The following is a 72089-nucleotide window of genomic DNA, read 5'->3' as shown; positions in this document are numbered from 1 at the left end:
TATATATATATATATAAGTGCTACAGAATCCTGAAAGTCCAACATCCTGCAGACCAAACTCCTGAGACCAAACTCCTGAAAACTCAAACTCCTAAACACTCTGACTCTTGGAAACTCAAAACCCTGTAAACACACAGGATACCAACACTTAATATATTCCAGCACAACTACATACAGAAACATATTACCCTTCAACTATATGCAGGGGGGCAAGCCCCGATGCACCCCCCGATGTGGGGGGGCTGCGCCCGCCACACCCCCTGCTACTCAAATATAACAACGCTGAGCTTACACTTTAGTACACTAAGTGCAATCTCAGAGTTGATATATTTATGTAGCAGGAGGTGTGGGTGGTGCAGCCCCCCCCCAGATAGGGAGTGCAGGGGGGCATGCCCCCTAGTTATACTTGGAGAAGGGTAATATGGATTGTGTTTTATTTGTTTCTGTATGTACTTGTGCTGGAATATAATACATGCTGGTATCCTGTGTGTTTTCAGGATGTTGAGTTTTCAGGAGCTTGAGTTTTTGGGATTTTTAACTCTCAGGGGTTTGGTCATCAGGATGTTTGGGCTTTCAGGATTCTGTAGCACTCTCATATACATATATGAATACATAGATATATGTATATACATATATATGTATATGTATATATATATATATATATATATATATATATATATATATATATATATTGATATATGTAAATATAGCTATATATTTATGCACATCCTTTGTGTACAGATATACCTAGTTATGTCAGTATATATGTAGATATCAATACCTATATGTGCATACATATCTATTCTGATATACCTACTACTGTCAATATATATGTAGATATCCATATGTATATGTGCATATGTATCTCTATCTGTATATGTGTAGACATATATTGCTCTGTATATGTATATATTTTGGTGTTTATATGTATATCTATGTACATATACATATCCATCTATGTATGTTGATATGTATATGTGTATGCATCTATAAAGATATCTGGAAAATTATATATACATATATCTTCACCATATGTCCTGAACATGTAGTGTAGCCCTACCTCAGCCCCTGTAGTCCCAACTTCGTAGTGCAAGGGGATTTCTGGTATGCATAGCAGGTATATTTGTAGACTACTGCTACTGTAATAGGGATTGTTTTCACAGACATGGTGTGTGTGGAAGGTCACATCTGCTTTTAACATGTGTGCCATTGGCTACTGACAGACATCCTAAGGACATCATAGTACAGTACCACTGTTAGCACTTAATGCTCCTGTGGACTACAGCAGAGATATTGGCCAATATATGTGGACGGTCTGACACACTCTGGAGAGTCCAGAGGTATACACAGAACCCCTTAGTGCAAGACATGTGTACCAAGCCTGACAATGTGGATGTTAACAGCCATGTAGATAGGTATAAGAAGTAACTACTGATCTACATTTGCCCCCATTAGTTATGCATTCACACACCCCTGTCTGTCCTGCCACATAATAACCACTGGTACAAAGGTGCCATGGCCACATACTACCCAGTAGATATTGACATACATCTGTACAGCATCCCACTGCTCTGTCTGACATACATGCCTGTTATGGTGGCCCAGCAGCAGTACATCTGGCAAGTATCTGGACATTACATCTCATTGGGTAACTACACTAAGCTGCTAGGCATGTAACAAAGCACTGTGCAGGCTGCATGCAGACTGGCTGAACACTGGCCTATATTTCCTATGGGGGAGTGCATATGTACCTGCATATATAGCAGGCTCTACAGGCATGCCACAGCACAGAGTTACATAGACATGCATGACAGTGCATAACCACAACCAATGTGAACACAGCCACATATGGTACGCTAGTAATATTACAGTATATAGATTATCTGTTCAACACCAACCTCATATGTGCCACTCACACACTAACCCTACATATATAGGGTCACTACACAGTATGGTCTGATACCTGTTTGTGGTATGGGACATGTGCGTGTATGGCCCTACAAACATGTAAGCTGACAGGGTAACATACAGTGGAGCAGCGTGTAATATCAGATAGAACAGGACCAAGAACAATGATATCTACCACAGTCTGTACACAGGCCAAGGTACATATTAACAATATGCACACTGATGACAATCACCATAAGTACACAGACCTCAGTACTGTACACACAACCACAGAATGTCCAGGTTATGTCATCAAATATAACCCCTACTATACATAACATGTGTCGCAGTCTGATATCTCACTGGCTTGTTATCAGATATGATGTCACTAATTATGGTGTACAGCACATATGCACCCCTTACTGCATGAAATATGTACAGAGGTTGACAGGGTTGTGGCTGGAGGCACATACACAGGACCAGTATCGACATGTTGCTGTGATAACCTCATACATTTACTGTTGTAACAGGGTTTGTTGCAACATATTTCCTATGAGGGATATGAAGTCAGTAACTCTCATGGCTGTCACCATCTACAGACTGCAATCCTCACACTACCTTCTACAGTTCACAGATAGGTGCTCTGTGGGTAACACATGAAACAAAAGGCACCACACACTGCCCAGTCTGCAGATGACCCTAGAGATGGGGGTTCCCTTATAAATATATCACTGTCGTGACAGGTATTAAAACATGTAGAACAGCCATATCCACACACACCCTGTTAAACAAACATTACTCCAAATGCAGAATAGCAACACTTACATTCTGTAATCATGTCAGGCACATCCCCCTCCTGTGTGTTGTCCTGTTTCCACAGTCTATGTTATTAGAGGTAAATCCCCAATCCATCTGTGATGCTGTTTGCCAAACAACAGATCGAGTTCCTGCTCACATTGAATGAAAGGCCCAACACCAACAAGTTGTTGCTAGATATTGGAGTGTGTTTCCATGCAATTGGCTATGGGAATGTTACCATAGCTGTTCCATATCCAATCAGCTAGATGAGGGCTGCATTTCATGCAGATGCCATCAGCTGATCATGAGCATCACTTAAAATACACATGCTGCTGCCTACGCACAGCAGGTGTAAGTGTCCACATCCACCAGAGAGCGGGTGAGAGAGGCAGACAGAGGCAGAGAAAAGTCAAGGAGGGGTGGGAGAGTAAAACATAAGCATGTTTGTGTCACACACCTACCAGTACAGGGTATCAAATTCTTGATGACTATGAAGTGCTATCAGATGTCCATGCAGTTATTGGATGCACCGCATAGGTTACATGTTGAGGAGCCCTCATAAGGTATATATGATGGTGAGTGACATCTGCAACAGGGATATGGTAGCTATGTGGTAGATGTAATACATGTGCCTGTCCGCATGGACAGGTGTCAGTGTCAACACAGCCACACTCTCACAGGGACACACACACATTGACACACTTGGTAGGGCCAGGAATACAACTCATCACTAGTGAGATTGTCACAACACAGTACTGTGCAGGTATCACATTCACCACAGGGATCATATGGAGGTTATATGGACAACGGGTATATGGAGTTGTCTGACATCAGACAGCATGCTTCAGTATGCCAATTGGGGCTGTAGTGAGTGTGAATGCGGTCATACATATCATACAACACGCACACACAGGCATGGGTGTCAGTACTGACATGCATGGCTGCATTGCTTCACAGGTGTGTAGTGGTCGACAGTGCCAGACAGCTATACAAGGCTAGGTGATGGGTATACCTTGGCATCAGACCACATGACAATGGTCTGCATTGTGGCTCAGGGGTGTAATGTCTGAATTTGCCCACACAGTTGGGTATTGTATTCACCTTTCAGTCACCTGGGTGACTATTGCATGTGGTCAATGCTGTGCATTGCTTGCCATGTATGTATTCCTTAGTCCGTGGCATGGATGGTGTCTGGGATGTGCACACCTCCCACATGCATATACAGTGACATGTGAAACTGTACCTGGGTTGTCTCAGCCATGTGTACACAGCTTATCATTAGATGAGCTAGTCCTGGTCTCATGTGGTGGGAACTGTTAATGGACAGCAGGTTGACCCTGCACTTACATTGATAGCATGATACTGGTATTCCCTGGTGTCACTGGCATCTGTCTATGTAGGGCTGGTGTTTCAGGCATGGTATGTCCCTTGTGGGTCACATGTGATGGCACCACAGGTGTTGCAGGTGTCGAGTGGGGAACATGGGGGATGTACACTGTCAGCATGTATGTGCCTATTGGGCTGGTGGACAGGGTGCCATGCCCTCTGTAGCCCACTGCAATCACACCATGGTCACTATCAGTGGGCAATATGCCGGGTACTACCAATATAGTAGCTGTTGCCTAGGCAAGTGTATGTATAAGACATGGATTGAGAGTGTTCCCTGGGTAATACAAGGGTTGCCAATGTTGTTCAGCTGGCATTGATGTCACATATAGGGGTATGGATTTGCACCCCAGCCTCTCAGCTATTTCACATCTGTTATCCCTCTACTGTGGACATTGTGATTTATACTAGGGCCACCATATAAGAAGTTTGCAAAACCTGCTCCACATTGAGTCAAGTTATTACACACTCACAACCACCTCCACAGAGGATACGAATAACAAACACAGACACACACACACACACACACCTGTCATGTCTGGGATTAGAACTCCTACCTAACCAGTATATTACACTACAGCACTACGCAGTTATAGGACTTCCCCAAAGGTGTATTTCACAGTGAATGACATCAGCAGGACTGCCAAAGGATGGCATTTGAATTGTACTGAGTATGATTAGCCTAAAATGCATTGCTCCCTACACAGACATAGAAACACACACAAAACATCCACAACTGCCATGTGTGGGCATACAACCCCTACCAGAGTTCTATATCACACTACAGCATGCTTCTGTTATAGGATACACCACAGGTATTGCTGGATTGCCACTTTCCCAAAGGTGTATTTCACAGTGAATGACATCAGCAGGTTTGCCAAAGTAGGGCATCGGAATTGTACTGAGTGTGACTAGCCTAAAATGCATTGCTCTCTAGACAGACAGACACATGCACAAACACAGTTGCCATGTCTGTGATTAGAACTCCTATATAACTAGTTTATCACACTATAGCAGTATGCACTTATATGACACACCATGGAGATTACTGGGCTACAGCTTTCCCAAAGGTGTATTTCAAGGTGGATGACATCAGCAGCCTTACCAAAGTAGGGCGTTTGAATTGTAGGGAGTGTGGCTAGCCTAAAAAGCATTGCTCTCTACACAGACAGAGACACACACACACACACACACACACACACACACACACACACAGTTGCCTTGTCTGGGATTAGAACTCCTCCCTAACTAGTTTATCACACTACAGCAGTACACAGATACAGGACGCGCCATGGAGATAACTGGGTTTCAGTTTTCCCAAAAGTGTATTTCAAAGTGGATGACCTCAGTAGCCTTGTCATAGTAGGGCTATGGGAAGGGCTGTGTGTATGCATGGGCCACGACCCATTCATATAGAGTTTGGCACACCACATGTGGGCACATGCAGGGTTATAGTCCACAGGTATGTGTATACAGCTGCAAGATGACTACTTCCTTGTACAGTCATGTTGCACAGCTAGCACTTACACCACATAGTCTGTAATGCTGACAGATACCAGTGGCTAGTATATACAGTGAGTGACATCTGAACCTCATGTGATTGTAGTCATTTTGCTGTGTGCTGGGTGGGACAGGCCTCATAATGGATGGCTCCATGTCACAGTCACTCCTTCTACACATCTGTGTATGTCTACTTTTGGCTTATTATAGTGTGTTGCCCCTGGATATATGTCTGTATTCCTATCCACTGTGTGTGTAAAGCATGAGTGGTGCATACTGATGAGTGTCTGCACTAACATCTGCAACTGCCAGATATGTTTGGTCCACTGTTGTTTGCAGACATGTGCTTCATTTGTTTGTGTGTGTGGGCCGCACTAACATCTGCAACTGCCAGATATGTCTGGTCCACTGTTGTTTTCAGATATGGGCTTCATTTGTTATGTGTGTGAGCATGCCCAGTATGGCCTTCTGTATTGCATGTGTGGATTGATTCCAGATAGTTTGTACTCCAGTGCAGACCTTTGTGTTGTAAACCTGCAGGTAGCAAACTTTTTCTGCAGGGTATCCGTCGATCAGTTGGCAATATGGAGACAAAGTGTGCTGGGGGTAGTGTGTACTGTAGGTGATTGTGTCTGTGCTGCTTCAGCTACATGGTACTGATGTTAGTAGAGATATTCAGACATGTGTACTGTCATACACTGTGATGTTTTCTGTCCACATGTACTGTCAGGTGGACAATCCTGCTCACAGTGATGTCTTGGGTGACAAGGGTGACTGCAGCTGTGTGCAGTATTGTGGGCAGATGCCTACATGTTCATGGTAGGTTATGGCATCCTTATGGGGGAGCTGCAGACAGTTGCAGCTGGGTCTTTGTATCTCGTTCAGTGCCTTGTTATAGTCCTGGCAGAGGATCTCATACTTGTACATCCATCAACATGTTAGTATGGCCTTATATTGCTATGGGAATACCTTACAGCTGTACAGATTTGCACAGGTTACCCAGAGGCAGAGGCCATGAGTCAGGACATTACCCCTGTTGTGATGTACGGGCAGGTATGTAGTCACCCATTTATGTGTTTACAGCCAGGCATAGTGTGTGCACACAGCTTGATGTCGGACCTTGAACATTCCATGCAGCCCACGGTCCCACCCTTCCCCACCTCTGTTATTCTATCCTCTTCCTTACATTATGCATACATTCTCTGATACTTTCCCTATGGTTATCACCCCATCACAGCTGTGTGCTGGTGCTGGTCCACAGTTCATGAAGTGGGACATGGTGGACATGTTACTGTGGTTTAACCACATGGCCTTGAATATGGCTTATGTGAAGTGTGTTGTGTTGTTATTTGGGTGTCCATGATATAACATGAATTGGCAGTTCATGTGAGACACAGGCCCTTGGCAGAGGCCTGTGGGACATTAGGTGTTGCTGTGGGCCAGACGTGGCAGGCCGTTGCATTCTGTCAGTCCTACAGACTCAGACCGCCATACAGTATATTCCCCTGGGGTGACAGGGTAGGTGTGTTAGGTGTTCATGCCAATACCTTCTATCAGTCTTGATTAGCTGGTGTGGCTGCTGGCAGGGTGATACCTACAGCTAGCGACACACCTGCATGGGACACCTGCACTGTATGCTGCATTCTATCACTATTGCCATATACAGATGGGGCCATATTATACCCATTCCCCACAGCAGGGGTACAGCCAGAGAGATACCTGTGGATGGTATTTGCGTGAGCTGGGTGCATGCGTGCTATGGCCACTACTTGCATCTGACACACAGATATGCATTGGACATTCCAGTTATGCTTGCATGTGCAGGTACATCAGCTGGTTCCCAATACATCAGTCCTACCTCCTTTGTGATCTGCGAGTGTTTGGGCAGACAACTACTACAGGACCAGATAATGTGATGCATACCTGTTTGTACTATTCCAAGGGTGTCTCTATTTCACAGTAACACAATATATACTGTATGTCTGGGGTACTTTCCCCTGTGTACTGCTTGTACTTCTAGCCCAACAGCCATGCCATGTCAGTCTTTAAGATGGTGACTCATATTACCATCATACATGTACAATGGCTTACTGCTAGCTTGTTTGTTGTACTGGTGGGTATTGTGTTTGGCACTGCTGTTGTGAGGACTTGTCCCTGTCATCAACAGTAGTAGGCAATGGCCACCAGGTCTTACCTAAACATGCATACATTCCGACCACTCTCACACAATATGAAACACACACTGACCTAACACTCATACCTGCATATTGTGCAGATGCTACAACCTATCCTGCTACCTTGCCCACCTCCACTGGCATTATACCTACACATACATGTTATTACATTTCTACATAGAGATGTGGGGGGGGCACACCTGACTGTTACGATGTGTGCACATTGGATTGGGTGGGGGCACACCAGACCATTACTACATTTCTAAATAGGTTTCGGGGGCACACCAGACTGTTACTACATTTCTAAGCAGGGTTGGGGGGAGCACACCTGACTATTTCTACATTCAAACACAGAATTGTGGGAGGGGGGGACACACCTGATTGTTACTACATTTCTATGCTGGGTTGGGGAAAGGGGCACACCTGGCTGTTCCTACGTGTTTACATAGGATTGTGGGGGGACAGACCTAACTGTTTCTACAGTTCTACATAGTATTGTGAGGGGGACACACCTGACTGTTTCTACATTTCAACACAGGATAGGGGGGCACAGTTGACTGTTACTACATTTCTATGCAGGATTGAGGGGCACACCTGGCTGTTACTACATTTCTATGCTAGATTGCGGGAGGGGCACACCTGACTGTTTCTACATGTCTACATAGGAGTGGGGGGGCACTCCTGACTGTTACTACATTTCTACGCTGGTTTGGGGGAAGGGACACACCTGACTGTTTCTACATGTCTACATAGGAGTGGGGGGGGGCACACCTGACTGTTACTACATTTCTACATAGGATTGTGGAAGGGGCACCTGACTGTTTCTACATTTCTACACCAGATTTGGGGGGACACACCTGACTGTTACTACATTTCTATGCTGGATTGAGGGATGGGGCACACCTGACTGTTTCTACATGTCTACACAGGATTGGGAGGCACACCTGACTGTTTATACATGTCTACATAGGATGGTGGGGCATACCTGGCACTTGTACACATTTGCTATGACTGTACTGGTATGTCAGATACTCCATTTCATTCTGTATTCTAACCTATCATGCTGATTAGAGGCATATCAATGTACTACAGGTGTTAGCTTTGGTTGACCTATATATTAGTGTCAGACTTCTTACACTTCTGAACTCTCATCCCACTGCCTGACCTGCTGTAGTCTGTCTTTGTAGGCCTGGGGGGTGGTTACCCATAGGCATCATTCAGAGGCCATAGCACAACCTCTGTTTGTGTTTGTCTACACCTGTCTTGCTGGCTGAGACTGTTGTTGGGTATGTGAACCTCCCTGACTGCATGTGTGAGTCATATGGATACACATGATGACCAGCACATTTCCTGCAGTGGGTTTTGTCACCCTGTGTAGTACTGGCTACTATGGTGACTTCAGTATTTGTTACTGATGTCATGGTACCACTATGGGTGTCTACTATATGCTGGCATACCGTTCAGCCACCCAATTCTCTTGCATGCTCACATTCATACCATAGATACAGGTAACGACACATTCTACTCCATTTGACAATTGGTAGGTTGATTCACTTACCTTGTGGGTGTTCCAGTATTGAGGATGGTGCTCGAGCGCTGCCTATATCGGATGCACATAGTACACTCCCTATACATGGTTGAGCACAGGTAGTGTCATGTTTGGCATCCCTTTTACTGTATGGGCGTGTAAGAGAGAGAAGTGTCATTCTCTGGTTCCCTACTGTGTCACTGTATGTGCTATGCGTTGTCTCTTTGCCAAGGCCAGGGCATACTGGGCACAACTCCATCTGCCTACTGGGGCAGGCTCAGGTTGTTCCTACTCCAAGTCACTCTGTGCCTGTTTAGGCCTTGGCATTGGTGGGGAGATTTGTGGCCCTGCCCAATGCTGTTCCTGCTGCAGCTGTTTCCGCAGGATCATATTATGTAGCCTGGCGCATACCATAACGATTTGAGTACATGCAGCTGGTGAGTACTGCAAGACTCCACCGGATGTATACAGGCACCAGAACCGTGACTTGAGCATCCCAAACACATGCTCTATTATACGTCTGGTCTGTGCGTGTGCCTCATTATGGCATTCTTGTTCGGGTGTGTGTGAATTTCTGATGGGTGTCATCAGCCACGGCTCCAGTGCATAACCAGCATCCCCCACTAGGTGACCGTAAGGGATGTCCCCATTGGCAAATCTCTGGTACAGCTGCATCAGATGCCAGATGTGGGAATCGTGATAGCTTCCAGGGCAGCCAGCACACACATTCATTATAATGCCCTGGGCCTCGCACATGACCTGGCAGTTGATGGAGGGGAAGCCCTTGTGGTTGATGTAGAACCTACCCTGATCACCAGGTGGTACTTTGATGCATATGTGCATGCAGTCTATAGCACCCACTACCTCAGGGTATTCTGCTATTTGGTGGAAGAGACACATATTGCTGGCCAATACCTCACTGGTGCTAAGGAAATATATATGCTCACCGGCATGTGCTGACATGGCATCTAGGAAATGGTGGAACACTCTGGATGATGATGCCTGTGAGATCCCCATGATATCCCTAGTTGAGCTTTGGGAGGTAGCTGTGGCTAGCATTCCTAGGCCTACAGATACCTTGGTATCCACCAGGATGTGTTCCCCTCTGTCAGTTCTGTGTGTCAGGCATGGCCGGCACAGCTCAACAATTTGCTGTAGGAGGTCTCTGTCCACCCTATTGCGCTCCACTATCTCCAGCTCATGTAGCCCCTGGTAGGTTACCCTGGGTCTATACACCCTTCTCTGCCTCCTCACTGTGGGTTGGTCGACAGCATTCACATCCTCACCACCCTCAGCCTCTTGCACATGTTGTTGTATGATGCCTGCTGCAGCCCCTATCATTTTGTAGTTTTGTTTGTTAAAAGTTCCCTGCTTGTATACACTGGTGGTGTAAAGTATGAGAAAAAACAGAGGGAAAGGTGTTTGCATGGTTTATAATAGTGTTCTAGGTTGGGCTGGTCTGCTGCCTGTGTAATTAGCTGATTCTGATACATTTCACCTGGCAGCTATGCTAGTTTTCCTAGATTACCTTCCTACTGCAGTTTTTCCTTCCCATTACCTTCCTGTTTTAGCCCGGGGGTACGCCGAGCAAATAGAGTACTCAAATGTGCACAGAGCTGCTATTTTCTAGTTTAACTTTTTTTTTTCCTTTAAAACCCGGTGCGTGGCACGCACACCCGCTTAGGCAATGTAAAGAGTGCTAGGCAGCTTCAGACACACCCCCTTGCATAGCTCTGCTAAGCTAGAAGCAAACCTGAGCCACAGGGCTCCAATCCACTTACAGTATGCCTGACACCCCCCATGATGTCAGCTAACTCCTAGGCTTGCACCAAGCTATTCCTGCTCTTACGCTGTTGGGAGCTGACTAGCATGCTGTGGAAATCTGGGAGTCACTATCATTCCCCTCATTTGCATAGGATTGCCTGCTAATGCTTAGTTACATGTCTCACACTGATCCTCCCCCCTTAGCAACCACTACTCACTGGACATGTTGTCTACTCCCTGCCATTGGGTATAATAGCAGAATACTGATTTCAGTTTTAATGCTTATTTTAGGTTTATTTTCTTATTTTCCCACCGATCCCATTTGCGCGCCACTGACCTATGCTTAAACTGTCGAAATCGGCTAAAAAAAATAAAAGATGATTTTTTTTATTTTTTACACTGTTTGCAATGCCAATGGCCTTATACTTGGCCATTGGCATGCTTCCTGAATGATATGCACCCTTTATTTGGAGCTGTCATGGCTCCATTTTGGAATTTTCAGAAATGTACTCGGTTACTAACCAAGTACATTTTTGCAGATTACACTAGTCCTGCACGGCCGGTTTCCAGCTTCCTGGATCACAAATTCACCTCATTTGTATGGATTTCTCCTACAAAGGGGGTAATTTACATATAGGGGCTGAGTCCATGCAGGACTAGTGCAGGAGCGCTCATGCATGCCCCTGCAGGCTAATCCTGGCTCGCACAGCAGACATATTGCCTGCTAGAGCTCCTGCACTGATCCTGCACTCCATGCAAGGCTTGCAGAATCCAGGATTGCCGAGTTGCCAGCTCTGACACACAACCTTCAACAAAGGTACATCATTAACCGCATATAATAATAATAATGTAATATAAATTTCTTCTACAAGTGCTTGAGTGCTATTTGCCCCAACACATTTGCTGGCTTCCACTAGATCAAAAAGGCAAGAGCTCTAAGTCCCACTAAATGGATCTCCTGAAACAATGTAGCATTCCCAGCACCCTATCCTACAGAACTGTACAGCCCTACTCAAACCCCGACTTTAGCCCTAAAACACCCGCCTTACTCCCTAACCTGAAAACTCCCTTTTATCTCTGTAAACATAAATGCCTCACTCCTTAACTCTAACACTTCCTTCCCACTCTCTGACCCTAAGACTTCCTTATCAGTTCCTAACTTTTAGGACTCCTTTCCTGTTTCCTAAACCTAAAATTCCATTCACACTTCCTAAAACTAAAATCCCCTTCCTAATTGGGAGCACTCCATCAAAGGCAATTTCAGCAAACCCAAAGAAATCAAAGCCAGGTCATCAAAAATGTCTTCAATGAAAGTGGAGAGTGCCCTGTTTTCCACTGTTGTGTGACCTCAGAGTCAGTATATATATAATTTTGGGAGAGGTCCCCTCACATGGTGGGGGGGGGGTGCAGGGGCCAAAAAATTGCTTCAATGTTCACTGAAGGCACTTCAACAAACTGTTTTTAGCTTATATGCATTCATCAACACATTGCGTGTGTGTATTTTAGGATGTTATTTTATTCTCCATACTGAGATGATGTTCAAATCAACACCCTACTCAAAAACAAGAGTAAAATGCAAAATGCCAGACTGGCAGTGAAGGCCTATGAATCAATGCATCTAGTACCTTTTAGGTTCATAGGTTCATAGGTGTTCATTAGGCTAACGCCCACAAGGGCCTTTTTAAGCCTTGCCATGCATCCCAAATGTCTAACAAGTTATGATACCCTTGATAAGTGTAAGCAGATGCTTGGGAGGTGAAACATTTACAAGCAGGGTCCTGGGAGATGAAAAATTTACAGGTTGCCTGTGTCCATTAGAGACATAGGTGCAAAGCCAAGGAGAAATTTCCTGCTCCCCATCCAATTGTCCAAGTTACACTTGAATTGGGTTAGGGAGGAGCTCTGTTTCACATGTATGCGGAGCCTGTTCCATAGACAGGGTATTCTCTGGGGTGCATATCTGTCTCTCCAACAGGTCCTATCACAGGCAAGGTTTAAATCTTTAGAATGGGTAAATCTGGTGCTGTTTGTTTAGCTGATATGCATGAGGTCCATCAGAGTGGGGTCTGACAATGCCCTATATGCCAGGCATAGATCTCCCCTCAACAGCATGTAGGAGACAGAATACAGAGATAGGACATTTACTTACACCTTGCATTCTTTTAGTAAGGAACCTTTGTAGACATCTCAAACAAACTGGTGATCACGGAACACTAAAACTTCAAAACCAAACTGTAACGCAAGAACACTGACTCCAGAACATCAGATCAATGCTTTATTAATCACAGTTGAGTGCTTTTATTTCACATTACAGGAACTTTATCAGAACTAAAACTTTTAAAACAACTAGACACTTAAATACTCTAAAACATCAGTCACTCAACTGTGATTAGTAAAAAACTGGACTGCCATTCTGGGGTCAGTGTTTCTGTGTTACAGTTTGGTTTTGAACCTTTGTGGGCATTTCATTTGTTGGATATGCTTGTTAAGTACATGCCAAAGGGGACATTGTACTCAATGAGAAGTCTGATGAATGCTGAGTACAGTGGGACAATGACTTCCTTGGACCTAGATGCCATATGTTTGTTTATAATTCTGCAACATAGAATGATTTCCTCATTACTGTAGACACATGATGGTCAATGGCTAGATTAGTGTCCATGTGTGTCCCAAAGTCCCTGACTGCAGGGTCAACTCTAAGGGGGTGTATTGTCAATGTGATAGTTACCAGAGGTGGATGACTTCATAAGGATGCTATTATGCATTTCTTGGCATTTAGTTTTAGTCCATGGCTCTGACACCAGTTGTTTGTTTGTGTCAGACCTTCCTGGAGAACATTTGTGTCAATGTGGGATTCAACAACAGCACCTAATTTGCAATCATCTGCAAATTTAGTCAGCCAGACATTGACCTTTAGTTCAGAGAAGTACATACCAAAAAGGAGTGGTCCAAGGACTGATCCCTGAGGGACTCCACTTGTGACTGACCTCTTTGTAGAGGTGGTCTCCCCAGCTTTAAGTTCCTGGGTCCTGTCTGTGAGCCAGTTGGCTATCCACTGGGTGACATACGGGTTTGTGCCTAACCTTTTGAGTTTGTCAACAATGCCCGAGTGGGGTATTGTGTCAAATGCCTTGGCCAGGTCAACATAGCAGTGTGAACCATTTTGCCCTCATCCATCACTTTAGTGACCTTCTCATAAAAGTTCATCAGCTTGAGAAGGCATGACCTGCCATTGATTAAAACAAATTGGTTTGGGTCCAGTGTCTGCAGGTTTACTACATCATTATTGATCATTTCCATGACAATTCCTTCCATGGTTTTGCATATAAGATTAGTGAGACTTATGGGTCTGTAGTTTCCATGGTCTGTAGATGGCCTACCTTTGTGCAGAGGGATAATGGTTGCTCTTCTCCATTCATCTGGCACAAAGCCTGTTTGGAGGCTACCTGTTCCCTAGTGATAGCAGGGGGAGTGTTATATTTCTTGGTATTTCCTGAGGGAAGGTTGAGCAGGAGAGAGGGGTAAAGTTGGAGTTGAATTTGTTGACCATTAGGTTTGCTACATCTTCTGACTCAGTATAGATGGCTCCATTTATAATGAGCTCTGCACAGAATTGTGTATTGCCTTTGAGGTTGCGGATGTAGCTAAAGAATGTCTTGTGATTGTCCATGGCCCGGGAAATCAAATTTACCTCAAATTTGGTTTTGGTAAACTTCATTTGTCCACTGAGTTGTTTGTTTAGTTTGATGAGAATGCTTTTATCCCGCTGGGTGCTGCACCTCCTAATTTTTGCCATGATTTTTCTTCCTTCTGTTATACAGCCTATTCGTTTTGTGATTACACCAGGGTGGATTGTTTTTTGAGTTAGTTTTGTACTTCTTCCTGGGGGGGGGGGGTACAGCTGCCTCTATGAAGCTATTAACATCCTTGTATTGGGTTTCTGTGAACAGTTCTGCATAGGCAGCAGTGTTCTCATGGATTATGGGGGCTTCATATTTTGCCAGATTATCACTTAATAGCAGGAAGTTAGCCCTAGAGTAGTTCCTGAATATTTGATGGATAGCTGGGGGCCCAGGTTTTATTTTTACTTCAAAGGAGACAATTTTGTGATCTGACCTTACTAGAGAAGACATTACACTAGTGGGTGTGCAGCACCCTCCCATATTAGTGAGGACCAGAATCAGTATGGTTGTACCCCTGGATGGTGTATTGACAATCTCGTCCAAGGAGTTTATATTTACAAAATCTATGAATCTTTGTGCCTGTACATTTGATGTTGTGTAGAATTTCCAGTTAATAGTGGGGTAATTAAAGCTGCCCATGAATATGGTATTGAGTTGGTTGGTGAGTGCTTCCAGTAAGTTTAAATACATGGTATGGGTTTCCTGGGTCATAGAGGGGGACCTATAGCTTCCAAGGAAGTGGTGCTGGATTTTGCCTATGGCAATTTGAACATGGAATAGCTCAACTGCATTGTCCTGTTTTATCAGCCTTGAGGTATATTTATTTTTGATGTAAATCAAGATACCCCCACCTTTAGTCCCTGTATGTGTAGTAGCTGATCTAAATGTGTGGAAGACATTATAACCTTGCACTGTCTTTGTGTTCTCCGCACCTTTAAACAATCTCTCAATGACTGCACAGATGTTAGCATTTTCTAGGGAATTGACTTTTTTATTTAGACTCCTAGCACTGAGCAGTAATACATTTAGATTTTCGTGGTTTTGACTTGCTATGGTGGAAGTACTTTTAGTTTGGCATTGTCTAAAAAAAGCAGTATGGGGAAGACAATGTTTTAGCTAATATTCAAAAGCCTGGAGGGCAGAGGTGCAGACCATACCTGGCAAAGCAATGTGGTCTGTTGACCATCTCCTTCCATGCTGAGAAATATTGCAACCCCTTAGAATGACACCAGAAACTAAGGCAATTATTAAAGTCATTCATCTTTTGTTCATATTGTGGCATCATCCTTGGAGAAGGTAAAATGCTGGTCAATGCTAGGCTCATACCAGCCTGGAACACATATTCCAAGATCTCCATGATGTCTGTCTTAATATAGTCTAGTGAGGTATGCCTGAGGTCATTTACACCCACTTGGAATATGACTGAGTCATACTGGCAATTGTGGTCCAGTGATCTGAGTGTGTGCATAATGTGGCAGATCCTAGCCCCTTATAAGTAACTGACTGTGACTTTCTCTTTATTTGCCTCATGAGAGGGACATCAAGTGTGTCTTATGATGGAGTCTCCTATGACCAGAATGTTGGATTGTGTGGTGGCTTGCCTTATGGGCTTAGAAGTAAAGGCTACATGAGATATGACTGTATGTGTTGATGTGGGTGTTGTTTTGAAAGAGTGTATTCAGGGCTGGTGAGGGTATTTCTTATGTGTACTTCATCTAGGAGGTCGTTGGGGTTTAGGAAGGTTACATTTAAGTGCATCTGCATATGTGGGTCTATATGTCTGGTTTGAATTGTGTGTGATGGGTGCAGCATGTGTACTACTGACAACCTTATTGACATTAGGAGTACTTTTGTGTGTGAGCTTTGCCTCCAGTGACATTGTGTAAATACATCTCTCTCATGCAATATCAATTTGTTTGAGGATTAACTAGTTGTCAGTAAACATGAGGCAATTTCTACATTGCCTCAGTATGCCCATATCCACCAAGCTGTTAACATAAATAGAGGGAAAGTTCATATCCATGGCAGTAGACCCTTTGTATTGCTAAGACAGTTGAAGTGGAAATATAAAGCAATATCAGGAGTATCTGGTTTGCAGCTTTGGGAGAGTGTTTGTCACTGCAAACTAGTTGCCCTGTGTGGAACTAGGTACTGGTGAAATTTCAATCATGTTTTTACAGGAAAAATGTCACTCAAGATGTCTATATCTATACAGTAGGGCACAGCCAAACACTTGAGGGGAAACTAATAAACAGACCCTGAAATTTTAAGAATGAAGTATTTAGACAGATATTCTGAAGTTAAAAACAAATTAAGCAGTACTTACTGAAAACAAAGAGTTAGCATGTCAAGAATGATGGAAATGGGGGAGTCATGTGAATGGCTACTGCCTGGCTACTACTAGTGCTGGTCTCACCACAGCTTCACTCTGTTGGGATACAATGCTCCTTTGCTTCTTCTCTAACCAGAAGCAAAACATTAGCACCAATCCCAAGATGAGAAGCACACCACAGCCTGTTTGGTGATCCACAGTCTTGTCCCAGATGATGCAAGGGTCTGTAGGCTTGTTATAGCTTGTTCCTGGTAGGTGCCTTGAATAGCAACCAGACCAATCAGGAATGTCAAGCACAGACACTTGCTGCCCAACCAGAAACAGTCAGGAATCAATGCACTCGGCTCCTTCTCTTACCAGGAGCAGAATACAAGCACAAATTCCAAGCTGCACTTATGAAGCAGTTATTAGGCTTTGCTGTGATCACCAGTAGGTGGTCTTGCAATAGATGTTGTAGGTTTTATAGATACGATGGAAATGGTGTTTAATATTCTAAGCCCTGCAGTGTGCATTAAGCAGTTATATATGAAAGGGTATAAATTAAGCTTTAAATGTCTAGGTGGAGAGCCACTAATTTTCAAAGAAAAAGATTGAAACAGGGTGGGCACTTTGTATTATTGGTCTATGGAATGCGGTGGCAATTTAGACAGTTGAAGAGGAGTGATTTCACAAAATGATAATTTGTACACTCACAACAGCCAAAGAAAGAGGAGAGGGAAGGATATATGTGGTCAAATTAATGTAAGGTGCAGGCAACTAGAAAGACAGTTGAATTCAAGAACACAACAGCACCAGGGTGGGAGAGTGGGAATAATTTCTGTATGACTCACAAGAGACACAGCTGTGGCCTCTTTCCAAGCAGAGTACAAGTAAAACACAGTGTAAATAAAACTAATCACAACATACAAAATAGAAGAAGGCTGTCTCAGTCCTTCAGCAATATTTCATCATGAAAGATTGAGCCAGTAAACAAAAATGTACAGCTGCAAATTTCATTTATAGACTACTGTTCAATACTGACCAAACCACTTTAGCTGCTGAAAGCATGGTATTGCAGCCATATCATGCTCCAAATGAAAAAAAAATCCTGATGAAGTGTATACGAGTTTGCTACTGATGCAAGTCGTCTCAGTAAAGGTCTGTTCCATACCTCTCAACTGTCTAGATTTTCACAAAATATCCAGATTTTTGCCTCAGAGTTTTAATCTATTTCTCATAAAAAATATGTTGCCTTCTTTCAAATCACTGAGGACTGGAGTGACTAAATAATGACGTCTTGAGTTTCAGACTTCCTATCCTTTAGAAAATGCATGCTAACACAAGTCCTAGTATTCCAGCAACTTGTTAAATTTATAAAAGTAATATTTAAAATCTGTCCCTATTTTTGAGGCTTTGTCCCCTGTTATTTTAAGCTTTGCCCACATTTCTTGCACTAAGATGGCAAGAGGTATGTTCAGGACTATTACTGTTGCCTGCATATTGAGCAGAAGTTCAGAACAACACTCAAAATGGAAAGAGAGAATTATGCAGTTTGGAGTGTGCAAGTAAGGGCATATGGGAACCTTTAAGTGGAGCATGTGTTTCACTTGCACAATTCTAACAATTCCTGGGCAGAAAGCTTTTTCTTCGTGTGTGTGTGTATGTGTGTGTGTGTGTGTGTGTGTGTGTGTGTGTGTGTGTGTGTGTGTGTGTGTGTGTGTGTGTGTGTGTATGTGTGTGTGTGTGTGTGTGTGTGCGATTTGACCTTAATCACCATGTTAGTTGTTTCTCAGCTAAAAAGAAAAAAAAAAATCAACTCCTATCTGTCCTGAAGATCTTGTTAGTCCAGCAACAGTGACACCAGCAGAGAATACTGGACGTCTTGGGTTCAAATCACAAAAAAAAGCTAATATTTTTCTTTCACTTGTATGATTCTAACAACGCTTGAGCATAAGGCTTTCTCTGGATGTGTGTTTATCTGTGTGCTGGTAATTTGAAGAATAAATTATGTTATTTCACTTTCATTGAGTTTGCTAAGGTTTTGCATGAGGTGACCGTTGATGCAATTACTCAATTAACCTACAAGTCTGCTTTCTTTTTTTATCTTTTATTATTATACTTAAAACCTAAAATAAAAATAATTGATGTCAGCATAAAAGGAATAAAGCTAGTACTGGGTGAAGGAGATGGACTACAAGCTGCAGAAATAAGTTTATCTTTCTGCATGTAATTCTTTCTTGCTAACCCTTTATGACCCTTGTTATTAGTTAAACATTCTAAAAAAAATAAAATAAAATAATACAAGGGCCATGCATTTTCAAAAAAGTCAGTACTTTCTTCCACTGTATGTACTTAAAACAGCAGATTTAGTTAAATCCATTTTAAAGTATCTATGAAAGTAATCAGACTGACAAGTGAAAAGAGTGAATACATTTGCCATGATCCTGTTTGCTGCATGCAACCTGTATGTTTCTTATAAACACATTTTTAATGGCTGTTTGCAAGTCAGGCTCCCTTCCTTTCTGCTGTATCCGTAGTTTAGCTTTTTAATTTCTGCATTGTTGTCCATTTTCTTGTTGTAAACTTGGCCAAATTATCCATTGCCAGCATAAACACCATTTGTGCTTTCCCTGCAAATAAGCCATATCTAGTAGAATAAATAAATAGCTCTGCTGAATTCCTTCACCAATGCAGTCTACATTCAATATTTATAAAGGCTTTTCCTGAAGTGAAAATCTGCTAGGTTGCTGCAGTAGATATCAAGAGAACATGGAGGTGCTTGTAGGGATTTAACATTAACTTTACATTTTGGTTGCCACCTAGCGGTGTGGACATTGGCTCTTGATGTTTGCCACTGTTGAAGTGACCCCCTGACCCCATGTGCAAAACTGGGAGAAAGGGGTTGTAGATGGATGGACACAGTGTTCAAAGCAGTACATTTAATTCTGCAGACCACGCATATGCTGGAAAGTGAATTCATAGTCCAGTCATATTCCAGGAAGCCTAAACAACATAATCTGCTGTAGTTTCAGTCACAGGCTTACCATAAATATCAAACAACTGCAGTACAGTTATATTTGTGAAAGACATCATTACTGCCTCTTCCATCTTTGCTGATACTTGTCTCAGAGGATAGACAGTTTTCCGAGACTTGGTAATTATGTTGATAACAATTTTTCTTTTGATCACAACCTCTTGGTTACAGTTAGGAAGACCTTCTAATTGCTCAGCTGATTTGTAGGAGTATCTCCTCTGGGCCCCATGCAGTCTTCATCACTGTATACTCTTTCCTTATAAGACCTATCTGTGAGTACAGTGTCCCTTTTGGAATGTACCTCACAAAGCATCTTGAAGTCTAAACCTCAAAATGCATGCACTTGAGGCACTATTCAATATGGAGAACATTGATATATGTGTAGTAACAGAAACCTGGTTTAAGTTTCCAGAGAGCACCTTAGCACTACCACAATATAACTCATACCATACTTTTTGGCCACAGAACCCAGACTGAAACACAAAAGGTGGGGGTGTATCCATATTCATCAAGGATACCCACACCTCCAGGTTAGTGGCACAGCACAATGTCTCAGAGGTCATCCATATGCAACTAACAATGGGAAAAACTGCAATTCAAATTGTAGCGTGCTACAGATCACCCACCATGACCCAGGACCCCCATTCCACATTTCTGGAGACATTGGAAAATATGAAGGTCCTATCAAACACCCTAATATTGGATGATTTCAATTACCCAAACATTAACTGGGAGAACTACTCAAGTACTAACTCCCTTGCCCAACGCTTCTTAGAATTTATAAACTCGAACGCCCTGGATCAACTGGTCAACACCCCCACCAGATGTGACAACATATTGGACCTGGTCATCACCAACATGGGCGACCGGTGTTCCACACAGGAGGTTAACCCCTCACTGGTTAGATTAGACCATAGACTAATCACTCTGGATATCCACATTCCGCCCCCATCCTCAATCAATGAAACCACTGTGAAAAACATTTCAAAAGCAAACTTTAAATTACTCAAGACCGAGGTGGAAAGGTTCACAGCCCCCCATGCTAAAGAACAAAGCTGTCCAAGCTGCTGAATCCCTTACAAAGGCACTCTATGAGCACCTGCAAGAATGCATGGATTGTGCTATCCCAAGCAAAACCAAGACTCACTCCTCCAAGAAAAGGAAACCAGTCTGGTGGACCCCTGCCATAAACAAGCTATACAATAGAAGGAGGAAACTAGTACAGAAAAGAGTAAAATCCCAAGAAGGAAAGACATCCCTGATCAGTATCAGCAAGAAACTGCAATCCCTCATAAAATCATCCAAGGCTAGCTTCGAAAGAAAAATTGCCAAGGACTCCAAAGATAATGACAAAGCATTCTTCAGCTATGTGAAGAACCTAAGTGGAAACTCTCAGATCTGCTCTGAGGTAGTGCAGAATGGCATAAAATACACTGAACTGACTGATATTGCCAACATTCTGGCAGACAGGTTTAGTGCAAACTTCACCCCTCTCTTACCCCCTAAAGGGCCCATAACCATACCAGAAGAATGTAGAGCACCGGCAATCACTGACACACAGGTTAAAACAGCCCTATCCAAAGTCAAAAACACAGCTGTAATGGGACCGTACAGTGTCCCAGGCTGTGTCTTACACGAGCTCCAAAATGAACTAACCCCTCACCTAAACACACTGTTCAAACTCAGCCTCAATACAGGCTATGGACCCATAGAGTGGCACACAGCAACAGTTATCCTGATCCACAAAGGTGGAACCACAACGGACCCCGCTAACTATCGCCCTATAAGCCTGACTAGCCTGGTCTGCAAGGCTATGGAGCGCATCGTCATGGAACTCATTAACAGAGACATTGGCAACCTCCAAACATTGGACCCTACCCAGTTTGGCTTTGTTAAGGGCAGATCATGCCTCCTAAACCTGGTGGATGTCTTTGAGACAGTTACCAAGGCTTTAGACAAGGGAAAGGAGGTCCACACAGCCTACCTAGACCTTGCAAAGGCTTTTGACACCATTCCCCATTCTGGTATTATAGACAGGCTCACCAGCCTGAACATAAACCCCTATGTCACGAGATGGGTTGCCAATTGGCTCAAGGATAGAACTCACATGATGATAGTTGCAATCTCTAGGTCCAACTCTAAACCAGTTACAAGTGGTGTCCCCCAGGGCTCAGTCCTGGGACCCCTCCAGTTCAGTATATATTTCTCAGAGGTACAGGCAAGTACAGGAGGACTATGGCTAACCAAGTCTACAGATGACTGCAAACTGGGGGCCATAATTGACTCTCCAGCTGATACAGACATCCTCCAGTAGGGTCTCACTGAAATAGATACCTGGTGTCAAAATCATGGCCTCAAGCTAAATGCCAAAAAGTGCATAGTCATTCTCTTTGGAAAAAACAAAGTACCCATGAACTACCGCATAGGTGGTAGTCCCCTAAATACAGAAAATGTAATAAGGGATCTGGGGACCCAAGTAGATAGTAATCTTTCCTTTGATAATCATATTGCCAAGGTGGTTGGAAAATCCTTCTATGTGGCCCATCTTATCACAAAAGGGTTTGCATCTAGAACAAAAGAGGTTATTGTGCCCCTCTACTCATCACTCATCAGACCCATCATAGAGTATAATGCCCCATTTGGGATGTACCTTACAACACACCTGCAACAGCTGGAAAGACCAGAGAGCTACCTCACCAAGAGGATTACTGGCCTCAAACAGATGCCCTATGCAGCCCGACTGAAGAAACTCCAGCTGTACTCGGTTGCATACTGCTTACTCAGAGGTGATCTCTGCTTGACATACAAGACCATGTCCAACCCAGAATTGATGGACATGTTCCACCAAAAAAAAAAAAAAAAATCCCAGAGAGCCACATGCTCTAGGAATCTAAACCTCACCACAATGATAAATAGGACATGCTGGAGGGATAGATTCCTGTCCCAGAGACTCCCCATGCTTTGGAACAGGATTCCAATCTACATTAGGCAGAGCCCCTCACTAACACTCTTCAAGAGAAACCTTGACGAGTGGATGGGAAACAAAAAAATTACCCCGGGGATCACTGCAGTGGCTCTGCTGGACAGAGGCACAGGGAACTAATGGCTCAGCTGGACAGAGGTACAGGGAACTAATCTAAGGTGGCGGCGAAAGCCAACACATTCTGGCTAGACTTATAGATGCCCACGGGCAGATAGTCTAGTACTTACCTATGAACCTATAACAGTTTCTGACCAAGAGAATTTCTGAACTACATAATCTAAGCTTATCCAAAAGACTAAAAGTCCTACCCCTCTTGTCTCATACAGACTCCTGAAGGACGATCTCTGTTTAGACTTGTCAGCATGGAAAATTCTTATCATTTTCAACCTCATCCACCTTCACAGAATGAAATATCTGTCTAATTCCTGTGCTGAAGTCATCACACTAGCTGGTGTGCCAGGTCCATAGCTGGCCCACTTCCTGCCTTTGGGACAAACTTCCTGTAAATATCAAATATAAGTAAAAGTAGCATCTTATCTGCTTTCAAAACTGGACATGACACTTGGAGGTGAAACAATATATTCATAAGTCATCTGGAAATAATCTTCTTACCAGAGTAACTAAAATACTCTCAGTACTAAAGGGTGTTTTAGTTAGGCTTTTTGAAAGCCCTTCAGTCATAGGTTTAGCATGGGCCTATAAATTTTGAACTTATGAATATAATTAGCATATAGATTATTCTTTGAGACTTGCATATTCTGTGATATTATTTGCATAATATGCATACTTTGTTCCTGCATGGGAAATGTCATACTTATGAATGCAGCATGTATTTCCATGAAGGCAAATCCATTCAGTATAATGTGTGGATGTGCAGAGCAAGCCTTGATTCCACAATGCAGTTATACAGCACAAGCATAAACAGTCTGTGTCACAAAACAGTAAGGATACCCTACTGAATAGCATATCGCCTACTCCGAGGTGATCTCCGCCTAACATATAAAGCTATGTCAAACCCAGAGCTGTTGGACATGCTGCACCTAAAGAAATCTCAATCCCTCCAAGCTACACACTCTAGAGACCTAAACCTTGTCACCACAATAAACAGGACACGCTGGTGGGATATATTCCTGTCCCAGAGACTTCCTATACTCTGGAACAAGCTACCCATCTATGTCAAGCAAAGTTCTTCATTAGCACTCTTCAAGAAAAATCTTGATGAGTGGATGGGAAATAGGAAATACAACCCGGGGATCACTTCTGTGTCTCTGCTGTACAGTGGCACAGGAAAATAACTTTCTTTGGTGGCGTAAGCTATGGTACCTTGCTGGCTAGGCTTATGTAGGCCCTTGGGCCGATAGCCTAGTACATACCTATGAACCTATGAAGTCTTGATACATCTAAATGCAACTAGGTAGAGCTGGGTATCTGATTTCTAAAGTATCTATTAAATGGGTGCTGAATACTAACAAATTATTATCATTCATTTTACAGAATTTTTGAAAGACAACATGAATCAAATTTAGCATTAGAAGTATGTCTACGTACTTTCAGAAGAATTTGTTGCAAAGTACCCTTCCCTGAATGGACAAAATATTGACATCCGTAAGGCTGAAGTAGAAATGTTGAAAAATAGAATTTTGACACCACTTCACCTTGAAGCAAGCAAAAAACAAAAAACAAAAGCAAGTGATTTTGTGCCTTTCACCTCCTACTAATTGTATATAAGTCTGAGATCGCACAATCCTTAGGGAAAGGCTATATTCCCCTACCTGGGGAATGTCGATCTTGCATACCTGTCTATCATCTGTTTTTGTGGACCAGTGGTGTTGACCAAACAGATGCTGGCATTGCGTTCATTCAGTTATAACTACTTCACCTATATCTATCTGTATATACATATATATATATATATATATATATATATATATATATATATAGTTATAGTTATATATGTGTGCATGTGTGTTTCTGTGTGCTGTCCAGGGCAGTATATATTGACTTGAATGATTCTAACAAATTCAAGTTTAGACAAACAATAAAACAAAACTTTATTTATTATTTATTTTATTTTATTTACATTTGTTTACCGGGAAATTCCGACTGGACGCAGGTAATTTTTCAGCAGATGTCCAGGGAGAAAAGCTCCACAAATTGTACATGATAAATAGACACAAAGTTGAAGCAATAGTAAACAACATTACTGGTTGGTGGCCTTAATACAGTAACTAGCTATTGATTATCAACAGTATATACAGTAAATGTTGGAAGTTAGGATAGTTTATTGTCGTTTATATTAAAAGTTGTAACAAAGTTGTCAGACAATTTTTAAAGTACGCAAAGTCAACTAGCTTATTCTGACTGCAGTTAGTAGTAGCGGTAGTATAGTTGGGTTAAGAGTCTAGGTGGGGGGGATAAGGGTGGGGCTGTTAGTCTGGATTAGAGCAAGTGCAAAGTTAAGTGGAATTTGCGCGCAGTCTTGAAAAAGCTGCTGGAAGGAGGATGGTAGAGTAGTTAAGGGGGGGGGGGGGATTGTTCCAAAGTTTAGATGTAGTACATGAAAATATGGCTTCTCCTACTGAGTTTTTGGGTTCGATAACAATGAGTTTATTTTTGTTGCTTAATCGTAGGGGCCTAGTGGAATGATAGGTAGGGTTTGAAGGGATGGGATGTTGTGGGGATGGTTAATAAGTTTATGAGCGAGGGTGAGTTGATTAAAGTGAAGGAGTTGTGGGAGTTCTAGCCAGTTTAGTTTTTTTAGGGAGATACAATGATGGATGCGGTAGGAGGCCCCAGTGGCAAATTTAGCAGTTTTGTTGTAACAAGCATGCAGCTTGTGTAGGTCTGTCTGTCTAAGGTTGGTAAGTATGGGGGATGTATAGAGTAGGGTAGAGATTAGCTGGGAATTGGCTATGGAGATTCTAGCCGACTTGGTTAGGAATTAGCGGCTTTGATATAATGCACCAAGTTGCCTGTGAACTTTTTTTTTGTGAGAGATATGTGGGTGTCAAATCTAAGTTTTTTGTCTATTTCCATGCCGACTAATTTTGTGTGCTCTGATGGAGAGATGTTGGTATTGTCTTTGGCGAGAATGTTGAAGTGGGGGTGTTTTGGGTGGATTTGGAAGGTTGGAACATGAAAAGTTTTGTCTTACTTGGGTTGAGTAGGAGCTGAGCATTGGACAGCCAGCTTTTTACAGAAGAGAATGATTCCTGTGTGATTTGTTGTATTTCTGGTAGAGTGGGGGCAGAGCAGATGAGAGTAGAGTCATCTGAGTACTGTATAAGAGATGCTTGTCTGGTGGCAGTAGGTAGGTTGTTAGTGAAAAGTGAGAATAGCAGAGGGTCAAGGATAGACCCTTGGGGAACTCTGAGAATAACTGGGAGGTGAAATGATAGGTTATCATCCCAAATTACTGATTACTGGCATCCATGTAGATAGCTGTGGAACCAGTTACAGGCTGATTGTGAGAAGGAGAGGTTGGGGAGAGTAGAGAGTAGTAGCTCATGAGATACCATGTCAAAGGCCTTTGAAAGATGTAGAAATATGGCAGTAGAGAGGAGGCAATTGTTTTTGTGATAAATTATAGTGTTAGTGAAGAAGAGCAGAGCAGAGGTAGTGCTGTGATATGGCCTGAAACCATGTTGAGTTTTGGAGACGAGATTATTAGCTAGGAGGTAGATGGAGACCTGGGTGTTGATATATTTTTCAAGTATCTTGGAGAGAGGGGAGAAGATTGTGACGAGGCGATAATTGGAAAGGTTGGTGGAGGGGTATGATGTGGAATATTTTCCACATAGAGGGAACATAGCCTTCAGTTATGGAATGGCTGATTAGAATTGAAATTGGGTAGGCTAGTGTATTAGCTGCAATTTTCAAGTATTCAGAGGGGAGGTTGTCAGCTGCGAGTTTGGTGGGTTTAAGTTTTGACAAAGGTCTTTTTATGTTGGAGGTAGGTACTTTATAAAATACACTTTATGAAATACACAGCACATGCATTCCAGCCCCAGTCTTCTTACCTGCTCTATACTTCACTGATCTTTATAGTCTGGGAGGAACACTAACTACGGTAGCAGGTATTATCATTTGATATAAATCTGGTCTGACTAGGTCTTCCTGGGAGAGCACCATGCTGAAATTCTTTCAGAGTCAGTCAACTCACTCTTAAGACTTGACTGCTGTCTCATTAACAAATGTTTTTAATTATACTTATTCAGAATTGTTAAGTGAAAAATCCTCACATACTGATAGAAGACACATACTAAAGGATGAGGAGATGTTACTTTACTGAAAGGGCAGTAGACTCTCAGAACTCCATCTAAAGGTGATGTAGAGGTCTATTGTTTACATAGAAAAGACTAGAAAGGGGTGCCTGCATTTTCTATGTTTGTAGGTTCAGAAAAGTAATATGATTTCTGTTTTTCATTCAATTTAATGTTTAAACTGTTGGTTTCTTGTCATTTTGCACAATATTTCATTTTACTACTCAGCAGAAAAGGCATACCTACTTCTTTTTTTATACTCAGCATTGCATTTTAAGTTCATAAATAAGTACTAGGCAAGCTGTCCTTATGTGGGCCATTTTAGGCCTAGCCAATTTCCCTTATGGTGCTTGAATTATCCTATCCCATCCACTGTTAGACAGGCCTTATTCATCCCATGGTCAATAATTATATATTAACCCTTGTACGGATAACCATAGATAATCTGAGGGGCCCCTTTCATTAGATAAAGCATGCAGGAGCTGCCTCTGTCCATTAGTAGTATGCCGGGGCAGTCCTGTGGTAAGGTTTCTATTACTCATCCATAGAACCAAGTTGAACTTGAATGTGGACAGTGATGAGCTTTATGTTATGTGGATGAGGAGTCTGTTCCAGAGCAGTAATATCCTCTGTGAGATTTACCTGCCCCTCCAAACCATTCAGCTGATGTTGCAGAAGACTTTTAGATTCCTAGACTAAGTACTTCTGATGCCATTTGACTTGCTGATGTGCAGTAAATCCATCAGTATTTTGTTTGGCACATGTTATATGCCAGACACAGCTCACCTCTTAGCAGTCTGTGGGATGCAGAATACAGTGACAGAGCTTTGAGTTGGTCTATGTAGGACATATTGTTTAAGTCTTGTGTCATTTTAGTATGGTACCTCTGTGAGTGTTGCAGCTGTTGCATGTGTCTGTACAGATACATTCCAAAAGGGGCATTATACTCAATGACTGGCATAATAAGGACTGAGTAAAGAGGGGCAGTAACATCTCTAGATTGAGACACAATTCCTTTGCTTCTAAGCCACACAATATAGAAGGACTTTCTTATGACGGTGACCACATATTAGTCGAAACTTAGGTCACTGTCCACATATATTCCCAAATCACGAACAACTGGATCAACTCTTAGGAGCATATTGTCATTGTATAGTTCCCTGGGGTAGTTGATGTCCAAAAGGATATGATAATACATTTTTTTGGCATTTAGTTTCAGTCCATGATTCTGCCACCATTTATTTATTTGGGCCAAATCTTCCTACAGGGTGTCTAAGTCATTTGGGGATTCAGTGACTGCTCCTAGCTTGCTGTCTTCTGCAAACTTAGCCACGGCCCTTTGGTTCTGTTCTTTAAGTCAGAGAAGTAAACAAGAAAGGTCCCAGCATTGATTGGGGGACTCCACTGGTGACTGGTCTCTTTGTGAAGGTAGCTTCTCCTATTTTGATCTCCTGCATCATATCTATGAGCCAGGTGGCAGGCCTGTGGTTGACATAGGGCTTTATTCCCATGTTTACTGAGATTTTTCATTGTGCCTGATTGGGGGAATTGTTTCAAAAGCAATGGCCAGTTCCAGGTATGTGGAGTTTACCATTTTATCTCCATCTATTGCTCTAGTCACCTTTTCAAAAAATCCACCAGGTTAAGTAAGCATGACCTGCCCTTGATGAATCCAAACTGAGATGGTCCAGAGTTTGAAAGTTCCCTATGTCCTGATTGATTAGCTCCATGGAAAGTCTTTTCATGGCTTTACATATGAGGCTGGTCAGACTTATGCATCTATAATATATATATATATATATATATATATATATATATATATATATATATATATATATATATATATATATATATAAACCACCTGGGTCTTTACTTGGTACAAAACCTGTAATGAGTCTAAGACTGAAGAGTGCTGTTAGAATAGTGGCTAAATCATGCTTCATGCTATTTAAGATACAGCTATGGATATTATCAGTACTCATTAATGTAGTATTTTTAGCTTTTGATAGCACTTTTAGGACTTGATCTTTTGTGACAGCTGGAGAAGAGCCAGTTTCAGGTATATCTTGTTGGAGAGACAAAGGTGGGAAAGAGAGAAGTAAAGTTTGTGTTGAATTTATTGGCTAGAAAGTTTTCTGTATCTTCAGCCTCAGCATACGTAGCAATGTTGACATCAGCTCAGCACATTGTGTTGTGCTTCTAAAAGTCTGAGCATAACTAACAAACACTTTGTGATTCTCTTTGGCTTAGGTAGTTATTTTAGCTGCAAATTTATTGATTTATTTATTGACATTTGATTAGCAGGAAAGTCTGACTGGGTAGGTGCCCATTTTTAGCAAAGGCCCAGGGAGAAAGGCTTCAAAACATTTTAAGAACAATAATTTTACAATATTCAAAAGTATTGTAAGAACATCTACACCTTTAAGAATTATAACAAATTAGACATAATGCAAAAACATTGCTTAATAATAGATACGACTTTTATGTCAATGATTTAATATTTAAAGAAATTTAGCCATTTTAGAAAAAAATAAAGGTAAGTTAGTATTATACAAACAGGAATTGCAATATGAAGTGGCATATTTAAATATAGAGTCAGGGGAGAAAAACTGATTAAATTATGGAAGCGAGTAAGGAGTGTGGGGTTAGAAGGTATAAAATATGAAGGGCTACTTGTCTATATTTAGGGATATAGTTTATCCTGTAGTTGTGTAAGAACACAGCCAGATTTTGGCTAGTAAGTCTTTCAGAATGGTTTTAAAGGACTGGAAAAAAGGGTATTGACCTGATGGATTCAGGTAAGGAGTTCCAGACCTTACCTGTATGGATTATGCCCAGCAGATTTGATAGGTCTGTGTACAGACAGGAGTTTTTGGTCGTTTTTGGTTGACTTCCCAAAAAATGCTATAATGCATTTCTTGGTACTAAGTTTTAAGACATGGCTTTTGCACCAAACATTTGTCTGTATTAGACTTTCCTGAAGTGTGTTCTCATCTTGGCATGGATTCCATGACTGTTCTCAGTTTGCAGTCATCTGCGAACTTGGTTGCCAAATCCCTTTGACAATGACTTTGACATCTGAGAAGTAGATATTAAAGAGGAGTGGACTCAGCACAAAGCCCAGGTAACTCCACTGGTGACTGGCATCTTTGTGGAGGTGAAGTCACTAATTCTAACCTCCTGGGTCCTATCAGTGAGCCAGCTAGCTATCCAGCATCTTATAAAGGGGTTTATACCTAGTTCCATAAGTTTGTTGACAATGCCCAAGTGGGATATCGTATAAAAAGCTTTAGGCAGATCTAGGTATGCACAGTTTTTCCCTCGATTGCCTTAGTGAACTTTTCAAAGAAGTCCGCCAGATTTAGTAAGCATGACCTTCCTTTGACAAAGCCGAACTGTAATGGATCTAATGTTCTCGTTGATAATTTCCATGACAATTCTTTCCATGGCTTTGCAAATAAGACTAATCAGATTAATGGATCTGTAGTTTCCAAGATCTGTTGAAGGTCCTCCCTTATAAAGGGGGGATGACCATTGCAGTCCTCCATTCACATGGCACAAAGCTTGTTTTAAGACTGTAGTTAAATACTGACTCCAGGGGTTCTGATAAGTCATATCTAGACTATTCAGGAAGCATCCTGGGATGTTATTTGGGCACACTGAGGCTGTGTTTTTGGCTTTAATGAGTGCAGCCAGTACATGCTCCCTACTTATAGTTAGCAGGGTTGAGGCTGAGAGTATTTTTGAGGGGATGGGTGGGGGTGGGGTGGGGTAAAGTTGGAAGTGAATTTGTCCACTAACAGGTTCACTACATCACCAGTCTCCATGAATGTGGCACCATTAAACACCAGTTCAGGACATTGCTGCATGCTGCTCTTGAGGTTTCTGACACAGCTGTAGAAGGTCTTATAGTTATCTTTCACCTGGGATGCTATCCTAGCCTCAAACATGGCTTTGCCTGACCTAATTAGTCCTCTTAGTTGCCTATTTACCTTGATGAGAGAGTTTCTAGCTTTATGGGAATTGCCTTTCCTGATTTTTGCCAATTTATTTTCTGTTTGTTGTACATCTTGTTTAATTTTGGATGCCACCAAGGTGTTTTTTTTCTAGGGCTAGTACTGGGCTTACTTTTCATAGGTACATCAACCTCTATGTAGCCATTGACATGGATGTATAGAGTTTCTGAGAGTAATTCAGCACAGGATGCTGTGTTCTCTGGGTTTGGAGGGGCATTGAGTTTTGACAATCTATCACTTAATCCATCACTTCCTCCAGTCCCATTTACAAGTTCTTGGACATGTAATGGTTCTGACCCTGGACAGCTTCACTTAATTAGATCATATCATACTCTAACCTTCTATGAAAGCTTGCGACAACTCCTTTCTCTACTCTTACTCAATCAATGTGTGTTTACTGTACTAGCCATTGATGAATGTAACCAAATGACTGAATAAAATGTCCTTTCAACTGTATTGTTTATTGTAACACACTGAGCTCCTTATAGTATATTTACTTTTCTCTCCTTTCTTGGCCTTGAAACTGTACCTTAGTAACCTTTTTTGTACTATACTTTACTAAAATGTCTATTGTATTTACTGTATTTGCTGTACTAATCTTTGTGGAGTTTTTCTCCCCGGGCCTTTTCTGAAAATAGGATCCATGCCCAGTCAGACTTTCTAGGTAAACAAATGTAAAATAAATAAATAAAATAATAAATGAATAAAAGGCAATTTGCCTTGGAATAGTTCCTAACTGTTACTGGGTTTAATCAGATTATGGAGATTAATTTGATTTCAAAGGAGACAACTTTATTGTCAGACCTTACCAGGGAAGATGAGACACTGGTGAGGGTGGGGGGGGGGGGGGTTGCATTGTTCTTCCATATTTGCAAACATGAGGTCCAGTATGTCAGAGTCTTTAGGTTCATAGGTTCATAGGTAGGTACTAGGCTATTGGCCCTAAGGCTTATATAAGCCTAGCCAAAAATGTACCTTGGCTTTTGCCACCCAAGAAAATTATTTTCCTGTGCCCCTGTCGAGCAGAGTCACCGAAGTGATCCCTGGGGTGAATTTCCTATTTCCTATCCAGTCATCAAGATTTTTCTTGAAGAGTGCTAATGAGGAGCTCTGTTTGACATAGATAAGTAGTCTGTTCTAGAGTATGGGAAGTCTCTGGGACAGGAATTTATCCCTCCAGCATGTTCTGTTTATTGTGGTGACAAGGTATAGGTCCCTAGAGTGTGTAGCTCAGAGGGATTGGTATTTCTTTAAGTAGAGCATGTCCAACAGCTCTGGATTTGACATAGCTTTGTATATTAGGCAGAGATCGTCTCTGAGTAGGCGATATGCGAAGGAGTAAAGCTGGAGTTTTTTGAGACGGTCTACATAGGGCATCTGTTTGAGGCCAGTAATCCTCTTTGTGAGGTATTTCTGTGGCCTTTGCAGTTGTTGTAGATATCTTGTGAGGTACATACCAAAAGGGGCGTTGTACTCTATAATGGGTCTAATGAGTGATGAGTAGAGGGGAACAATGACCTCTTTTTTTCTGGATGAGAAACCTTTTGTGATGAGGTGAGCCATGTAGAAAGATTTCCTGACCACTGTGGCAATGTGATTATCAAAGGAGAGACTACTGTCCACCTGTGTCCCAAGGTCTCTTATCACATTTTCGGCATTAAGTAGACTACCAGCTATGTGGTAGTTCATGGGTACAGAGTTTTTACCAAAGGGGATGACAATACACTTTTTGGCATTGAGCTTCAGTCCATGGCTTTGACACCAGGCATCTGTCTCAGTGAGGCCCTTTTGTAGTATGTCCACATTGTTAGGAGTTTCGATTATGGCTCCTAGTTTGCAGTCATCTGCAAACTTTGTTAGCCAAAGACCTTCTGTGTTAGCCTCTACTTCAGAGAAGTAGATACAAAACAGGAGAGGACCCAGGAGTGAACCCTGTGGTACTCCACTTGTCACTGGTCTGAAGTCGGATTTGAAGTCTGCTACTTTCACAGTGTGGGTTCTGTCCGTGAGCCAGTTGGCAACCCATCTTGTGACATAGGGATTTATACCTAGTTTAGTGAGCTTATCTATAATTCCAGAGTGGGGGATGGTGTCAAAAGCCTTGGCAAGATCTAGATAAGCTGTGTGAACCACCTTACCCTCATCTATGACTTTGGTGACTGCTTCAAAGAAGTCAATCAGGTTTAGGAAACATGATCTGCCTTTTACAAATCCGCACTGGATAGAGTCCAGAGTTTGGAGATTACCAATGTCTTTGTTTATGAGTTCCATGATGATATGTTCCATGGCCTTGCAGACCAGGCTCGTCAGGCTAATAGGGCAGTAGTTCCCGGGGTCCATTGTGGCTCCCCCTTTGTGGAGTGGGATAACGGTCACGGTGCACCATTCAGTGGGCACAAAGCCTAAGGTGAGGCTATGATTGAACATGGTACTTAGGTAGGGTGCCAGTTCATTCTGTAGTTCATGTAGAATGCAGCCTGGGATATTGTCAGGTCCCATGGATGCTGTGTTCTTGGCTTTGGAGAGTGTGTTTTTTACCTGTGCAGCCGTGATTACAGGAACTTTGCATTCTTCCGGTATAGAGAGGGGTCCTCCAGGGGGTGAGAGGGGGGTAAAGTTAGTACTGAACCTATCTGTCAGGATGTTGGCAATGTCAGTTGGTTCTGTATATTTAGTGCCTTTATAAAAACCCGCTGTTGTGGTGCTGCGGTAGTGTTGTCGCCTCACAGTAAGACACTGTCTGGTTCGATTCTCAGCTAGAGCATCTTCTGCGTGGAGACATGCATGAATGGGCATATCGTCATTGAAGGTTGTGCATCAGAGCTGGTAACTCGGTATGTAAAAATCAACTACCAGTCATTAGCGGACTGGAGTTCCACTGTGGCAACCCCTAACCGGGAAAAGTCGAAAGACACAGACACAGATGCTGTAACTCAGAGCAGATCTGAATGTTGCCATTGAGATTCTTGACATAACTATAAAATGCTTAGTGGATGTCTTTAGAGTCAGTGGCAATTTTGTTTTCATAACTAGCTTTGGAGGATTTTATGAGGGATCTCAGCTTCTTACTGAGGTTGACCAGGGAGTTCCTCCAGTCATGGGATTTTACTCTCTTTTGCAATAGTTTCTTTCTTCTGTTGTAGAGTTTGTTTATGACAGAGGACCACCAGATTGGCTTCCTGTTTTTGGAGGATAGCATCTTGGTTCTATTAGAGATAGCATGATCCATGCATTCATGTAAGTGCTTTTAAAGTGCATCTGTGTAGGATTCAACAGTCGTAACTCTATTGTCCGTCTGCATGGGTGTCATGAAGTTTGCCACTTCTGTCTTAAGAAGTGTGAAGTTGGCTTTGGAGAAGTTTTTTACGGTGGTTTCCCTAATTGGGTATGGGGGCGGGATGTGGATGTCTAGGGTGATTAGCTTGTGGTCGGATCTGACCAACAAGGAATTGACCTCTGTGTGGAACATCAGTTGCCCATGTTGGTGATGACCAGGTCTAGGATATTTTACGAATAAGTTGATCCAAGACATTGTAATTTATGAATTCCAGAAAACGTTGAGCAAAAGAGTTGGTACATGAGTAGTTTTCCCAGTTAATGGTGGGGTAGTTGAAATCGCCCATTATTAGGGTGTTGGATTGTACCATAATACTTTCCAGTGTATCAAGAAATGAGGAGTGGGAATCCTGGGGCATGGTGGGGGGTCTGTAGCAGGCTACAATTTGGATTGCGGTCTTGCCAAGAGTTAGTTGCACTTGGATAATCTCGGATGCATTATGCTGTGCAACTAGCCTGGAGGTGTGGATATCCTTAATGAATATGGACACGCCTTCACCTTTAGTGCTTCGTTCCAGGTTAGGTGGCCAAAAGGTGTGGTATGAATTATAGCCTGGTAATGCAGGGGTGCTCTCTGGAGCTCTGAACCAGGTCTCTGTCCCTGCACAGATGTCGATGTTCTCCATTGTAACGAGTGCCCGAGTGAGTGCATTTTGAGGTTTACACTTCTAGCATTGAGTAGCATTACCCTCAGATTCTGCTTGCTTGTGCCTGTTACAGTGGTGAATTTGTCATTTGAACCTTGCCTGAAAAAGACACTATAGGGGTGGCAAAAGCGTTAGCCAGTATCTGGAATCCTAAGGGCGACAGGTGCAGGCCATCTCTGGCAAAGCATCATGGTCTGTTGATCATGTCATCCCAGGCAGACAAATACTGGATCCCCTTAGAATGACACCAGAAGCTTAGCCAATTGCTAAAGTCAATCATTTTGTCCTTGTACTGTGGTATCATTCTGGGTGATGGCAGGATGCTACTCAGGGCTAGGGTCATACCTGCCTGTGCAACAAGATCAGAGAGCTCCTCCATGTCTCTTTTCATGTAGTCCAGGGAGGTACGTCTCAGGTCATTCACACCAACATGGATAATGACAGTGTCATATTTGTACTTGTTGTGGAGTGACCTGAGTGAGTATATTATGTGGTAGATCCTAGCACCTGACAGGCAGTTGACAGTAACTTTCTCCTTGTTTATCCTGGTGAGTGGAACATCAGTGTGCCTGACTATAGAGTCACCTATGACTAGAGTGTTGGGTACGTTGTTATGCCTTATGGGCTGTGGTTGAGTGGCACACTGAGTTTGTTGGGCTATGTGTCATTTGGGTTGTGTTGGGGGGTGGAGTTTGCTTGCTTTTCTGCTTTGGAGGTCCCTGATGCTTGGGCAGGTTTTTATTGAGAGCCTCCATGAATGTAGGTGTATGTTTTATGTTTCTATGTGTGTGTTTTGGTGGTGTAGGTTTTGAGGGACTATGTGATGAGTGTGGTGTGGTACAAGTGTTTACCTTCTCCTCTTGACTGTCTAGTCCAGTCTTGGGTGAAGAGAGCTTTGCTTCCAGTTTGGCTATATAAGTGCATCTCTCACAGGTTGTATTGTTGGGTGGTAGGAGGAGAGGGTTGTCTGTGTACATGAGGCAATTGCTGCATTGCCCCAAGATGCCCAGATTCATCAGGTAGACAGGAGAAAACACCAGGAGCTGACCCTTACACATGCCTGGATAGGTGCTTATTTATTAAGTACTAAAAACTGCTTTCCTCTAGACAAGTGAGGAAAGTTGAGTACTGTAGTAATTTGCAGCTTATTTAATGCTTACAATGAGTTCTGAATAAGTGCTGAGTTCAAAGAAACAGATTTGAGTAGTGAAACTAAGAAACTGGCTAGTTCTCAGAAACAAAATTAAGCTAAATGGCTTTGCTCCAACACAGAAAGGCTTGGGGGCTCAGAAGCCTACAAACAGTCTAGACCACTTACAGGAAAGGCAGGAAACAAGCTTAAATGTTTTTCTCTTCCCGAGATGCTCTCTTTGTAAAGAGTAGGAGTGTCTGAAATCAGAATATGATCTCACTGCACTCACTTGAGTGAGCAAATGAGATGGGTCCAGAAGGAGTATCCAAACACAAATTTACAAGAGGGGCGGGCAGTTTCAAAGCCACCAAGATTAACACCAAAACAAAAACAGGGAGGATTGGTGGGGAACTAACTGAAAAACAGAGTCAAAACTTCCAGTTCAGTTAATATTCAATGCAACACAAATAAATCAATTAAAATGCTGTATTATTTGAAAAAAGTGCAGATAAAAGGTACTTAAATTTTCTTATACGTCCAGTTGAATACAGCTAGATCTTAGCCGGCCAAAGCTGAGGTTTTAAGCAGAAAATATTCTGAAATGTACCGCTTGAATAGGCAGTGACAGGATATCAATGAATGAGACTACCCCCCCCCCACCCTGCAATTACTAACAGGCAACAAAAATCTAGTAAACACTAACTGAAAAAAACAGAGTCAAAACTTCCAGTTCAGTTAATATTCAATGCAACACAAATAAATCAATTTAAATGCTGTATTATTTGATAAAAGTGCACATAAAAGGTACTTAAATTTTCTTATATGTCCAGTTGAATACAGCCAGATCTTAGCCTGCCAAATCTAAGGTTTTAAGCAGAAAATATTCCGAAAAGTACCACTTAAATAGGCAGTGACAGGATATCAATGAATGAGACTAATGGGTGTATTCACTTTTTGGCCAAGGGTGTTTGTATTTATGAAGTCCAGGAATCCCTGTGCCAGTAGATTTGAAGCTGTGTAGGATTCCCAGTCTATAGAGGGGTAATTAAAGTCTCCCATGAGTAGAGTGTTAGGTTGGATGGCAAATGTCTCCAGTAGGTCCAATTATGCATTATGAGCGTCTTGGGACACACAGGGTGACCTATAGCTGGCTAATATAGTATGGGATTTTGTCTGTGGTAATCTGCACTTGGAGGAGCTCCAGTGCATCATTCTGTTTGACCATCCTAGAGGTATGTTTGCTATTGATGTATATTGAGAATCCTCCACCTTTACCCTTGTTTGTGCAGCTACTGGTCTGAAAGTGTGGAAGGCATTGAAACCTTGTACTACTGGGCTACTCTCTGCCTCTTCAAACCATGTCTCATTAACTGCTCATATGTCTATATTCTTGAGTGTCAGGAGGGCTTTAAGGGAGCATAGTTTTTTGGTTTAGGCTTCTGGAATTGAGCGGTAAAAACTTGAGGTTCAGTTGAGTTAATTTTGCTATGTTGGTAGGTTTGTCAGTTTGTCATTGTCTATAAAAGGCACTATGGGTGCGAAGAAACTGAAAACACTGTCATCTGTGTTAGCATGTCTGGCAGGAGATTTGTGCATATTCCTAGATTAACTTGTATTGTATACCAGCATGCCTAATTGTGAAAATGTAAATAATTTAAAATGTCTTTCCCTGTTTAAACAGAATGCTTAAAGAATCTGTCACTGTGTTTTAACTGCATATTTGAGAAGAACATTCTAAAGTACAAACTGTGGAGAATCAGCTGAGCAGTGAGTGATGTCATTGGAATGTTCCTTGTTGCTATGAGATGATTTAAACAGCTGATTGACAGAAAAATAATCTTTTTTACACCTGACTGTTATATTTTGAAATTAGACAGTTGAGACAGTTGAGACTGCTGAAGACATTTGAAACTGAGAAGCTGTGCAGTTTGTCAAGTACTGAGCAGTCAGTGACCACTAAGAAAAACAGAAGTCACCAAGAAAACTGTAAGCTTGCCTTGGCCTTGGTATTATATCTTAGAGTAGATCAGGGACTGTACTCTTTAGTTAGATCAGGAAAGCTTCGTTATTAAGATAACGTTTTTTCCTTGAATAATGGATTCCTATCCTGCAGTTTGATTTACATTTCTGGCGATTGAATTCTAATGTTTATTGAAAGTTATTGATTTTTAATTTTGTAATAATTTTTACTTATTATGAAATGTTTTTCATTATTTTACATTGTGGCTGGAAACCAGTGTTTTACTTTAGAGATTAGAGAGTGGTTCTACCTGTTTGATACTCCCCAGGTCACCCCAAGGCCTGGCTGTTCGGGTCATAGGTATAATTTATTTTGATAATTCATTTTCATAATTGGACACCCCTTTTGAAGACATGATGACTCTCTGATTGGTGGCAACATTTCTGTCAGGCTTTCTCAGAAGTGTTTAGATATGTGAGATTTTTGAATGTAAGTGTATCAGAGGTCTTAAATTGGGGCATTTTGCTCTGAAGTTTGTAATAAGAAAATTTGTGTGGACAGAGGTATATAGTCCAGTCCCAGAAAAATAGAGCATGTTCCTTTTGTTCTCTTAGGGGAAAATTGTGAAATATTACTTTTGTTTAAGTGACAGTCTCATATTGGAGTCAGTAGCGAGGTCTGAAGCTCCTTAGTTACTGACCCAAGATATTAAGTTACGTCTCATTTAATTGGTGGCAGTCTGGTGGGATATAGCCAGATGTCAATGGGGATAACCTTTGTGCCAATATTCGAAAGCCTAGAGGGGAGAAGTGCAGACATCCATGGCAAAGCAATGTGACCTGTTAACCATGTCCATCCAAGCTGACAGATATTGGGTCTCCTTAGAATGACACTAGAATGACAGCCAGTTGTTGAACTCAATCAGTTTTTCTGCTCCTGTTGTGGCTTCACCCTCAGTGATGGTAATACTCAGCTCAGTGCTAGACTCATACCAGCCAGAGACACATAGTCTGAAAGTGCCATAATGTCTCTCTTCATATAGTCCAGGAAGGTACATCTCAATTCATCTATACATGCATGAACTATGATGGAATCATACTGGTACCAGTGGAATAATGAGTTTGGTGTGTGCGGGATTTCACTGATTCTGGCTCCAGATAAGCAACTAACAGTGATCTTCTCCTTGTTCAGCCTGGTTAGAGGGGCATCAGTATATCTTTCAATGGAGTCCCCTATGATGAGAGTACTAAGAAGTGTGTGTGCTTGCCTTAGGGGTTTAGTGTTTGGGGCTACACTGGGAGTGACAATATATATGGGGTTTGATGTTGTTTTTTCTGAATGCCTTTGGGCTTGCTTTGATAACAGGTGATCTAAGCAATCTTTGCTGTTTAGGAAGATTGCTTTTAAGTGCCTCAACATATGCTAGTCTATGTGTGTATTGTGTAGTATGTGAGGTGGGTTTTGTGCGCATGGTTTCGATGACCTGATGTGCATTTGTATCTGAGAGTTTAGCCTCCAGTATCATTGTGGAAGTACACCTCTCACATACTGTGTTTGCTTCTTTAAGGATTAAGTGGGTATCAGTAAACATGAGACAATTGCTACACTGTCTCAAGATGCCCGCATGCTGGCTACAAAGAAGTTAGGAAACTGCATATCCATACTGTCCAGTCCTTTGATTTATGAGCTACAAGGGGGTGGTGTATTGAGGTTAGAAGGCTATTAAGGGTGCTTTGTTTGTGCGGACTAATAAAGGTGCTTTATTGGGGTAAATTATGCTAAACAGTACTAAATTCTGCTAACTTTAATGTTTACACAATACTGAATTCAACTAAATCTGTAGGCACTGCCTCTTGACTTCCAACAAGCTGCCCTAAACTTGCCAGAGCACAAGATGTTTGCTCTATATTACTGCTTTACATGGTATAGTTTTATGAACTGTTCTTTCCAGGTGTTTGCAACTATACAGGGCACTGTTAACCCATGGAAACATGTAAAATGTATTAGCAGCACAGAAAAAAACAGAAAATTTACTAATGATTCCTCTGGTCAATTAAATGACTACACTATAAGTCATTTTGTGTATTTCCCAACTCAGACAGACCAGACAAATACATCTTGCTACAGGATGAATAAACCAAGTCCTCTTAAAAATACAGTAGAAGAGACCCATAAGTGCAATACTACCACAAACCACTTAAACAACTAACAGGAAACCCCTTGATGAAGGCAATTTCAAGACAATCTTACAGCAGTAACAATGGCAGGAAGAATGCTGTTTTTTAACAAAAAAAATCAATGTAATGCACACACAAAAGCAAGAAACAGTAGCAATCACTCAAAATAAGTTAAGTGTGATTTAGCAATAAAAGGGACTTAACTTTCCCTGGATGGCACTGGTTGCAAGTGAAACACTTCTGGAATGCAATCTATGACTCCAAGCTTTGCTGAGCTCCTGGAAAAAAATAATATGTAGTAAAGGAGGTTTACTCAACAGCAGCACTTGTTTGCTGGGTGGGTACTCAGTATCAAGGATCTATGGAAAACAATAGGTGGTAAAAGTACATAAATAGCTTATATAACAGTCTATAGCAATGAAAGAAGGGAGGGAGGGACTTTGGAAGTCAGATTATCATAATGTGTGGAAGCCAGAGACACAACCTTAGTATAAAACAACAGCAAGAAAAGAGTGAGAGGGTTGGAAAAAACAAGCAGGCTAGCCAGAGAGGCATCCAATCAAATAATAGTGGGGGGGGGGCAGACACAGGATGCAACTTTAATTATGTAAAACAAGAAGAATATAAAAGCACTGAAGCACAAGCTGGAACAGAGACAATTCTCTCACTATTAGCATTCTACTATAGCTTAAGGCACCAGACTATGTAAGAAATGTACCATTAACACTGTTGATGGAAAAAAATGCAATAATAAATGATAAGGCTGAGAATCTCACAGGAGTATGCAGTTCTGCTACAGCTGTAAATTAAACTACAAGACAGACTACAACTTTAATTATGTAAAACAAGAAGAATATAAAAGCACTGAAGCACAAACTGGAACAGAGATAATTCTCTCACTATTAGCATTCTACTATAGCTTAAGGCATCAGACTATGCAAGAAATTTACCATTAACACTGTTGATGGAAAAAAATGCAATAATAAATGATAAGGCTGAGAATCTCACAGGAGTATGCAGTTCTGCTACAGCTGTAAATTAAACTACAAGACAGACTACAACTTTAATTATGTAAAACAAGAAGAATATAAAAGTACTGAAGCACAAACTGGAACAGAGACAGTTCTCTCACTATTAGCATTCTACCACAGTTTAAGGCACCAGACTATGCAAGAAATTAACCATTAACACTGTTGATGGAAAAATGCAATAATAAATGACTAAGGCTGATAATCTCACATGAGTATGCAGTTCTGCCACAGCTGTAAATTAAACTACAAGACTGTGGGCCTACAAGGTTTAATATACAAACTGATAGCTTTTACAAGTAATTCTACTTGAAGAAGTAGAAGTGCAGAATAATGCAGAAGCACAATCTTCCCTCAAATGCTTATAAAAATGCAAGACTGAGGTCCCAGAACAAATTTAAAAATGCAAACAGCTGGAGCAGAGCAGAAAAGTACAAAGTAATACTACCATAAGGGTCACTAAGTGCAACTCAGATATTTCAACAGAATTGAAATAATTTAAATCATTTGATTCTCTTTCCGTTTTTGAAAGCCTGATTACTCACAGTTCCTCGCCTCTCCAAGTCTTGGATAAAAGACTTGTCTGTTCTTGGATAAAAGAAATAATGCCTCTAACCGGTTTAGGCTTTTTCTCGCTATACAGTTGTGGGTTCTGAAAGGAGTATTTGCTGCACATTTAGCTATTTTATTGCAGCATTTTCACATTTTGCTTTTTGTGATTCCCAGAGGCTAGTAATAATGAGAGTGCTATAAAGTAGTAAAGGGAGGAGGTAAGTAGTAATTAGTGTCGTTTCTAGCTGTTTTGGTGTGAAAGTTTTTGGTTCTGTAAGTATTCCATAGTTTTTGGTGATTTTTTTGACATAATTTTGTATATACAGGTTGAATTTATGATTATCATCCACTGTCATCCCTTACAATTTGCTAAAAGAAGTGACTTCAGGTGGTTGTATTACTAAAAGAGAGGATTTATTTATTTATTTATTTTTCATGGAAAATGTATTTGTGGATAAAAAGAAGTTGTTTGCTTTTTTGTGTTGAGCATGAATTGTGATTTGCAAATCCATGTTTCAGTGGCTGTAAACATTCATGAGCAATTTTTTGGAGATGTGCCAGGTTGTCTGATGTGCATATGAATATGGATTCAACTATGTATTTTATTGAGGAGGCCTGTTGTATGGATTTGTGGAGGGTGTAGGTGAGAATGTTAAAGAGGACAGGACCAAGAATAGAGATCCTTGTGGTACACCAGTGGTAACTAGGAGGTATTTTCTGAAGGTAGAATGCCATTTTACTGACTGATAACTATTGGACAAGTAGCTGTTGAACCACAGAATGGTAGGCTGAGATAGACACAGTGAAGACATTTAAAAAAGAACTTTGCTGTGACAAACTGTGTCAAAGGCTTTAGACAAGTCCAGAAATAAGGAGACTGGTTTGTCAATATTACTAGCTTTATTGACAGTATCAATAAAGGTTAGAATTGCAGTGTTTGTGCTGTGGGTGGTATGGAAGCTGTATTGTGTTGTGGATAGTAGTTTTTCCTGCAGGAGATAGTTTAGTTTTAAATACATTTTTCAAATATTTTTGAGAGGGGTAAGATTACTATAGGTCTAAAGTTAAAGATGTCTTCTGAATTTCGATCTTTGTGTAGAGAAATAATGTGTGATTTTTTTTACGGAGAGATGAAATGTAGGATTCCTGGATTAACCTATTTATAAGGTTTGAGACAGGATAGGCAATGTTATTTTAAGATACTCACTTGGAAGGTCATTGTCATGAAAGGCGATACTGCCAACCCAGCTATCTGGAATTTTGTAAATAATTATACATTTGTTAATATCAGCATGATCCATATGCTTGTGTTACAAATGTATTAGAACTGTATGTCATATAAGATGGTTTGTATAGACATGAGAACTGAAGAAATAGTTTGTAAAGTGCTGAACTTAGAGGTGTAACCACAGTGTACAATACTGGATTAGAACATATATATATATATATATATATATATATATATATATATATATATATATATTATATATATATACACACTATTGTAACTGTTTAGATGTATATATTTTAACAATGGAAACTGGAACACTGGAGATTAATTTCAGAAAAATAACTGAAAATTTAAATTACTTTATGACCATGTAATAAAATGATGTTATCTTTCAGTTTCAGTGCAGTAGCAGACACAGTCTTTAGAACTACAAGTTTTTTGTAGTGTCTTGGAAGTGCTTATTGTTTTATGACTTCCAGAATCTGCCTTAGATCTAAGAAAAACCCTTGTTTATGTATTTTTACAGGTAAATGCTAAATGGTACCACTGGCATCAATGGTTGTTTTGAGCCTGGGAACTGAAGTCAGATGACAAGAAATGATGTCATTCTGCAAATAGTGGTAATATTTGGGGTATTAATTTGGGACGTTTCTGAGAGAGAGAGACATCATTCTGTATTTTGCCTTTGACCTGGTAAGAAGATCCATTCACCACATCTGTCTTGCATGCTCTGTAAGTAAGTCTAGGGAACAGTATAATTCTTTTAGACATAGCCAGGAATTTAGATGTTTTTCTTTATTTACTTGAGACTGTCCTGCAATGCTGTTTTAAATATTTCCTATGATTTTGAACTCTGATGTAACTGTAATTATATACTGAGTATTTTCTTGTTCTTTTATTATTTATTATTAAATACATTTAAACCTTTCATTGTAGCTGATATTTGTGAGACATATTTAAGTTCTGAGAGTACTTGTATACTTATCTGGTGGCACTGCAGGCCACTTCTATTAGCCTTGCTCTTGGTCAAACTTAAGATTTGTATTAAAAGTAGCATTACACAGTAAGACTGGACACCCTTTGTTAAGGGCCTTAAAGTAGCTGATAAGGAGTGGCTGGTGGCAGTAAAAGCTACCTTATAGTCCTGACTATATCTAAAAGAATTACACTGTTCCATAGACTTACTTACAGAGCAAGCAAGACAGATGTAATGAATGGATCTTCTTGTCAGGTCAAAGACAAAATACAGAATGCTATCTCACTCAGAGACTTCCCAAATTAATATCCCAAATATTAACACTGGGATACTTGCAGAATGACACCATTTCTTGCCATCTGACTTCAGTTCCCAGGCTCCAAATAACCACTGATGCCAACTGGTAGGATTTATCATCTACCTGTACAAATACATTAACAAGGGTTTTTCTTAGATCTAAGGCAGATACCGAAAGTCATATAACAAACACTTCCAAAACAATAAAAAAACTTCTAGCTCTAGACATTGTGTCTGTTACTGTACCTAGACTGAATGATAATGTCCTTTTATTATGCGCCTATAAAGTAATTTAAATTTTCAGATATTTTTCTGAAATTAACCTCCTGTGTTCCAGTTTCCATTGTTAAAATATATACATCTAAACAGTTACAATAGTGTATATACATTTCTGTTGTAATCCAGCAGGGTACCCTGTGGTCACACCTCTAAGCTTAGTACTTTACAAAATATTTCTTCAGCACACATGTCTGTACAAACCATCTTATATGACATACATTTCTAATACATTTGTAACATAAGTATATGAATCATGCTGATATTCAGAAATGTCATATAATTATTTACAAAATTCCAGATAGCTGGGCTGGTAGTATCTCCTTTCATGACAGTCATCAGTTGAAGTACAGCTTGGTTTGAGTTTGTATACAAATATATTTATATTGGATGTGGCCCCAGGTTTCAAGGTAAAAGTGGATGTGTTGATATTTGGCTATCGGACAGGGTTAGGATTAGATGTTGGGAAAGTCTTGGTTAGGGATGCTATACAATCTAAAATAAGTATTGAATTATATTGCAATTTTCAGTGGTGGGTTAGGGTTGAATTTTTGGTTGGGATGTAAAATTTCTTTAATGGCTGACCATTATGTTTTAAGGTTTTATTTACTACTGTTCTAAATTTTGTTATATTATATTTTTGTCTTCATTTATTTTCTTTTTAGTGTGGTTGTGGAGCAATTTAAAAATTTCAAGATGTTGTGGTGTTTCATATTTTTGCCATTGTTTCTATGCTTTTTCTCTATCCAGCATTAGCATTCAACTCTTTGGAAAGCCAAAATGCATTATTTTTTAATGTCTTCCTTCAAGAAGGCGCAAGGTTATTTAGAATATTTAGGAAAATTCTATCAAATTAATTTACAGCATCATCTAAGGGGATGATTTTTTAGGATGGTCCAGTTAATAGATGATCGGATAATAATGAATAATTCTGGGTTAAACTTGGAAAGGTTGTGTGTTGTTTTATGAACATGCTGTTTAAGCAGATGTGTGAGATATTTGGTTGTATAGAGAATGCAGTGGTTCCCAAACTTTTTTGATTCTCGGCTCCTTTGTTGAATCCAAGTTTTCTCAAGGCGCCCCCCCCCCCCCCGTCAAATTCTAACAAGTGTACTTTACAAAATAGCTAATAATTTTTTTTTTAATTAAAAGGGTTAGTTAGGTAAAAATAAATAACACACGTACTTGGAGAATATTTTCTTGTTTCCTGCTACTTTGGAAAAAACGTTAACTTCATTTTCAGCAATTTGTGAATCTCATTTAAATCCTGTGAAACGAGGTGTTCTATGTAATAAGGCAGAGTGAGTGTTGGGCTTCTCCAGCCTGTACTTTTTTGCATTCTTTATTTTTATATTTTTTTGTGGTTTTCTATGCTTTACATTCCCTGATGACAGTAAGAAAAAGAAGAGATCCTCATGTATAGGAGACCAGTTGGAATTGTTTAAGAACATTAGGTACTGGAAATTCTCTTTGGATGCTTTTTCCTAAAATAAGAAGATATTTGTACTTATAAATCTTGTGAATTTTTTTTTAATAGGATCAGGGAGATATACTGATGGAAATATTAAACAGAGCATAGCTAGAAGGAAACAGATTTCAGGGATGGTTGGAGTGTGTAGATTTTTTTGTGGAGACTTTCTTTAGGGAAACTGGATGTTAAGAGGGAAATGAAATATAAATGTTATGCAGAACAACTTTGTTCTCATTGTAACCAGGAAGAGACTTTGCCTGATGCCTTGTTGGACTGCCCTATTTATTTATTTATTTACTTCTCTTTGTTGATCAGGTAATCGAGCTGATCCAAAGCCCCTTTTTACCTTGATGCAGACCTGTAAGGGAAAGAATACAGAGCTTTCATATTGACATGCTGCCATTTAGTTTGTTGTACAGCTGTATAAATTATACACTGTGATGAGAGAATTATATGACTAAGTGCAATCATTTACAATGGTATAACTGGTAGTAACTGCAATTCAGATGTGGTTAATAATAATAAATGCATAGCAGCATCTATTTTGTTTGTCAAAGGTAAAGATACTTTTCATACCATTCACCTCAGAAGCCTCGTCAAAATGCGCTACAACCTGGAAAAGGGTTACATGACACACTGTCCTTAACAACTGTCACTTTGGCACAATGTTACAAAATCTGTTGCAATACCAAAGCAGCATTCATTAAAAAAATCCTCATCCACAGTCATAAATGTTTTCTAAAGTGTTTCACAAACTGTCAACAGGTATTTAATAAACAGCAGAGTAACTCAGCCAGAGCTACACCTTACTCTTAGTACCATTTCACACTTAGAGGGAGAAGTAATGTTGACTGTTGACTGTTGCCCTAAGTAGTAAGCACCATAGGTACATGAGATGTTCAAGTTGCAGTACACTAAAATGCTTCAAGCAATCAAAAAAACAACAATAAAAATTCTAATGCGTCAAAACTTCACCACAAAGCAACTCATTTTTCCTAAATACAACACTATTCTAACATAGAAAACTAATACACTGCAGGAACTGCACAGCTGAACTTGTACTGTTACTTTTGCACATTTACAATGCAAGTGACCAAAGCAAAACCATCCAATGACCAGTTACTTACAGAAAGTTTTCCATTCTGATTCTTACTATAGAGCCTTCCATAAATGAGCTGTGTTACTGGGAGATTCTTCTCGGCACACCAGGACTATGAGAGGGTGCTCCAGTTCCCCGGTCATAGTTCCGAGTTGTGTTATCTATGGATTGGTTCAGGTAAGTCAATAAAGATGTTTGAGAACATTTCCTTCCTTTCGGGTTCGCCACCATTTTAAGTTGTCACCGAAACAACTTACGTAAAAAAGATGCAGACAGCGACAGTCAGAATCATTTGACATAGCCCTGATTAAATAACAAATACTGAACAGATATAGTAAATCACAAGCAGTGATGCAGACTAAGGTAATTTAACAACCTGGTCATGAAAATCAATGCTTGCCATTGCTTAGAACTGTATAAAGAGAGCCAGTCAAATATAATGCAGTAATGAAGAGGCCATGCTGATCTGTGGAAGTGAAATCCATTTATTAAAGAGAGGAAAGCAGCATATGTATCTGAAAAGGTATGGCAGAGTGCATAAGAAATGTTTTAACAGGAAGCACATGCATGCAGTTATCAGGCTGCATCAATGCAGAATCACAATAAGTTAGGACTTTGGGAACGGATGGTTTCAAGTTAACCATCTAGCAGCCACAAAATAAACCATGAACTAATAAGCTTAGTAACTAAGCTTATTAGTTCATGGTTTATTTTGCGGCTAAGCTTATTAGTTTGCAGTGCCCCTGTGAGGAAGCAGTGGCTCCCCAGGGTGTCGTGGTGCACACTTTGGGAACCTGTGGATTATGGGATTGTCACTGACAGACTGACGCTGTATCTGTGGAGGTGAATTTGCTAGGGTGTGATACTAGGATCAAGTCTAATAAGGAATTGATGTTGTGCTATAATCTGTGAAGCTATTCATTAGTTGTGTAAAACCATATAATTTTATGCTGGATGTACTGGAATTAGAGGTTATGTTCAAACAACTGATATTGACACCATTTAGTAGTATTTTGTAATTGTGCAATTGTTATGGATACCTAATGTAGGATATCTTTCAGTGTACCAGTATTGTCGCCTGGAGGGATGTAAATGACAGTAATATATATTTGTTTAGTTTCAAAAAGTTATAAAAAGCACTGCTAAACTAAATTTTGGTATTGGTTTGTTGTGGGGGAAACATAGTACTTGGAAAATATTAAAGCAATTCCACCACTTTTCCTATTTATACAGTCATTTCAGATGATATTATAGCTGGTGAATGTAATTTCAGAGTTAAGTCAAGTTTAAGATATAGCAAGAATATCAGTTTTGTGTTGGTTAATTCAGACATGCTATTCAGTTATTTTATTTTTTATGTTTCTAATATTTATGGTATTGAATGTCTGAAAGGAAATGGTCTTGATTTTGGTTGTGATCGGTGAGGCCAGGATTAGGATGAGTGTCTTCTCCTAGCAGCATTTTAGTAAATTGGAGTATTATTGATTCTTGTTTTTGGAGGGTATTTTCCACTTATTTTTGTTTTTTATTTCAGTTTAAATGGAGCTAATCAGTCTATATTTGGGGTAAAGGTGTGATGTGTCCTTAAATAGGTTTGGTGCAATGCTTAGAGAGTTTATAGGGAGGAACTATGATTATGTGGTTGAAACAGAGTTGGAGAGATGTCAAGAGCTATTATTGAGTCATGGTAGAATGAGAGATGGCTTAGTAGGAGCCGGGAGGGGAAAGTAGAGGATAAGCTGAGGAGTAGCATGATTAAGTAAAGGAGTATGCATTTTATTAATGGTGGGTATAAGGAAAGTAGGAATTAAGACGAAAGCAAGAAGTTCAGAGCTTTAGGATATTTAGTGGTGATGGAGTCTAAAAGCTGGTAGAAAGTAGTTAGGAAAGAAATAGTTTCTATGGAGGAAGATAATTAGGTTGTCCTGGTATCCACTCTTATATTCCAGAAATGAAAGAAATAGAGGTGTTTGAAAGAACAACATATGAGGATGGTCAAGATAGGAAGTAGTAAGGGTTTATTTGGGGAAGTAGAAGCTGAAATATAGAATAACAGATAGGTACTGTGAGGAGGGGTCTGAGTGTGAATGAATATAGTGCAAAGCACTATGGGAATGAGAAAAGTTATTGGGAATGATGCTAAATGTTTGATGGAAATTGGGAAATAGGAAATTAGAAACATGGGTGTTTGCATGATGGTTGTAAAGTTGTTTGGTTGTTTGGGGAGGGTTAGGGAATGGATGCCACGGGTGACATGTATGTGGGAAGTATAACGGTGGTGGAGTAAGACAGGGGCAAGTGGCAATTGAGAGATAGCAGGTTTAGTCAGTAGAGATCAATTAATGAGAAGGCACAGAGCAGAACAGGTTTCCTTTCATTTCCTGAATGCAAAAACAAGGAAGATCTTGAGACTAAGTAACTAGCATTTACAGTGTAATCTATTGGTCAAGAGGAAGGACAGTCGCTATGTGAGTAAGTGGTCCTTAGAGTGCAAGAACTACTCCTTTGTGGGTAATGTCACAGCCACTTTCCAGCACAGACCATGCACTTATTTGAGTAGTTATAAAGTTAATACACATCAAAGCTCTTCATGTTAAACATGCTTACATTGTACCATCACAGCATTCTCAGTGAAAACTTTAAAAAATTGGGCCTTATGGTAGAGCTATTGCAGTATCAGGGTCAGGGATGCATGCAGTGACCACAGGCTCTGAAGGGAAAGAAAAGACCATAGCTCTTCTAAACTATAAAATTATATAGAGGCAATTCCTAGAGATGTAGAAAGGACCACAGTGAGTCAGAGCAAGAGAATATTGGGTATTATAAGAGAGATAGTGAGACATTTTATGAAAATTAGGTTGGTTTAGCAGGAGGTATACTGATAGAGAACCACACAAACACAGTGTATAGAGCTGTATATAGAACATAACACTATGCTGGTAAACACAATAGAAAACCATCACTAAGTAAACACTGATTGGATTTACCAGTATGTTTTGCTGGATTTTATTAAGCTCCTGAGTTGATTGGTTATCACACTGATGAAGACTCTATCATTCTAGAAATTACACTCCCTGCTTTTGGTCAAAAATCTCTTTGTTTTATTGTAATGTGCAATAGTTATTGTTATTATGATTCAACAGTGGGAGGGGCTTGTTTCTGGGATTTGCCCGGCACTTGTTCCTACAGGGTACTGCTGCATCTATGCAGCTGTTTACATGCTGGTAAAATGTAGTGGTATAAATTTCTGCATATGGTGGGGATTTGAAGCTTGCCAATGTATCACCTAGAGTGGGTAGATTGTCTTAGAGAAATTTCTAAGGGTATTTTGGGTGAAGAAGACTTCTTTTTTTTTAAATTTTACTTGAAAGGAGATGGCTTTATGGCCAGATGTCCGACCTTGTGAGCACTTTGCCTAATAGCACAAAGGTGTTTGTACTGACAAAGTCCAGCAATCTCTGTGCTTGTACACTAGTGGTGGCATAGGTTTCCCAGACTATAACTGGATAGTTTAGATTGCCTAGGAAAATGGTGTTAGGTTTAATACTGAGTGATTCTAGTTCCTGTAGATAGACATCACAACTTTCTTAAGTCCACAGGGAGAGTTCTATAGTTAGCTAATTTAAGATATGTGGGGTCTACTTCTATATACCGAACACCGAAAATATCGAAGACCAAAAGCCCGAGATTATAATACCATATGTACAGAATATCAAAAACGCACATACTCAGATATCAAAATCCTGTATCTGGCTTCTTTAAGCTGCGGCAGTTATGTTCTGTATGTTTCGCAGACTACAAGTGTTTAAATAAAGTACTGCCACTTTAACACGTTGTATGACGTACCACATAGGAAACATGGCTAATGTGTATTACGAAGCACCGGGAGTCCTTGAAGAATTGTATGAAAGAGTCAACTCACAAAAAAGTAAGGAAGTACTATTAATAGATGGCTATGTTTATCATAGGTTCATAGGTTCATAGGTAGGTACTAGGCTATCGGCCCTGGGACCTATACAAGCCCAGCCAAAAAGGTACCCTGGCTTTTGCCACCCAAGGAAATTATTTTCCTGTGCCACTGTCAAGCAGAGCCACAGTGGTGATTCCTGGGGTGAATTTCCTATTTCCCATCCAATCATCAAGATTTTTCTTGAAGAGTGCTAATGAGGAGCTTTGTTTGATATAGATAGGTAATTTATTCCAGAGTATGGGAAGTCTCTGGGACAGGAATCTATCGATCCGGCATGCTCTGTTTATTGTGGTGACAATGTTTAGGTCCCTAGAGCGTGTAGCTCAGAGGGACTGGGATTTCTTTAAGTCGAGCATGTCCAACAGCTCCGGGTTTGACATAGCTTTGTATGTTAGGCAGAGATCACTTTTGAGTAGGCGATATGGGACGGAGTAAAGCTGGAATTTTTTGAGACGGTCTGCGAAGGGCATCTGTTTGAGGCCGGTAATCCTCTTTGTGAGGTATTTCTATGGCCTTTCCAGTGGTTGTAGATGTCTTGTAAGGTACATACCAAAAGGGGCATTGTACTCTATAATGGGTCTAATGAGTGATGAGTAGAGGGGAACAATGACCTCTTTTTTTCTGGATGAGAAACCTTTTGTGATGAGGTGTGCCACGTAGAAGGATTTCCTGACTACTGTGGTGATGTGATTATTAAAGGAGAGACTACTGTCCACCTGTGTCCCAAGGTCTCTTATCACACTTTCGGTGTTAAGTATACTACCGCCTATGTTGTAGTTCATGGGTACAGAGTTTTTACCAAAGGGGATGACAATGCACTTTTTGGCATTGAGCTTGAGGCCATGGCTTTGACACCAGGCATCTGTCTCAGTGAGGCCCTTTTGTAGAATGTCCACATCATTAGGAGTTTCGATTATGGCTCCTAGTTTGCAGTCATCTGCAAACTTCATTAAGCAAAGACCTTCTGTGTTAGCCTGTACTTCAGAGAAGTAGATACCAAACAGGAGAGGACCCAGGACTGAACCCTGTGGTACTCCACTTGTCACTGGTCTGAAGTCGGATTTGGAGTCTGCTACTTTTACAGTGTGGGTTCTGTCAGTGAGCCAGTTGGCAACCCATCTTGTGACATAGGGATTTATACCTAGTTTAGTGAGTTTATCTATAATTCCAGAGTGGGGGATGGTGTCGAAAGCCTTGGCAAGATCTAGATAGGCTGTGTGAACCACCTTACCCTTGTCTACGGCTTTGGTGACTGCTTCAAAGAAGTCTATCAGGTTTAGGAGACATGATCTGCCTTTTACAAACCCGAACTGGGTGGGATCCAGAGTTTGGAGATTAGCAATGTCTTTGTTTATAAGTTCCAAGATGATACGTTCCATGGCCTTGCAGACCAGGCTCGTCAGGCTAATGGGGCAGTAGTTCCCGGGGTCCTTGTTGGCTCCCCCCTTGTGGACTGGGATAACTGTTGCTGTGCGCCATTCAGCAGGCACAAAGCCTGAGGTGAGGCTATGATTGAACATGGTACTTAGGTGGGGTGCCAGTTCGTTCTGTAGTTCATGTAGAACGAAGCCTGGGATGTTGTCTGGTCCCATGAATGTTGTGTTCTTGGCTTTGGAGAGTGTGGTTTTTACCTATGCAGCCGTGATTACAGGAACTTTGCATTCTTCTGGTATAGAGATGGGCTCTTTAGGGGGTGAGAGGGGGATAAAGGTAGCACTGTACCTATCTGCCAGGATGTTGGCAATATCAGTTGGGTCTGTATATTTAGTGCCATTGTGCTGTAATTCAGAGCAGATTTGAGTGTTGCCACTGAGATTCTTGACATAGCTGTAGAATGCTTTGTGGTTGTCTTTAGAATCAGTGGCAATTTTGTTTTCGTAACTAGCTTTGGAGGATTTTATCAGGAATCGCAGCTTCTTACTGAGGCTGACCAGGGAGCTCCCCCACTCGTGGGATTTTACTCTCTTTTGCAAGAGTTTCTTCCTTCTGTTGTACAGTTTGTTTATGGCAGGAGACCACCAGATTGGTTTCCTTTTTTTGGAGGATAGCGTCTTGGTTCTGTTTGGGATAGCATGATCCATGCACTCATGTAAGTGCTTATAAAGTGCAGTTGTGTAGGATTCAGTAGTCATAACTGTATTGTCCATCTGCATGGGTGCATTTAGAAAAGAAAACACAACTGAGGAGATATTAGTGTTGTAAATTTAAGTGTGCAGGCAAATGTAAAGGCAGAACTGTCATGCTATCATTATCAGAAGGTTCATAGGTTCATAGGTAGGTACTGGGCTATCTGCCCGAAGGCATATATTAGCCCAGCCACATTGTGCGGTATTCACCACCCCTTTGGTTAGTTCCCTAAGCCCTTGATCTAGCAGCTAGTACCCTTGGCCCCTGTCTAGTAGAGCTGTTGGCATGATCCCTGGTGTGAACTTTCTGTTACCCATCCACTCGTCAAGGTTCCTCTTGAAGAGTGATAGTGAGGGGCTCTGTCATATGTAGATTGGGACCTTGTTCCATAGCAAGGGAAGTCTTTGCGAAGGGAATCTATCCCTCTAGCATGTTCTATTCATTGTTGTGCTGAGGTTTATATCCCTAGAGCGTGTAGCTCGAGTAGATTTGGTTTTGCTAAGATGGAGCATGTTCAACAGTTCGGGTTTGGACATGGCTCTGTATATTAGACAGAGATCGCCTCTGAGAAGGCGGTATGCAACAGAGAAAAGCCTTAGTTTTTTCAATCGTGGTGCATAGAGCAACTGTTTGAGGCCAGTAATCCTCTTAGTGAGGTACCTCTGTGGTCTCTCCAGCTGCTGGAGATGCCTAGCCAGGTACATTCCAACTGGTGCATTGTACTCAATAATGGGTCTGATGAGGGAAGAGTAGAGGGGCACCACTACATCCTTAGATCCTGATGCAAACCCTTTCGTGATCAGATGGGTCACATAGAAGGATTTTCTAACCACCTTGGCAACATGGTTATCAAAGGAAAGCTGGCTATCTACTTGGGTCCCTAGATCCCTTATTACTTCTTCAGATTTTAGGGGGTTACCTCCTATGTGGTAGTTCGCGGGTACTCTGTTTTTTCCAAAGGGAATCACTACGCATTTTTTAGCATTTAGCTTGAGACCATGGCTTTGACACCATGCAGCAGTCTCATTAAGGCCCTTCTGGAGGATATCCATGTCGGCCGAAGACTCTATTATTGCACCCAGTTTGCAGTCATCCGTAAACTTGGTCAGCCACAGCCCTTCAGTGCTTGCCTGTACTTCTGAGAAGTATATGCCAAACAGGAGGGGCCCCAGGACAGAGCCCTGAGGCACACCGCTCGTTACTGGTCTGGATTTGGACATAGATCCCACTACTCTTACTTTGTGGGATCTGTCTGAGAGCCAGTTTGCCATCCATCTTGTGACATAAGGGTTTATGCCCAGGTTGGTGAGTTTATTAATAATACCCGAATGAGGAATGGTGTCAAATGTTTGAGCAAGGTCAAGGTAAGCCGTGTGTACCTCCTTTCCCTTATCTATAGCCTGAGTAACTGTCTCAAAGAAGTCCACCAGGTTCAGGAGGCATGATCTGCCCTTGACGAAGCCAAACTGTGTGGGGTCAAGTGTTTGGATGCTCCCAATCTCTCCATTTATGAGTTCCATAATGATTCGCTCCATTGCCTTACAGATCAGACTGGTCAGGCTTATTGGTCAGTAGTTCCCAGGGTCGGTTGTGGGCCAACCCTTGTGCAGTGGAACCACCGTTGCTGTGCGCCATTCTATGGGCATATATCCTATCGAGAGGCTGAGACTGAACAGGGTATTCAGATGTGGGGTTAATTCATTTTGGAGCTCGAGTATGACACAGCCCGGGACACCGTCTGGTCCCATGGAGGCAGTGTTTTTAGCTTTAGATAGAGCCTTATTAACCAACGTATCAGTAATAATTGGAGTTACACAATCCCCTGGAATAGTAATAGGCCCTGTAGGTGGTGATGGGGGGGGGGATTTGCACTGAACCTATTAGCCAAGATGTTGGTGATGTCAGTGGGGTCAGTGTATTTTGTTCCATTTTGTACTAGCTCAGAACAGATCTGAGTGTTGCCATTTAGGTTTCTGACATAAACATAGAAGGCCTTATGGTTATCCTTAACATCCTTGGCAACTTTCTTTTCGAAATTGGCTTTAGTTGACTTGATGAGGGCCCTCAATTTCTTACTAATGCTGATCAGGGATGATTTTTCTACTTGAGATTTGGCCTTTTTTTGTATAAGGCTCCTCCTTTTATGGTATAGTTTGCTTATGGCCAGGGTCCACCAGACTGGTTTCTTCTTGCTTGAGGAAGGAGTCTTGTTTTTATTTGGGATAGCATGGCCCATGCAATACTGAAGATGTATGTAAAATGCCTTGGTGTAGGATTCTGCATCCTGGATATCATTATCCTTCTGCAAGGGAATAGTGAAGCTTTCCACTTCTGATGCAAGTAGTTTGAAGTTTGCTTTGGAAAGGTTTTTTACAATGGTTTCTTTGACTGGGGGAGGTGGAGGGGTGAGGACGTCCAGGGTTATCAGTTTGTGGTCTGATCTGACCAGAGAGGGAGTGGTAATGGGTGTGGTACAATGGGCGCCCATATTTGTGATGACTAAATCCAATATGTTGTCCCCTCTAGTGCGAAAACATACCAGTTGTTCAAGGGCATTTGAATTTATAAATTCTATGAACCGCTGGGCATAGGAGTTAGAACTTTGGTAGTTCGCCCAGTCTATACCAGGGTAGTTGAAATCACCCAAAATTATGGTGTTGGGTAGGAAGTTTATATTTTCCAATGCCTCAAGGAATGCTGAGTGAGCATCTTGGGACATGGTGGGTGATCTATAACAGGCTATGACTTGAAATGTGGTTTTGCCTGCTGATAGTTGTGCATGGATGATCTTTGGGGCGTCATGCTGCGCCACTAACCTGGAGATGTGGGTATCCTTGATGAATATGGATACACCTCCGCCCTTTGTACTGTGATCTGGTAACTGATGCCGGAAGGTATGATATGAATTGTAACCTGGTAGTGCTGGGGTGCTCTCTGGAGCCTTGAACCAGGTTTCCGTCACTGCACAAACATCTATTTTCTCCATACTGAGGAGTACCTCGAGTGCGTGCATTTTGAGGTTGAGACTTCTGGCGTTGAGTAGCATTACCCTTAGTTTTTGGTTACCTGTGCTGGTTACGGTGGTTGGTTTGTCCTTTGAGCCTTGCCTAAAAAAGGCACTATGGGGACGGCAAGAGCCTTGGCCAGTATTCAAAAGCCTAGGAGTGACAGGTGCAAACCATCTCTGGTGAAACAGCGAGGCTTGTCTTTCATGTCATCCCAGACAGACAGACACTGGATCCCCTTATCCCTGGAATGACACCAGAAGCTTAGCCAATTGTTGAAATTGACCATTTTGTCTTTGTATTGTGGTATCATTCTAGGTGAAGGTAGTATGCTACTCAAGGTCAGGGTCGTACTAGCTTGGGCTACATGATCAGAGAGCTCCTCAATGTCTCTTTTCATGTAGTCCAGGGAGGTACGTCTTAGATCATTCACACCAACATGTTCAATGACAGCATCATACTTACACTTGTTCTGGAGTGACCTAAGTGCCTGTGTTATGTGGCGGATCCTAGCATTTGACAGGCAGCTGACAGTAACCTTCTCCTTGTTCAGCCTGATGAGTGGAACATCTGTGTGCCTTACTATAGAGTCTCCTATTACTAGCGTGTTGGGTATGGTGTTTTGCCTTAGGGGCTGTCATGAGGCACACTGCTGAGGTGAATTATGTGTTTTCTGGCTTGTGTTTGGAGGTGCAGGTTGCTTGCTTGTCTGCTTTGGAGGGCACTGTTTCTTTCTCAGATTGGTACCTAGTGCCTCCGAATATGTTTTTGTGTATTTATGTGTATGTTTTGCCAGTGCTTGTTTTGTAGATCCATGTGTGACTGGTGGTGTGATGCTAGTGTGTCTCTTCTCCTCTTAATTGTCTGTTACAGTCATGGGTTGAGAGGGCTTAGCCTGCAGTCTGACTGTATATTTGCATCTCTCACAAGTGTTTGTGTCTAGAGGTAAGAGGAGAGGGTTGTCTGTATACATGAGGCAGTTGTGACATTGCCTCAGGATGCCCAAATCCACCAGATGAACTGGAGAGTACACCTGAAGCTGACCTCTGGACGTGCTTGGAAAAGTGAATTTCACTTGTCTGGCGGACATTCAAGGGTCTTATGCTGTATTATAATAGTGCTGTCTAGGAGATTTGGAAAATAATAGTGCTGTCCAAGAGATTTGGACAAGTGCTGATTTGGGTTATGCAGTACCTTATAATCACACAAGTGATCCTGTTGAGGTACAGAAATATAGTATGTGCAGCAAGTTAAAGCATAAAGCATCCATATCAAGAGACACTCCATGTATTTTGGTCGATGATGCCATCGCTTCTACCTCTCTGGAGTATATTCCTAGTTTACCTACTAGGAAAGCCCTTCTGCAGCAGATAGATAGAGTGCACCATACACGTTTTGAAGAAACATATGTACCTGACCTGACTCTTGAAACGTTGGATATGAATATGTTCCCTTTTCATTCAGGAATATTTGTTGAGATGAGAATGGTGAATGAATGCAGTAGAAATATTGTAGTCTTCAGTGCTGTAAATAACTTGTTTGATCTTAGCAGAGCTACCGTTTGGATTGTGGATGGTACCGACTTCTGTAAAGGTGCGTTGTGCAGACAACTATATAGTGTATATGCCCTTGTGAAATATGGAGGATATAACAAATCAGTGGCACTTTTGTATTGATTGATGTCTAAAAAGTCATTAAGGGCTTACAATATGATGTGGCACTGTGTATTTTATTTATTGTCTGACAATGGTTTTCAAACTAACTTACAGTTTGTATTATGTGATTTCGAAGTGGCAGCTGTAAAGAGTATATGGCTAAATGTTAGTGGGGCTGCTTCTAAAAGATGTCTATTATATTTTGGACAGAATATTTGCATGAAAGTGCAACATCTTGGGCTAGCATCACTGTATAATTCTTCGCTAACATTTCAGCTTTCTGTAAAATGTTTGACAGTGTTAGCATTCCTGCCTGTGGAAGAAGTACTGCCTACATTCACTGTTAAGGATAAAGAATTGGTCAAGTATTTTTCAGATTGGTACGTGTTAGGGAAAGTAAGGAAATTTGCCACTAGAACTACAGCATTTACTAGATTTCCACCTCTTCTCCCTGTTTCATTTTGGAACATTTCTGATCTGAATGCACTGTTCTTACCACACACTCAAAACTCAGGGAGGCGTGGCATTGCCTGCTTAAGTGTGTACTTGTTGCTCAAGCTACTGATTTGTCAGTGTTAATGACAGCCCTTACTAGGGAGCAGAATCGTGTAGAGGAGTTACGGGCAAGACTAGCAGCAGGTTGTCCTTCTTCTCCTAAGAAAAGGAAACTTATACAGAGACGTGCACAGTATAAGGGAGTCCTAGGTAATAAAGATAGCTATTCACCTATTGAATTTATTCACGCAATTGCGGGACAGCTGAAAATGTAATTTGCCCCCTTTTTTTTTTCTTGTTAGTCATGGATGCTTAGAAGAGGGTAATGATAGAATGTAAATGTAACATGGGTGTTGCACAATGCACTGATTGAATCGTTTCTTTTATTCATTGCTACAAATGTAAAGGCATGGTAAAGATGCATAGGCTGCTATGGTACAGAAGGTTTTGCACAGGTGTAGGATTTGTAATTACACCATGTTTGGAAGCACAAATGGCTGGTGTTTGAGAGGTACTCACATTAGCATGGTTAGATTCAATATTTTGAGCTTTCAGTTATGCTCATCTCGACCTTCTGAGCTGTCGGTAATCTGTGCTTCTGGTATTATAGTTTGGGGCTTTTTGTCTTTGATATTTTCGGTATTCGGTATATAGAAATAGACATGATACATGATCTTTCTCATGGTTATTTGGAGATGAAGAAGCTCTAGTGCACCACACTGCTTTACCAAATTTTTGTAAAACAAATCCCATTAATCTTGGCAGAAGTTTATAGGAAGTACTGTTAAAAACACAACATTATACAACTGCCCCCCATTAATATTCAAAAACGTGCACGCTGACTGGTCAGCGTGCATGTTGTAAATCAGAGTTATAGTAATGGAAAAAGGTCCGGTCGCCCGGACTTTTTCCATTACTATAACTCTTTTTTCACACTGTTTCGCTATGTTAAACTCCTTTAACATAGTGAGACAGTTTGTAAAAAGCAACGGAGATCTTGCTTTCTCCGTTGCTTTTTTCAAAACTGTCTCGCTATGTTAAATGGGTTTAACATACCAAGGCAGCTTTAAAAAAAGCAATGGAGATTCTCCGTTGATTTTTTTAAAGCTGTCTCGCTATGTTAAACCCATTGAACATAGCGAAACAGTTTGTAAAAAGCAACGGAGGTCTTGCTTTCTCCGTTTCTTTTGCCCACAGTTCTGATGTACTGCGTAGGCATACGCATGTGCAGTACATCAGAACTGCCGCAGAATACCAGACAGCTGAGGAAGGGCAGCAAGGAGCCATTATACAATGCCATTATTTAAGAAAAGTAATTATTTTTTTTCTTAAATAATGTCATTGTATAATAGCAATAACCCACTTCTGGGTGTGGGTAATGCTGGATTTACCCATGGTTGGCTTTGTTTGGCCACTCGGGCTTCGCCCTCGTGATCAAACCACGCCAACCGTGGGTAAATCCAGCATTACCCACACCCAGGTGTGGGTTATTGCTATATTGTAACCTAGCGGTAGTTTATCCTTGAGGTTCTAGTTCAACCGTTACAAGTATTTTGCCTTTATAGGAAATTTATAGGCGCAAGCAGGAATTACATACCTCAATGTCACTGGTGCAGTCTAGGGCGCAGAGAATTAAACAATTTTAGCTTAGCCACATGCTTGGTATAATATCTATCCTGCATCAGGTTTTCCTAATATAATAGTCTTCAGCAGTTTGTCAGTCAAACTATTGCTTATAACATGATACTACTACATACAGATTAAATAACACTGACATCCGAGTCATATTTGATGCTTCTACAAAGGAACAGATGCCTTATAACTCAAGCAAGTTTTCTTTTAAGGTTAGAAACCAGAAGTCTGTTTAGATAAGAAACACGTGGATAACTGATTACAATCATTGCACTGTATTTTTTTTTTTCATTTCAAATGTATTCTGTTTTCATTTTAAGTTTGTCGGTTCTTATCATTTATTTAGTACTGTCGCAGTTAAGTCAGAAATTACTGTTGATTGCTATATTTTTGTAACATTGTTCCACAAATGGCTCCCCAGTGACATAATTAGCAATGTTTCTTTCAAAGTTTATCCTGAGGAAATATTTTACAAGTGATGAAAGAAGCTGGTGTGCATCCGTGTGTCACATGCCAGTATATTAATGTTAACGTCTTCTACCTAATGTCTTCTTTCAGATAAAATATTTTTATCAGTGTCTGGCTGCTCTAAAAATATCATTACTATATTTTTAAATGACATACATGTGTTTTAGTATTCTGGAATGCCTTAATTCAGAATACAAAGCCGATGATAAACTCTTCTGCAGAAGAAATTGAAAGTCTCTGATTACTTGATATTCACTTGGAACTAAGACACATCAGCTGATCATACATTATCATTCTACATAAAAAATGTTTATTCATTGATTTTTCCCTCTTTATCCATTTCATAGTCAGAAGGAAGCCATAGTCCTTCCCAGCATTCAATGGGCATAAGCCATGGAATGAATCGTGCCAAGATGCAAGTCCAGTGGAGGATGTATTTACAAAAACACATAGGTTCATAGGTAAGTACTAGGCTATCTGCCTGAGGGCATCTATAAGCCTAGCCAGAATGCGTTGGCTTTCGCCACCCCCTTAGATTAGTTCCCTGTGCCTCAGTCCAGCAGAGCCACTGCAGTGATCCCCGGGATAAATTTTTTGTTTCCCATCCACTCGTCAAGGTTTCTCTTGAAGAGTGTTAGTGAGGGGCTCTGCCTAATGTAGATTGGAATCCTGTTCCAAAGTATGGGGAGTCTCTGGGACAGGAATCTATCCCTCCAGCATGTCCTATTTATTGTTGTGGTTAGGTTTAGATCCTTAGAGCATGTGACTCTTGGGGATTTGTTTTTTTTTAGGTGGAGCATGGCCATCAATTCTGGGTTGAACATGGCCTTGTATGTCAGGCAGAGATCACCTCTGATTAAGCGGTATGCAACCAAGTACAGCTGGAGTTTCTTCAGTCGGGCTGCATACGGCATTTGTTTGAAGCCAGTAATCCTCTTGGTGAGGTACTTCTCTGGTCTTTCCAGCTGTTGCACGTGTCTTGTAAGGTACATCCCAAATGGGGCGTTGTACTCTATGATGGGTCTGATGAGTGATGAGTAGACTTACACTACCACACTACACACACACATTACACTGACACTTACCACATGCTGACCTAGAGGTAATTTGGAAAATCGCCAGTTAATTTATAACATGACTTTGGGATGCAAGAGGAAAACAGAGATCCTGTTCAGAAAACAACAGAGACTTAGGAAAGACATACTATTCTGAGAAGGCACCGAAGCAAGAAAGTGAGCTGTTGAGCCAAGTTTGAGGTAATGGGATATAAAGTGTCAGAAGAAAAGGTATGCTGTATGGGAAAATCGAATGTGAACTAGAGAAGGGTGTGATGAATGAAAAGTACTATGTTTTGGTTTTTCAAAGATGGCTGCCATTCTGTAAACACTGCTGACCTGCAGCTCTTCAATTTACCTGAGAAAAATCTGTAACCTGAGTCGATACCAAGAGGTTTGAACATCAAATTAATGACAAAAAAGATGCATCTACACCTAATTAATCTATAATCAGGAAAAAAAGTGGAAAAAATTTATTTATCCATCAGGATTCCATTAGCTAGCTCTGAAGAGAGAAATAAACAAAGGACTGTGTGCATTCTTCACTTTACCTTTCTGCTTGGGGAAAGAAAAATGTCACAAGAAGGAAAAAGCATGGAAACAACTACTTCTAAAACAAAGCTTTCGGAATTACAGTCACCTGTAAAGGATGTGAGTGCAAAAAAACAAAGAATTACTAGACAACAGGAACAGCAGAAGCCAGAGACTAGATCTAAAACTGATCAGCCACTGAATATGGAAGATATCAAACATGCTTTGTTACCTATACAAGAAGCTTTAAAGGACTTGACTTCTCAAATACAAACATTTGGAGATTTATGCAATCAGTTACTTCAGAGAATGGACAAAACAGAGGCTAGAATTTCTGAAATGGAGGACAAAATAGACTTGCTGGAGAAGAAAACAAAGGTATATGATGTGGATATACAAGCCATGCAAAGCAAACTTGTTGATTTAGAAGCGAGGTCTAGGAGAAACAACATTATTATTAGAGGGATCCCTGAAAACATTCAGTATGCCGAGCTAATACCAACTATAACACAAATACTTGAAATTCTGTTAAATGATGCTGATGGGGTGAAACAAATTGTTATCGAAAGGGCACACAGAGTGCTGAGAGAGGTACAAGCTTCTAATATGCCTAGACCTGTATATGCTAAGATATTGAACTTTCAAGATGTTAGTAAAATACTTTTTACTGCAAAAAAGAATGGTGGCTATGTTATGTGGAAAAATAATAAAATATCTCTGGCTCAGGATTTACCATTGCAAGTAAGGCAAGCTAGGCAGTCTTTATCTGCATACTGTAAATTTCTGATTGACAAACAAATTAAATTCCAGATGAAATACCTTAATGTGCTTACATTTATGGTCGATGGGATTAAATACTCTGTTTCTACTAAAAACGAGGCAAAGAGAGTGTTTCTGAATGTTTTTAAAGGTTTACCTGCATCAGAGGGCTGAAAGAAACCTCCATTGGGACAGGCATGCTCCTGAGGTTAGATCCAGTATGTACTATACTTCGAGGCTTAGGTAATCCTTTGTTCCCTGCTTAAGTCGTTTTGGCCTCTGTAAAAGCAATAAAACTGTTTGTTTGCGATAATCCGAGTGTGTGCTGGCTGTTTTCCGAACTTTTATGACCTCTACGAACTATTTTCGTCGAGTGGTAAGCAGGAAATGCCTTGAATGCAGCTGAGAGTATGGATTTTGATGTAACACTTCCTGTGGTCCGGCTGTTAAAGTGGTCCCCCGTCGTGAGTATTATTGATGGTTTCCTGGCTTGAGAAGCTGAAGAGAACTGACATAATGTGTTAATGTTTTCTTTTACATGTGAATAACATTAGAATATGTACTTGAAGCACATAATAACATATGTTTTTCCTGTTTTTTTTTCTTATTCTTATAGTTTTGAACCAAATCATATTTTTACACTATATGCAGTGGGTGCAAGGTTTAGCACTATTTACATGAATATAAATAGGCAAATAGTGGTTATTGGGTGGTGTTAATCAGATAACTAATGTTAGTGTAGTTGGGAACTAAAGCATGTAACTGCAAAACTCTGATAATTAGTAGTTGCAGACACTGTGTATGGTTCAGAATTATAATGTAGGATGTATTTACATTTTTTTTCTCTCTCTCTCTCTCAATAAAAGTGGTTTATATATAATGATTGAAACAAAAGATGTATTTGGGGTAGGAATAAGTAGCTAGTCAATGTATTAAGATTTTCCTTTAAATGGTAATAATACCTTACAAAGTAGATTTGCTTAATTAATAGTTGGAACAAAAGCGGTAGAGCAATAGCAGTGTTTGCTAGGGAATGTGTAGTTTAGACTTTGTCATAGCTAAGCTAGAATATATAGGTTGTAAGTTTAGGAAATGTTTTAAGTTTTATTACATGAAGCCTTTAAATATGTTTGTGTTCTTAACCTTGTTCATGTTTTCTCTCATACAAGACCTATATAAGTCCTGGTCCAGGGGTAAAGTGGGTAAGCACTGGTTTGGGACGGGATGTAGGAAATGCTTCCAGATTATGTATAGTATGCAGTTAGTACATACCTATTTGACAATTTCCCTCCTATACTATTATTGGATACTTAGACCTGTGAATGTGGGAGTTAGACTCATGGAACATTAAAGGGCTCCAGAACTTGAAGAAGATGAAGCTGTTGCTACACATATTGCTACAGGACAAAGCACTGTTTGTATTTTTGCAAGAAACACACTTGATGAATGATCAGTGGGATGATATTAGGAAAAAGAATTGGATCAGAGCGGTAGTGGCATCAGAAGGTAAGACAAACAGTGCTGGAGTGGCTATAATTATTAAAACTCAATACAAAGACAAGATTTTAGACTCTAAAGTGAATCAAAATGGGTGATGGTGTTATGTTATTTTATCGGATAATGCATTTGATAAACCTCTTTTACTTTTAAATATATATGCACCCTGTAATGACCAACAAAGTTTCATAACATCATTATATCCAATCTTAACACAATATGATGGTTATTATTTTGTTGTGGGTGGGAACTGGAATACTTATCAAAATCCAAAGTTGGATAGGTCTTGTCCACAAAGAGCATTTAATAAGCAGGCCAGGATAGCATTAAACGATTTTAAGGAAGATTTTCAATTATATGACCCCTTTCATTATTCACATAATATTAATAATGCAAATAAGTATACCTTTTATTCACCATGCCACAAAATGTGGTCTAGAATAGATTTTTTCTTGATATCCAAAGCATTGATGACTTTGGAACCAGTAGTGGTTATACATACTCGTTATATATTAGATCACTCAAAAATTTCGTTAAGTTTTTCGAAAGATGTAAAAGATACAAGAATGCATAGAGGTTACAATTGGTCACTTAATCCAAATCTTTTAAATAAAAAGGATATAATAGATGGAATTGTAAAATATTTGAAAGACTTACTAGATAGGATGAAGCTTCAGAAACATACTCCTGATATTGAATGGGCAACAGTTAAATCTCAAATTAGAGGATTTCTTTTGCAAAAAGCCTCATATTATAAGAAAATGCAAAACAATGATATTCAAAAACTAGAAACAAAAGTGAAGCTACTTGATAACGAACTGATTCAGAACTTTAATGCTCAAACAGAGAAGGAAATGTTGAAATGTCAAAGGGATCTCTTGTTGCTACATAATAGTAGATTAACACTCCAGGAGCATAGGTGTCTAGTGAAATATGCCAATAGTGTTCAAATACCATCAAAAGCATTGGCAAGGATTATAAATCAGTCGAAAACAACTGTACATATTTCTGAAATACAATGTAATGACACAGTGTATTCTAAAACTGAGGATATTATTGATATGTTTGAAAAAATCTACACCAAGGTATATGAGGGTCAAATTGATAGGTCTATACATAAACAGAATAAAGGATTTTTGCAAGCAATTAACTTTCCAAAATTAGAAGAGAGGCTGCAAAGTGATCTGATTAAACCTATATCTGAAGAAGAAATAGTATATGTAATTCAACATATGAAAGCACATAAGTCACCAGGTCCTGATGGTCTGACAGTCGAATTTTATAAAGAGTTTGCCGATAGTTTTGGTAAAGTATTGTCTTATGTATTTAATTATATAATCAGAAATAAAATTAGTGATCCTCACCTTAATGCGTCAAAAACAATCTTTATACATAAAGCTAATTCAGATCCCCAAAACCCGGACAATTACAGGCCAAGAGCATTAATAAATGTGGATATGAAAATTCTAACTTCTATTATAGCATGTAGGTTAAAAAAGATTATGATACATCTAATTTCTAAGGAACAGGCTGGATTTATGGCAACTAGGCAAACTAATGATAACACACTTACACTGCATAATATGATGATGTATGCTAAACAAAACAACTCTAATATTTATGCCCTTATAATAGATGCTCAGAAAGCATTTGATAGAGTGGATATAAACTTTTTGTTTGATGTGTTACCTTATTTCAACATGCCCCAGGAATTTGTTCAGATACTACAAATATTATATAGTAATCCATATATGACGCTATATATTAATAGGAGTTATTCTAAAAGAATACAGATTAAAAATGGTACACGTCAGGGTTGCCCCTTGTCCCCCTTATTGTTTAACCTTTATCTGAAACCTCTATTTTTATATATTAAGCAAAATTTGTATCATAATGCACCAATAGTTTATAGAAATAAATTATTAATGTCGGCATTTGCTGATGATCTTATTATTTATTGTACAACCCCAATTTCTGACAGTGAAAAGAAATTAAATGCTATAAACGAATTTTCAGAAGTCTCTAATTACAAAATTAACTTGGAGAAAACTAGTATTTTCCCATTAAGAACCCGTAAACCTTTTTCATTAATGTCCCTGGTGGGGAAGCTAACATGTAAAGAAAATATCAAATATTTGGGTATTAGCTTCTCTACGGATAATAAGGATTTTTATAGTAATAATATTAAACGAGTATGGGAACAAATAGTAGCTGACTGTGGCAGATGGAGGAATTTAAGACTGCCGGTATTGGCAAAAGTATCAATAGTGAAAATGAATATATTACCACGAATATTGTATATCTTTAAGTCTGCTCAAGTATCAATTTCAAAGACAGTTTTTAAACAAATTCATAAAGATTTAGCTAAATTTATTTGGGAGCCAAAGAAAACTAGAATATCGTATGAGAAATTAATGACCCCAAAGAGTAGAGGAGGACTTGAGTTACCGAATTTTGAAGTATACTATCTAATTGTGAACGCCAATAGGATTTTAAGAATTGCTAATTACGATGTAACTAGTACAAAATGGATACCATCTTGGGTGGTTTTGAATTACAGGCATATTTTAGATCGGAATATAAATCCTAAAGCAATAACCTTTTTGGGTAAAAATAGTTTGATAAAGTATGGGATTACGGACCACATAAAAACATATGTGTTATCTTTGCAAAACTTATTCCAATCAGTAGATTTGTTGCAATATATGATGGTTTTTCAACCTTTCCATAGGAATCCCAATTTTAAACTAAATAATCAGTTGATTGAGCTTAGTAAATTCCCATTAATAGTTAATTTGACTCTGATTGATGTTTTTAAGAAATTTAATTTATTGGCTTCACAAATTAGACAGGAATTGAACCTACCTACGAGTTATATTGTTATAATGAGACAAATCAGAGAACTTGCTCTGAGTCATTTTGAAAACTTTAAACCTGTATCTAGGATTGTGGATAAATGCTCTGAATTGTGGCAGGCTCTCCAACAGGAGGTCAAATTTATAACAAGAACAAATAAATTAATTAAAGACTTGAAATTCCAGGATAAAATTCTGTTGTCAGGGTATTGGGTAAACAAAATGACAGTAGCAGATAATCAGGTATTAAAAGCAATTGATTTAACAATAAAATAAGTCTCTTTTCAAAAGTTGATGTATACGCAGTTGATGATCTGGAATAATGCATATTATACCCGTCTTAGTTTACATAAATTCAATCCTAGAAATTATCCAACGTGTCCATATTGCACAAATCAAACAGCTGATCTTCTTCATATGTTCTGGAGCTGCAAGTGTATATATAAACTTTGGAACTCTCTTAGAACACAACTACAAAAGATGGGTTATCAAAGTTCAACGTTATCATGGGAATTTATGATTCTACATATTCCTTCAAGAGAGCTCTCTAGATCACAAACTATAATATGTATAAATATTTTTTTGCTGATGAAGCTGTATATAGCTACAAATTGGTTAGAACCAGATAAGACATCATGGGATAATTTTAAGCTTGTGGCTATAAAGCATATATTAGCACATAAATTAATCCTGAAACAAAGTAACAAAAATATTAATAACCCGAAAATGTGGGAAAAGGTTTTTAATATTATATTAGCATAATACTGTTGTGAGGAATACATGAAAGTTTGGATATATATGTGGAGGAAATAGTGTATTGGAACTGTGTATGATACGTATTGATGCAAATTATTTCTACGAATGTTTTGTCTTTTTTTTTTCCCTGGTGTTTTCTTTTTTTGGAATAATGACGATTTTCATATGGAAACATTTCGTGTAGATATTGTATATAGTTTTGATAGTAGTAGTAGTGAACTATGTGTGTGATTTGTTATTGTATATGGAAAATATATATCAATAAAAATTTATTATGGAAAAAAAAAAGAAAAGTACTATGTTTTGCTACTTGTTCATTTGTTTGTCATTCTGTGTTACATTTCTCTGAGTACTTGTTTTAAGCCTAAAATTGTATGCATAAATCAATTTTCTCTGTTTCTACAAACTGCAAGTCAATGTAAATGAGATTTGTGTATTAAAATTCTGTAACCTGTTTGGATCACTATCTGTGTCATGGCAGGGCTTGAGAAGGTACCAGTTACTGACTCTGTAGTCATACTGGGAGACTTCAGTGTCCATATGGGGTACTCTGGAGATGCTTGGACAAGAGTGACTGTGAAGAATGGCTTCACTGAGCCAAACCTGAGCAGACAACTGCTTTTTGGACTTCTGTGCCAGTCCTGAAGCTCATTCTCCAACACTAAATTTGATTAAGTGGGTTTTCGGAGAATTAAAAATAAGGCTAGCATGCTGAGTGTGGAAAATAAAAGCCAAATTTGATCAACACACCATAAGGCTAAAGTCGAACACAATACCCCCACTAGTATAACAGTTCAGACCATTTTCGGCTTCAATAGCCTTCCTCAGTGTAAATATCAAATATCAAAACATTACAATACTTTATATACATCCTAGTTACCACAAAAACAACACTCATTGATTAATTATAATTGCTTATTTAGTTTAGGGGGAAACAGCCCTCCGAGTCTAATAATCACATTTTTCTCTTTGTGATTTAGAATGGTATGCCACCCAGTTTTGTTGGTCCTATTTACTTGTACTTTATCTATAATAGTAAATCTAAAACATGCAGTAGTGTGTCTCAAGGAATCCTTATATAAAAGCATTAGAATTTCTTCTGTTCCTGATATCATTAATATGTTCTGTGATACGTAACCGTAGTGGTTGAGATGTCTGCCCAATGTAAAATGCTGAACTTGAGCATGTTGCTAAGCAAATGATCCAGTCAATACTGCAATTAGCTAGAAATTTGATATCATATACCATGGACGTATTTTTACTTGAAAATTGTTTTAACTTAACAAGACTGGAACAATGTGTACAGTGTCCACAAGGGACACATCCATATAAAAGTTCACCAGTGAACATAAGTTGTTGTTTAGATCTAACAGGCTCAGTCAATCATTTATAATGGCTGAAGTGAGATCCCAATGTTTTTACCCTACGAAAAGAGAATACACATTTAAAACTGAGTATTTCAAACAACCTATGGTCTGTCATTAGTATATTCCAATGTCGATTCACAGTATCCATAAGTATATTAGTGTTACAACCAAATGTGGTAACCAGAAGAATATCAGATGATCCCTGATGTTGTTCCTTATATTTTATTAGTTCATTCCTATATTGTTCCGAGGCCTAGTTGCTGGCTGATAAGATGTTATCATATTTATAACCCCTAGTCCAAAATCTGTTGATGAGATCCTCCCTGTAGTGCACAAAAGTGTCTTGGGTTGAGCAAATTCTTCTCACCCATAAAACTTGTGATTTTGGAATATTACGTATGATGTGCTGCAGATGAAAACTGGTGGCACGGAGTAATGTGTTGTATTTGGGGTATTTCTGGTATATATTGAACTGTTGAACTCTTGGGAAAAATGAACCATGATGTCTGTTACACAATTAGCCTATCAAGGGGCATATTTTACGGATGTGCAATAACCAAGTGCAATACTAAGGTAGCTGACCTACACACTGAAGGACTGTAAAGTGTAATATACAAACTGTGCAATAATTCAGTCTAATCACAGATATGCTGCTATTGTTTCAATTTTACTTTGATAATATTACCTTCATATTGTTCCTTGATTTCCTTGTCTCCTGTTCTGGGATGGGTGTGGGTCACTGCTGTCCTACCTTACTTACTAATTGCTACTTATTACATTTCTACTATGATATTTTGTTAATTTTTCTCTGTCTATATGTGCAACTGTTTCCTGCATTGAGAACAAAGCATTGTAATTTTGTTCAGCTACACTGATGTGTAGTCCTGAATGACAATAAAGTTTTCTTTGACTTTGGCTTTGATATATGACTATCAAGAGTGCTATCAAGATTCCTGATAATAGTAACATCAAGGAAATTAATCTCTTGACAATGATAGTTAACCGTAAAGTGAATCCCCCCATTTATTACTATTAAGATATTCTACAAATTCCTGTAAATAATTAGTATCCACCCTCCACAATATCCAGCAGTCATCCAAATAACATCTCCATATATTAATCTCATCCATGAATATATTGCGACTGGGGTCATAAATCAGTTGTTGCTCCAAATGTACCATAAATAAATCCACATAAATGGAGGCAAAAGATGCTGCTGTTGCGGTCCCTTGAACTTGCCAAAAACATTTACCATGAAAATAAAAATGCATTTTTAGTAAGCACATGTTCTGCCAAAAAAAAACAAAAATGTGTTAAACCCGGGTGGGTATAATTCAACCCTATCAATCCAATATTGCAGGGCCTGTAACCCTTCCCAATGTGGAATGTTAGTATATAATACAGTAGCATTGAGAGTACATAAATACCAACCGGGATCCAACTGCATATCAGCAATTATCTGCAGAAATTGTGTTGTATCTTGTATACGTGATCGAACCCCACCTAACAAAGGTTTAAGATACTTAGTCAGGAATTGTGAAAGGGGTTCAGTTAAATAACTCCTACCCGAAACTCAAGGTCTGCCAGGTGGATTGTGTAAATCCTTATGAATTTGTGGTAATAAGTAGAAAGATTGATGTTTTGGATCCGGCACAGTGAGATGATGTAAATCAGAGTCAGTAATAATCCCCTTTTAAAAAGCAGTCAAAAGGAATGTACCTATTTGGTGTTTAAATCTGTATGTGGGCTCTAAAGGCATGTGCCTGTAGTATCTGCCATCCATCAGTTGTCTTTGAGCTTCATTGTAATACATATCCCAATCCATTATCACTACTGCTTCACCCTTGTCAGCCAGTCAAATAACCAAATTCTTGTTGTTTTTTAAATTTATAAGCACCTGCTGTTCAACCTTTGAGATATTGTGAGGTAAAATCTGATATTCGCTGGTGTTGAAATGTAGATCTTTGAGCATACTAGTCTGGAACATGGCAACATGTTTCTGCATAGGTGGCATAAAAGTAGATTTGTGATATTTGAATCAATTCATGTTAACATTTGGTGACTCAGAATAAAAATATAATCTAAGATTAAGTAACCGACAGAAGGATATGACATCTTGAGCAAATGAGTCTTCATCAACAAAGAAAATTGGTACAAAATTCAAGCCTTTATTTAAAAGTTCACCTCAGAAAGAGGTGTAGATATATTATGAACATTCTCAGTACTACTTAATGCTGTATCATGATTTTCAAAATGTTTTCGACATCGCTTACCCACCCTGTGTTTCCTTCCTCCCCTATGAGATTTAACCCTAAAGGGTTATCCAAACTCCACCTTTTGGGGGATGGAAGAATCCTGGATATGGTTGGTATCTACATCTGTGGTGGAAGATGAATCATCCCCGATGTC

This window comes from Protopterus annectens, chromosome 3.part1 (genome assembly GCF_019279795.1).
Source record: "Protopterus annectens isolate FY-2018-M chromosome 3.part1, PAN1.0, whole genome shotgun sequence".
NCBI classification, from domain to species: domain Eukaryota; kingdom Metazoa; phylum Chordata; order Ceratodontiformes; family Protopteridae; genus Protopterus; species Protopterus annectens.
Note: the sequence above shows the minus strand (reverse complement) of the source record.